This window comes from Phacochoerus africanus, chromosome 15 (assembly GCF_016906955.1).
Source record: "Phacochoerus africanus isolate WHEZ1 chromosome 15, ROS_Pafr_v1, whole genome shotgun sequence".
NCBI lineage: Eukaryota > Metazoa > Chordata > Mammalia > Artiodactyla > Suidae > Phacochoerus > Phacochoerus africanus.
The window spans coordinates 8,074,130-8,146,218 of record NC_062558.1 but is presented as its reverse complement, the minus strand read 5'-3'; the positions used below and the strand labels follow the sequence as shown (position 1 = coordinate 8,146,218).

At 43.2% G+C, this 72,089-nt stretch overlaps 1 protein-coding gene across 1 annotated transcript; it reads left to right on the top strand.

The window, feature by feature from the left end:
• The first annotated feature begins 34,631 nt into the window (after window positions 1–34,631).
• On the top strand, window positions 34,632–46,636 carry STC1 (stanniocalcin 1). The gene is made up of 4 exons (XM_047761452.1): window positions 34,632–34,969; window positions 36,993–37,135; window positions 37,835–38,046; window positions 43,650–46,636. The coding sequence occupies exons 1-4, from the start codon at window positions 34,852–34,854 to the stop codon at window positions 43,918–43,920; spliced, it is 744 nt and encodes a 247-aa protein (XP_047617408.1). The 5' UTR covers window positions 34,632–34,851; the 3' UTR covers window positions 43,921–46,636.
• The last annotated feature ends 25,453 nt before the right edge of the window (window positions 46,637–72,089 follow it).

Below are 72,089 nucleotides of genomic sequence, written 5' to 3'. Positions count from 1 at the left end.
TGGTCCGTCTCTATATCCATCACACCAGCTTGTGCACCCAATGCACAGAGGGGTCCACAGAAGGCTACCTTCAGAAATACCTGACCTGGAAATCATGCACAGGAAGGGTAGAAACATGCTTACATGTATTTTGTTTGTTTGCTTCTTTTGTTTCTTATATGCCATGTCGCCTTGATTGAATCATTTCCTAAGCAATGAAATTGAGCCTTCTTTTCCAGTGATTCCCTCCGAAAAATACAATACAGACAATGACACGCAACATTCCAATGTGAGGAAAGATACATATTTTACCCTCAGACTGATTCAAAAGGAACTCCTGTCTAATGAGCTATGTGTCAGGTATTCCTAGGGATCATACATTATTTGATTCCCGCAATAAATTCAAATACCTTTTAATATCATTTTCTTCATTTTACAGAGGAGGAAACTGAGATGCAGCAGTAAAGTAACTTGCCCAAGGCAACTCAGCTACCACGTGTCCTGTACAGTTAACTGCTAGAGCGAAATAAATGGAATCAGTAGTATGGTCTATAGGAGAAAACAGAGGGGAAGTCTGTTGCTCAGCAAATACGCGGCCAATACTAAGGCGATACAGAGGCATTGTTAGCACAAGTCCGTGGGCAGAATCTCAGTTCCCTAGCACCCAAAAGGGAGAATCCCACCCATTGCAAAGGGATTTAAATCCCAACCAACACTCCTCTGCCACAGGCAAAACCCAACACAAGAGGGAAGGATACCTGGTGTCATCCATGTGAGCCCTGTTACCAAAAATGTCTCAGCTGACCAATGCAAGTGCTAAAATGCACACACAAACCACAAAGGATCAGAGGAGGAGTAGCCCAGAAATTCCACCCTCATTCCCAAACCAAGGCCTCTAGACAGGCCTGGCTCCAGAAAGAGAACGGGCCACAAACGGCTCACCCCAAAAACGATACGCAAAAGACACAAACCACAAATAAGCTATAGTCACACAGACAGATAATCAGAAGAGGTGTAGTATAAAATTCTGCTCCCACTCCCAAATGGAAGAAACCTTCAGATGAGCCCAGCTCCCAAAAGAGAACAGACCCAAACTGTTTCCCTTCCCCAAGGGAAGCAGTTCAAATGGAATGAAGAGCATTCCCAGCCTGGGTTGAGCTGGAGCAACTTACCCCCGGAGACACTGAATGGCAACTGCAGCTCTGGGTCTTGGCTCCAAACAGCCTCGTGCCATGGGCAGCTAGTCCCTGTCAGGGACAGACCTTCCAAGATCCCTGGAGTGAAGCTGGCTCCCGGAGCTGCTGAGGGGTCAGCTTGCCATGGGCCCTGCGTCCTAGGCTGGCTTCTCCAAAATTGTCAGCACAAGTCCATATGCCTGACACACAGGGAGGCCAAACAAACCAACATGTGGGAGTCTGGAGCAGAGAAAGGTTTATTGTGGGGCATGCAAGGAGAGAGTGGCTTGTGCTCCCAAAATATCCCAAAGTCCCCGAACCAAAATTGCAAAGCATTTTTAAAGGCAAAGTGAGGCAGGGGAGTGGTTGGTTGTGGCAAACTTCTTAGCACAGAAATCCTTTGTTCTTGTAGCTGTCCACAGAGGTCAGGTCACAATGTTCCTGTAAACCTCCAACAAGATACATGTTATACTTCAGAGAGGAGCTAAAGCAGAGGGTATGGGGGAAGGGCCGGCCCTGGGAAGGCCACATGGGGTCCTGCTTGGTTACAGTATCTCCTAAGAGCTTGAAAATAAGTGGGGCAAAGATCATGTCTCCCGTCCCCTCCCCCCCCCCCCCATCATAGGAGAGTGTGGCATGCCCAGGCGGCCTTTGGGGAATTTTTGTGTGTGCAAATGGGGACAAAGTGGCTAGGGATACAGAGCTCAGGAAGCGGGGATTCCAGACTGTTTTCCCCTGGACCCAGACAAGGAGGAAGAGACCCAGGAAGGAAGGAGGAAATCAGGGCAAAGCAAAGAGCCGGTGCGGGCTGGGGAAGCAGCTTTATGAAATTTTGAGAGTGAAACATGAGAGTAAAAGCAGCTGTTTTGCTTTGGAGACTGTGCAAGCACGAGAAGGAAAGAAATGCCTAGTGCCCTGGGAGGCAGTATAGCCTGGTTGTGCCAAGCCTCAGTGCCAGGGTTCAAATCTTGGCTCCCCCATTTACACTGTACGAAGTCATGAGCAAGTTTGTAACCTCACTCATCCTTGGATTAAAAATATATAAATACGGGGAGTTCCTACTGTGGCTCAGAGGTAATGAGCCCTACTAGTATTCATGAGGATGTGGGTTTAATCTCTGGCTTCGCTCAGTGGGTTAAAGGATCTGCGTTGCTGTGGCTGTGGCTTAGATCGGCAGCTATAGCTCAGCTTCACCTCTAGCCTAGGAGCTTCCATATGCTTTGGGTGTAGCCCTAAAAATAATAATAGTAATAGTCTCCAAATAAGGGAGTTCCCATTGTGGCTCAGTGGTTAACGAACCCGGCTAGCATCCATAAGGACTCGGATTCAATCCCTGGCCTCACTCAGTGGGTTAAGGATCCAATGTTGCCATGAGCTGTGGTGTAAGTCACAGATGCAGCTCAGATCTGATGTTGCTGTGGCTGTGGTGTAGGCTGGTGGCTGCAGCTCTGATTTGACCCCGAGCCTGGGAACCTCCATATGCCACCAGTGCGGCCCTAAAAGACAAAGAGACAAAAAAAAAAAAAAAACTCCAAATAAGGAATACTAATTAAAAAAAAAGTCACATTGAAAATTAAATGAGACAATTTGTGTAAAGTGCTTGGCAGGTAAGCACTTAAATTCGTATTGGGGTTACTACTGTCACCCACCTTCGGAAGCTGTTTGGGAGAGTTTAGCAATGATTTAACTACATTTCACCATTGAGTACAATGTTAGCTGTGGATTTGTCATAAATGACCTTGTTGAAATATGTTCCCCCTCTACCCACTTTGATGAGTTTTTATCATGAATGGATGTCAAATTCTGTCAAATGCTTTTCTGTGCTTATTGAGAAGATAATGTGATTTTATCCTTCCTTCTGTTAATGTGGTGCATCACATTGCTTGGTATGCAAACATTAAACCATCCTTGTGCCCCTGGAATAAATCTACCTTGATCGTGTTATATGATCCTTTTTATACATGGTTGAATTCGGTTTGGGATTTTTTTTTTTTTTTTTTTGGTCTTTTTGCATTTCTCTAGGGCTGTTCCCATGGTACATGGAGGTTCCCAGGCTAGGGGTCAAATCGGAGCTGTAGCTGCTGGCCTATGCCACAGCCACAGCAACGCAGGATCCAAGCAGAGTCTGCAACCTATACACCACAGCTCACGGCAACACTGGATCGTTAACCCACTAAGCAAGGGCAGGGATCGAACCCGAAACCTCATGGTTCCTAGTTGGATTCATTAACCACTGAGCCATGACAGGAACGCCCAGTTTGAGATTTAAACTGACATTTTGAGGAGGATTTTTACGTCTACATTAGTCGAAGATAATGACCTAGAATCTTTTTTTGTACCTTCTTTGTCTGGCTTTGGTATCAGGGTAATGGTGGTCTAATAGAGTGAATTTGGGAGTATTGTGTCCCTTCAATTTTTTGGAATAGCTTGTGAAGCATAAGTAGTTTTTCTTATTTATATGTTTGGTGGAATCCTCGTACATTTTTGGTGGGAATGTAAATTGGTACAACTACCATGGAAAACAGTGCAGACGTTCTTCTAAAAACCTAAAACAGAACTACCATATGACCCAGCAATTCCATTTTGGGTATATATCCAGAAAAAAATGAAAACACTAATTTGAAAAGATACATGCACCACAGCACTATTACAATTGCCAAGTTAGAAAAACAATCCAAGTGTCCAAGTGTATAATGGAATATTGGTGAGCCATAAAAAAAGAATAAAATTCTGCCATGGGTAGCAATGTGAATGAACCTAGAGAATCTTATGCTTAGTGGAATAAGTCAGACAGTGAAAGACAAATACTGTAAGATATCACCTATATCACATATAAGACAATGCAAACAAATGTACATAGCAAAAAAGAAAGAGACACAGATAGAAGACAAACCAGTGGCTACCAGTGGGGAGAAGGAAAAGAAGAGGCGGAAGCTAGGGGTCTAGGATAAAGATGTACAAACTATTATGCATAAAATAGATAAAAGATGTACAAACTATTATGCATAAAATAGATAAGCAACAAGGATATATTGTATGGCACGGAATTATAGCCATTATCTTCTAAACTTTGAATGGAGTATAATCTGTAAAAATACTGAATCACTACGTTGTACCCCTGAAACTAATATAATATTGTTAAATCAAATATACTTCAATAAAACTAAAATAAAATATACTATATTTTAATGATTTTTTTGATTATGGACTTGTGTTTTCTCAGAATGTGTCACGTAGATAGGATTAGAGTTGCTCTTTTTTTTTTTTTGTCTTTTTGCCATTTCTTGGGTCGCTCCCACAGCATATGGAGGTTCCCAGGCTAGGGGTCCAATCGGAGCTATAGCCACCGGCCTACGCCAGAGCCACAGCAACGCGGGATCCGAGCCGCGTCTGCAACCTACACCACAGCTCACGGCAACGCTGGATCATTAACCCACTGAGCAAGGGCAGGGATCGAACCCGCAACCTCATGGTTCTTAGATTCATTAACCACTGTGCCACAACGGGAACTTCAAGAGTTGCTCTTTTAAATAGGATGATCTGGGAAGGACAAAATCAAGCAAATTGCAAACAAAGTGAAGGAGAGAATTATGTCAGTGAATAGTTGGGGAGGGTTCAGAGAAGGTGGAACATCATGTCCAATGGTCCTTTTACATGTTCAAGGAATAGGAGGAAGCCATTGTTGGCAGAGAAGTGAGCAAGGAAAGGAAGGGTAGGAAATGAGGTGGAGTGATGGCCAAGCATGAGACCAAGGAACACCTTTCAGCTGTGGTCAAACAGTAGCTATCATTATAAGTGCAATAAGACACACGCTGCAGAATTTTGAGCAAGAAAGTGGCACTTATTTTCATTTTAAATTCCTCACTCTGGCATCTGTACACATGATAGGCAGGACAAGCAGAATAGAAGCAGGGAGACCAGATAGCAGGGAGGCTACTGAGTCTTAGGGCAGACATAGTGGGGGCTTGGATCAAGGAGTAGCCATGGAAGTGGAGGGGCGCATCCATCTTTGGAATCATTTTTAAAGGAAAGCAAACAGATTTTGTTGATGGATTGGATACAGTGCTTATATGAAAATCGAGGTGAAGAATGGTTCCAGTCACTCAAGCCTGAGAAATTAATTTCATATTCCTACCTTTATGATGTACATAATCTTCTCCCTATACCGGGCATTCAGATTGCTTCCAGAACATTTGGTATTTTTAAGGCAATAGTGCAATAAATACTCTTATCCATTTATTTTTAAAAACTAGTAACTATTTCTGAGAGAATCCTAGAACTAGTCTTTCCGGTCTACAAGGAGGCATATTTTGCATTTTTAAGAAAGATTGCCGAGAGTTCCTGTGTGGTGCAGTGGAAACAAATCCGACTAGTATCCAAGAGGATGTGGGTTCGGACCCTGGCCTTGCTCAGTGGGTTAAGGATCTGGCGTTGCTGTGAGCTGTGGTCTAGGTCACAGACACAGCTCAGATCCTGAGTTGCTGTGGCTGAGGCTTAGGCCGGCAGCTGCAGCTCCAATTTGACCCCTAGCCTGGGAACTTCCATATGCCACAGGGGTGGCCCTTATAAAAAAAGAAAGAAAGAAAGATGCCCAGTTACTTTCTAGGAAGTGTGTAATCATTTATAACCCAACAACTATGCATGAGTGTCCACTTTCTTGTCAATAAAGGACTTTTTTTTTTTTTTTTTGGTCTTTTTAGGGCCGCACCTGCAGCATATGGAGGTTCCCAGGCTAAGGATCTAAGTGAAACCACAGCCACAGGCCTATGCCACAGCCACAGCAACACCAGATCCAAGCCACAGCTGTGACCTACACCACAGCTCACAGCAACCCCGGATCCTGAACCCACTGAGGAAGGACAGGGATAGAACCCACAACCTCCTGGTTCCTAGTCAGATTCGTTTCCGCTGCACCACAGCCACAGCAGGAACTCCAATAAAGGATGTTTTAATGGTTGAAATAAGTCTTTCGATTTGTCAGTATGATGGGTGAAATACAGTATTTCAGTGTGGTTTTATTTTTCCATAACTCCTAGTAAAGGTATGTAGCTTTCTGCATGTTACTGACAAATTGTATCTCCTTTTCTTTCATTTGTTCTTAGACTCTATCTATTTTATTAGGTGATTTTTCTTATTAATGACCTAGAGCTCTTGGTCTACAAAGAATAGCAACCCTTTTTTTAATATATTGCACGTATTTTCCCTTCATTTATCACTTGAGCCTTACTTATATCTTGTACCATAATAAATTTTAGGTTTTATGTAATCAAATCTGTCCATTTTTTTATTACCATTGCTGGGTTTCCTTAAAAATATAAAAGAAGAACATAATAGACCTATTCATACCAGGACCTCTTTCTAGAAGTATTTTTTAAATTTTTTACAATTATATTTTATGGCTACTGTTCTGTTCTGGTTATGGGTTCTTGAGCCAACGTGGTGATCTACAGGTATGAGAAAATCACTGATTTATATAGTATTTTCAGAATTATTAACATAAAGTTGAAGTTGTCCATAATATTTCTTTTACTCTTTAAATCACCTCTTTCTCTAGGGTATATTCCTTTTCTTATTCCTCATACTAAATATTTATATTTTCACTACATTTGTAATTTACATTAGCCAGAGTTTGTTCTATCTTATTATATAACAAGAAATAGCTATTATATTTATTAATCCACATATTACATTTTGGTAGTCTAACATAATAATATCGACTTTCAAATTTTCCTTCTTACTTCCTTCACGTGTATGTTATTTTCTAACTGCTTGCAATCCGCAGTTTAATTCTTCTGCATTTGTATTGTTTATCTCCTAAAGCACTGAGCACAGTGACATTTCCCTTGAGAACAGCATTGGCATAAGCTTGATATCCAATATTCTCATTGCTGGTTCTTTTCTAAGCCGTCCATTACTGCAGTTCTGATTTCTCTGTTAACCCAAGAATTATTTAAGGTCATTTTTAAATTCAAAACTTTCATTGTTAATTTTCACTCCTATTGTCTTATGGTTCCCAAAACTACGCCTCTGGTTTTAAGTCCAGGAGAAGGAGCATTAGAAGAAACCAAATATGTGAACAGCTGTGGGTAAGGCCAATTGAAAAAAAAATATATTGATCCACCTCTTATACTCTTGTATCCTGCAAAAATTGATGCCAGCTGCACAGCTGCAAGAGCACAGGAAAGAATGTGAAGGTGCTCTTTGGAAAGATAATTTGAGAAGCTCGGAAACCTTCATCTGTTCATTCTTAAAATATGCACCTGGGTTTGGTCAGTTATCTCCTTTTGCTGATCATACAGATGAGGAAACCAAACACAGACTCTACGCTCTAATGACCCCTTTCCAGGTTTGCAAGCTCTGCTGCCCACCTAGCTCCACAGCTCTCAGTGGAAGAAGAGATGGTAGCTACCTAGGACTCAAGCAAGATTAAGATTCCCCAAATGCCTGGTAGCCAGCGGTAGCTGCACCTGTGTCTATGGAGACAGAGGGCAAGAGGGAGAAAGGCAGGGGCCCAAGTACCTAAAGTTGCTTCATGTCTGGGCATCATGGGAATTTGTAGAAACTCCTGGATGACGTGACCCAAAGTGGCCTTCCTTCTGGTATCAACAGTGTCCCCTTGAAATGTTCCCATATCCCTTTCTAAGGAAACAAAAAAATCCCGGCAGGATATCATTTTAAATACGTGACTCTGTGCCAGGCTCCATGTGAGTATAAGCCAGAGGTCAGCTGAGAGCCTTCTGCCCTCTGCATTCTACTTGAACTACTTGAATTCCTGCCCCCCCTCAACCCCACCCCGCACACACATTGCATCAGATCTCAGTTTCCAAGGTCTGGAAGAGTCCATTTTGTTTGCTATCTGCACCTCACCCCAGATTTTTGTGAAGTCACAAGCCACGAAATCTCATATTCTGCCTTCTCATTCACCCTCAGGTGGAATCAGCCTTTCACCAGGGGCCGTGGAAAAGACAGTCACACCAGGCTTCTCCAATTATTTGGGATCTGGGTAGAGGTCATCGCACGCAGGACACAGCATGCTGTCATCATGCTTATCCTATTGGCTGGGTTCTCTCTCTCCCCACTCCTCGCCACCTTCCTCTGGAACATGCCGTTCCTCAGCGAAGTATCTTTTCCCCCTGTAATCGTTCTCCTTCAGAAACCTTAGCACCAACAGCTCCTCCAGGCCCTGGAGGCTCAGTCTCTATCCTAAGCGAACTAAGAAGGCATTCAGGAGCCTTCTAAAGGAGGCTGAGACGTGAAAGGAGCTGAGACATTCTCAGAGGACTTCTAATATCTGCTATTAAGGGAAACGTCCTGCTGAATAGCACAGGGAACTATGTCCAGTCACTTGTGATGGAACATGATGGAGAATAATGTCAGAAAAAGAATGTGTGTGTGTGTGTGTGTGTGTGTGTGTGTGTGTGTGTGTGTCTGGGTCACTTTTCTGTACAGCAGAAATTGACAGACCATTGTAAATCAACTATAATAAAAATTTTTAAAAAACAGGAGGAGCATCAAATTCAAGAAGCAGGAATCAAGCAACTCTGTATTGAGTTTCTACTCGACTCAAGATGCTTTGAGGAGTGAGAGCAGCACATGCCTGTCTAGGTGGGTGGGGTCAAAGGAGGAAGGGTCACTTCCCACTGTGAGCTTCAGGATGAGAAAGTATGCTTGTAGGGGCTCCATGAATAATGAGCCAAGGTCCAGGTCAGAGGTCCAAGTCAGGTGGTATCCAGTTATCCTCAATTTAGCATGCGTTTCTCCATGCAGAGGTAAACAGATAGTATTTTTCGCCTCCACAAATCACCATCAGCCTTCATAACAAAGTGGGAGTAAACTGGGCAGTGAAAGGATGAGGGGTGTCAGAACCGAAAAGCAATTAACAAAAGACTGAAGAAAGAGTTCCCATCATGAGGACACGGGTTCGATTCCCAGCCTCTCTCAGTGGGTTAAGGATCTGGTGTTGCCTTGAGCTGTGGTATAGGTCGCAGATGTGGCTCGGATCCCGCGTTGCTGTGGCTGTGGCATAGACCGTTGGCTGCTGTTCCAATTTGACCCCTAGCCTGGGAACCTCCATGTGCTACTGGTGCGGCCCTAAAAAGACCAGAAAAAAGAACACAGCACAGGACTTGTCCTCACAGCTCAGTGGTAACGAACCCCTAAATAAAACAAAACATAGTTGATTTACCGTGTGCCAATTTCTGCTGTACAGCAAAGTGACCTAGTCATTGTGGTTTTGATCAGGACTTGGCTCACCCATCTACCCTTTGTGCTGTGGGGTTTGTTGTTGTTGTTTTGTCTTTTAGGGCCATACCACCAGATATGAAAGTTCCCAGATTAAGGGTCGAATTGGAGCTATAGCCTACACCACAGCCACAGCGATGCCAGATCCGAGCCACGTCTGTGACCTACACCACACCTCACAGCAACACCAGATCCTTAACCCACTGAGCGAGGCCAGGGATTGAACCTGCATCCTCATGGATACTAGTCCTGTTTGTTTCCACTGAGCCATGATGGGAACTCCAAAATCAACTGTACTTTAATTTGAAAAAATAAAATAAAATAAAACAATGAGAAATGTTTCCCTGATGCTATGTTTGTTACTGGTGGGGGGCGCGGGGGGGGGGCATCCTTCAGTGCATCCAGTGCATTGAGATGAAAAGCAAGCACACTGGACTGGGAGTTAGGACAACTGAGTTTCCAAGTCCTTTTCCATCACCTTGAAGGGGGGTCTGGTGCAAGGTACATATGACACGTCATCTCTCTCCAGGCCAGTGACTTCACCTGAAGAAGCCCGGATGATTAGGTTGGATGATGTCCTACTTTCTTTGCCTGCCATGAGCACCAAGCATTTCAGCAGGATGCCTTGGCCTCTGCAGACAGGAATACACAAAGCATGAGGCCACCCCTGTGCATGTGCCTGGATAGAGGACCTCACAAAGCATAAGCCTCCTGTATTTTTTCCACCTGACCACATCCTAATCGGCAGGGTAGTGCCATTGTCAGGCTGCCCATCAGATAGGACATTCCACCTCACAGGTGGATGCATTTCAGTGAGTCGCCAATAAACTGCAAAGAAATCCCTGCTTCTAGGATCAGATAGTCTAAAATAGCAGAAGAATGAACAAGCTTGCTTTTCGATGCAGCTCCCCCATGGAACCTAAAGCAAGTGAGAATCCCCTTGCGTGGTCAATGAGGAATTCCAGGTTTGGTATTTAAACATCAGGATCCTCTGTGGCCTGAGTAAATGTAATTAAATCTAGGTTTTCCCCTGCTGGACTTAATTACCATTCACTCAGGGATGGCAATAATAATACTAATAATAAGTTCTTACGTCAGTACTTTTCAGCTTTTCAAATGGCTTTGACATGCTTTATCTCATTTGAGCTTGATAATAACCAAGCAGCATAAATAGGGCAAGTATTATTATCTCCATTAATACTAATAATAGCTAACATTAGGTAGCCCCTTGCATTTTACAATGTGCTGTTACGCATATTTTCCCATTGTGCTGGAGGTGGAGTTCCTGGACACCAGGGCTGTGTCTAGTTCATCTATCTATGCTGCGGTGGTTAGCACAGGCCCAGGCACAGAAAAGTCACTCAATACCTGTGTATGACACTTTTTTTTTTTTTTTTTGGCTGCATCCACAGCATGTAGAAGTTCCTGGGCCAGAGATGGAACCCACGCCCCCTTGCAGCCTGTTCCACAGCTGTGGCAACACCGGATTCTTAATCTCACTGCACCACAAGGGAACGTCCATCAACATTTTAAATTAATTTGATCTTCATGAAAACTCCATTGGGTTGATAAGCCAATATTTTTATTCCTCATTTTCAGATAGGGAAGTTGAGGCTCGGAGATTTTCAGTAACACATCCAAAAATCACACAGGAATGTCCAGACCAAGCAAACACAAGTTTCTAAATAAATCCAAATGCTGGACTCTTTCTTTCATACCAGTGTTTGTCAAACCGTAACATGTAAATAGACCATCTGGAAATCTTGTTAAAATGTAGATTTGATTCAGTAGGTCTGGGGCAGGGCATGAGATTCTAAATTTGTAACTAGCTTCCAGGTGATATGGAGGCTGCTGGTTTGAGGTCCACCTTTTTTTTTTTTTATATCTGTGGCCTCATTGTGGTCAGGAATCTAACCCAAGCCGCAGCAGTGACAACACCAAATCCTTAGGCGCTAGGCCACCAGGGAACTCCTTTTTTGCATTCATTTTAAAATTTTCTTTCTTTCCCCAGCTTTACTGAGATGTAACTGACGTGTAGAATTGTGTACGTTTCAGGTACAAAACATGATAGCTATACGTTGTGAGATGATTACCACAAAAGATAAGTTATAAGATAAAAAAGTTCTGGGAATCTAGCATAGAGCATGGCGACTAGAGTTAACGATACCGTATTATATACTTGAAATTTGCTAAGAGGACCACTTTTTGCGAGGCAAGTGGACATAAGACATCAAAAGTAACTAAGTGACTTTCCCAAGGGCATCCCCCAAGTTAAAAGGAGAAATATAATTAGCAGCTATTCACTGACTCCTCTCCTACACTAGAGTTGTTCTAGACACATATCCTCATGACTCAATAAGATTGCAACCCAAGAGTATTTCTCCAATTATTTAGTTAGGCTGTGCCCATGACATGTGGAAGTTCCTGGGCCAGGGATCGAACCCGTGCCACAGCAGCAACGCAAGTCACTGCAGTGACAATTCCAGATCCTTAACCCACTGAGCCACCTGAGAACTCCCATTTCTCCATTTATATTCACCCCATACATAGAGGGCAAACTTGTCAAACCTCTCACACTTAAAAATATTGAGTCTTTTGAGGTTAATAGATGCAAACTATTGCATTTGGAGTGGATAAGCCATGCGATCCCACTGTATAGCACTGGGAACTACATCTAGTCACTTATGATGGAGCATGATAATGTGAGAAAAAGAATGTATACATGTATGTGTGACTGGGTCACCTTGCTGTACAGCAGAAAATTGACAGAACACTGTAAACCAGCTATGATGGAAAAAATAAAAATCATTTAAAAAATAAATAAATACATACATACATACATAAAAATATTAAGTCTTAGGGTAAAAAAGAATGTTTTACTGTTGTTTAAGGAGCACACACATCAAGAAGTGTAACTGGGGTGAAAACTGAAAATCTGGTTGAGTTCCTATTATGCCAGTCATACTGGCTCCATTCAAACCTTATATTCTATTGATTATATCCTTGTGTGCCACCTTCCAAGTCCATTAGGCAGAAAATCCCCCCACCTCTTTTGCCAGAGAAGCCCCAGATTCCTTAGTGGTCTAGGAATTCCCCTTCTGGAAGACATGGACAGAACAGAAACTGGCCCTAGGTCAGGTCATGCTTGAGTACCAGAAATCCCGAGCCTGCCAAACTGGAAACGCAAAACAGGAATTAGTAACCAGGCACCAGAGAGAGCTGCAGGAGCTGGTTGAACAACCTCTCTCTGAACTTTAGGTCTTTATCAATGATGCTGGCTAATCACCAGATCACAAGCAGAGTTCAGGACTGTGCAGAGAGACCGGGTATATTAGTCAGGGTTCTGCAGGGAAACAGAACCAATAGGATGAACGTATATAGAAAAAAGACTTATTATAAGGAATAGCCTCATTCAGTTTTGGAGGCCTGTACGTCTTAGTATCTGCAGGGTGAGTTGAGAGGCTAGAGACCCAGAGACATGAATGGTTTGGTTCTAGTCTGAGCTGGAAGGCCTGAGAATCAGAAGAGCTGCTGGTGAAGTTCTAGTGCGAAGGCCAGCAGTCTCAAGACCCAGGAGAGCTGAGGTTTCAGTCAAGTGCAAAGGCAGAAAAAGCCAATATCCCAGTTTGAAAGCAGTCGGGCAGAGAGAATCCTCTCCTACTCGAGAGAGGGCCAGCCTTTTGGTTTCAGGCAGACCTTCAACTAATTGGATGTGGCTCACCCACGTGAGGGAGAGAACTCTGCTTTCCTTGGACTATCCATTTAAATGTTAATCTCATACAAGAATACCCTTGCAGGAACACCCAGAATCATGTTTGAACAAATGTCTAGGTACCTGGTGGCCCAGTGAAGTTGACACATAAAAGACATAAAGTAAACCAGCACACCAGGGCACCGAGCACATCCACATGCTCTCTGGTTTCAGAGACAAAGCACCAAAAATCCAACACCCTCTGACACCTGCCACTATGCATTTCCTGTTTTGTAAGATCTCCTTGAAGGAATTTTCTCAACATGACAATCTGGCTATAATCTGCGGGCCTGCTAGTTATCATTGCTGAGGCATATTGAGAGATACTGGCTCTGAATGACCACTAGCCAGCAGGAAGTGGGGCAGAACGGCACATTCCCACAAAAAAAAAAAAAAAAAAAAAAGGAGCTTCTGTCATGGAGCAGTGGAAATGAATCTGACTAGGAACCATGAGGTTGCAGGTTTGATCCCTGGCCTTGCTCAGTGGGTTGGGGATCTGGTGTTGCTGGGAGCAGTGGTGTAGGTTGCAGGTGCCTCTCGGATCTGGTATTGCTGTGGCTGTGGCATAGGCCGGTGGCTACAGCTCCAATTGGACCCTTAGCCTGGGAACCTCCAGATGCCATGAGTGTGGCCCTAAGAAGACAAAAGACAAAAGACAAAAAAAAAAAAAAAAAAGAATGGCACATTCCCAACCCAGGGTAGCTGCTTTCAGTGCAGAATCCTTTCTACCGTGTTCAAGGGCTCATGAGGAAAGATGAGCTCTGAACTTCTCCCCAATCCACTGTTATCCTTGAATACTAGCCCTTCATCCCTAGGCTCAACTTCCTCCTCTTCCCATAGCCCAGGAAAAGAGGGACTGTTTCTCAAAAATAGGATGGACACTTAAAAATGAACAACAGAGGAGCTCCCGTTGTGGCACAGTGGTTAACGAATCCCACTAGGAACCATGAGGTTGTGGGTTCGATCCCTGGCCTTGCTCAGTGGGTTGAGGATCCAGCATTGCCGTGAGCTGTGGTGTAGGTCGCAGATGAGGCTCGGATCCCACATTGCTGTGGCTGTGGCGTAGGCTGGCGGCTACAGCTCTGATTAGACCCCTAGCCTGGGAACCTCCATATGCCGTGGGAGCGGCCCTAGAAATGGCAAAAAGACAAAAAAGACAAAAAACAAAACAAACGAACAAACAAACAAAAACAGAGTTCACTGGTGGCTTAGTCATTAAGGATTCAGCACTGTCACTGCTATGGCTCAGGTTCTATACCTGGCCTGGGAGCTTCTGCGAGCCACCGACATGGCCAAAATATAAGTATATGAACCTCAACATGCGCTCAGGAGTGGTTGGTGCCACCTCTGGCTGGGAAAGGAATTGCAAGAGCAGGCACAGCCTCAGGGCAGAGGAATCGCCTTTGGGGTGAGAGGCCACAGCATGGCCAGTTCCCAGGGACTGATGGAAATGTACGCTGGATGACTGTGTTCCAAGAAGCCCATCTTGGCCGTGGTCCACTTTAGTTTGCATTATCAGACACAGAGGATTTGAGAAAAGAATTGCCAAGTTTCCTGTATCCAACAGGTGACAATAGAAGGTTTGAACAAATAAGGTATATGCACTAATGGGAAAAAAAAGAGGTCAGCTGGGTTACTAGAAGTGGAGAATACAATACTCATTGGGAGAAAGAAAAGATGACTCAGGTGTTCTGCTTGCACACTCTTTTCCTGGTTCAGTCCTGAAACTGACTTGCAGGAATCCCAACCAGGGCCACAAGTCGTGCACTGCATCTGTGTGATATGTTTCCTTCAAAAAATATGTCCATTATGTACCAGACATCTACTAGTTAACTAGAAAAAAAAAATACTAAATAACACACTAATCTGTTTCATTTGCAAAGAGCTATATCAGCTCTCATATGCATAATCTCATTCAGTCCCTATACCTGATTTCTGAGTTATGTATTGCAATCCCCATTTACATACGAAATGACTGAGACATGGACGGTTAAGTATTTAATATGAGAGTGTGTGAATAGAAGGTAGCTAAGTTGGTGTAACTAAGACAATTACACACACTTGCAAGGAGTACTAAGACCATCTCTCATGCCACAGAAGGGTTCCTAGTGTGACCGAGTGAGACCATCTTGGAAACTCCAGCATCCTTTTTCTCCTATGTCTTACTCAATTCATCAAGCATGAAGGACTTTGATGTTCCACCCTAATTCTCTCACCACCGTTCATCAAAGTTTACTCTCAGAAAAGTTCTGGTATTAATTATAGAACCATTTATGGTGAGCAATAATTGGTTTGTGACCTTCCCCAAGGGTAATTATACATTGTCTTCTTCATAAGAGTAAAATTAAGGTCACTGTCCCCACTAAAGGAAAATATGCTCTTGCATCAACAAGAAAAGGCAGTTGTGGGCCTTTGAGGGCAGTTGGAAAAGGTATATAGAAAACCAGAAGGATTTCCAAACTATACCAAACCAACTTCTACCCTAAGCACAAAGCAAGACTCCAAAAATTGAGCATTACTTTTTTTTTTTTTTGGCTATATCCATGGCATATGGAATTTCTTTGATCAGAGGTCGAATCTGAGCCATAGCTCTGACCTAGACCACAGCTGCGGCATTGCCGGATCCTAAACCCACTGCACCAGGCTAGGGATCAAACCCAAGCCTCAGCAGTGATCTGAGCCACTGCAGAAACAATGCTGGATCCTTAACCTATGGCACCTCAGCAGGAACTCCAGCATCAGCTATTTTGACTAGCATTCATTCTTCATTTATACATTCATCAAGAAGTTATTATCTATGATGCGCCAGGGACTGGGGATTCAGAGATGAATAAAATAAAATTTCTGCCCTCAAGAACCTAATGTCCTACAGAGGCCTGGGACAGAGAGAGAAATACAGAGAAGCAGACAATCACAAATCAAGGTCTGCAACAGAATTATAAATTATGAGCCTCTCAGGAGGAGTAACTAACAGAGTCTGCGTGAAAAGGCATCACAGGGTGGAATTCAAGATGAGTTTTGGGGATAAGATGGAGTTTCTAAACAGAGGAGAGGAAGAAGAGTGTTTAGGGCAAGGAGGCTACCTGAAAAAGGCATGGAGGAATGAGATGGAAAAATATTGTGGCAAAGAGTAGATCTCCCCATGCTGTTTATATCATAGCCTGGTTAATGGAGGGCTTACATGTGCCAGGCACTGTGGAGCATACCATGTCTTTAACTCTGAGATATAAGTAGATAAAATGTTAAAGCGCAGGACACACAAAACGCCTCAACAGATTTATACCACGAGTTATCAAAAGGCAGTAAGTGGCAGTTTATTAATGGGTGAGATGGGCAGTAATTGCTAGGAAGTCATTAGCATTGGCACACTGAGGCTGCATCAAAATAGGACAATTTCCTCCAAAGAAAACATATGTGACAGACTACCGTTTAACATGTAGCTATGGATCTAGTTGCATGACCCCAGATGACATCCTTTCAGCCATCAACTGTCAAAGACCATATGATCTGTAGGAGGCTTCCATGTGCTAAGCACTCTAATAAGCATAATGAGTAAAATGTTTGCTATTTGCTTTCTAGGAGCCTACAGTTGAGTTAATATGCATACTTGAATCTATACTGGAGAACAAATAATTGCAATGTGAAGGAGACTAGAGATGCAAGTGGAGTTGAGAGACAGGAAAAGTCAGAAGAAATGGCATAAAGGAGCTGGAAGAAGTAGAAAGATTTAAGAAAAAAAAAAAAAAAAGACCGAAGGGCATTCCATGCATGAAAAGAAAACTATGCCAAGGTGCAGAAGAGGAAATTCTTCTGGCAAATGCAGTTAGAGTAAAGGAAACCGTGGTCCTAGGGCAGAGGGTTGTGTTGGAGGGTGACAGATGGGATAATGGCCATGAAGCCAGATTTTAAAAGGTCCTAACTCACAGCCAGGGAAGTCTGGATATGACTTTGTGGGAGCTGAGGTGAGGTGGGGGTGAGGGTGTCACTCAAGCGGCTTCTCAGATTCAGGTGGGAGCTGAACACATAGCTTGGGGAGGGTGGCTGAATTAATAAAGAAAGGCTGAGTTGGCCCTTGCCTAGGTGGTCTATGGAGTAATATATATCTTCTTTATACTTTGGTAAGTATGCTTGTCAGGACTCTCTAGAGAAATAGAACCAATGAGATAGAGAATGATGATGATGGAGAGGGATAGATGATAGATAGATAGATAGTTAGATAGATAGATAGATAGATAGATAGATAGATAGATAGATAGATAGATAGACAGATATTTATTTTTAGGAATTGGCTCTTATCAGCTGTGAAGGTTTTAGGACAGGACAGCAGAATAGAGACACAGAGAAAAGCTGATGTTGCAGCCCTCGTCCAAAGCAGACTGGAGGCAGAATTCCTTCTTCCTCAGGAGACCTCGACCATTTTTCACTGAAGGCCTTCAACCAACTAGTTGAGGTCCGCTCACACTGTGAAGGGCAATCAGCTTTACTCGAGGTCTACCAAATTAAGTGTTAATTCTATCTAAAAAAATACATAAATGGCATAAATACATAAAAAAATACATAAATGGCATTTAGACTGGTGTTCGACCAAAACTCTGGGTGCTGTGGCTAGTGTAGTTGATGCATAAAATGAATCACCACTGTAAGGAAACTGGAAATCATCCTGACCCCCTCAACCCTGCCTCCTCTGTCTGGCTAGCGGCTCAGCCTCCTGAGTTCACAGCCTGCTTGGAGTGGATGCTTGATCTTATTTGAAGAAACATTTAAAAACAAGCCTTTAGTCAACCTAGTGTGAAGCCAGATCTTCTGTCTCAGTGGGAATATCTTCCCTGTCATCCTAAACCCACTCTTCATGAGGCTTGTACCAACTATACCTCTTCTCCTAGAGTAGGCTCAAGGTTGACCCTGAGAACCCACCTTGTAGAGACTCAGTCTGTAGAAAAACCTGACAAAACACTTGACATGAAACTTGGGCCATTAGGGCTGTTTTGTTTTAGTTTGGTTCAAAGATTTCTGAACCAGCTCTCAAAACTTCATTTCGCTTATAATCCGCTGTGGTTTGACATGTCTTATGTGGAAGAGAGAGATGACTTTCATTTAATATTAACCAAGCAGCTTTCCACCACTTCCTCTTTTCTATTGTTTCATTTTAATAAACAATGGTTTTCACAAGTTATTTAAAGTTGGCAAGGATCTGAAGCATTCTTCTAAATATTCTGCCTCACACATGACCTTTTACTCAATATCTGTTTGGAAACACACACACACACACACACACACACACCAAACACACAAGACCCAAACAAACTATGCATTGTTTCTAAGTAATGGTCAAAATGTACTTGAATATACTTGATGTTTCTGGAAAGTGAAATATTAAGCAAAAAAAAAAAAAGTTTCCCCCCCAAAGTATTCATGCTGAACAACAACAACAAAATTTAATTCAGAAACATTAACCCACAGTTGGTAACTACCTTTCTAGCTGGGGAGGGATCAGTGATGAAAAACTCTTAGACCTTCCTGGTTCTACGGTGCCCATCTCTACCAAATTTACACTAAAACTGAAGGTACAGAGAAATATGAAAACTTACTACACCAAAAACTAAGGCTTAGAGACAGTGTAATTCCAGACTGTTAGTCATTTCTGCTGAGGAGAGGTGGATTGGAAATAGCCAATCAGACTTCTCCTCATGGCAAAACCAGACTTCAATCTTTGAAACAAATAGAAAAAGATGCCTTACAGACGTAAATAGGCTGAAAGAAGGAAAGCAGCAGTGTACTGACTTCCAGAAATGAACCTGAAGCTCTGTACTCTGAAGAAAGACAAGAGAAACGCTAAAGCGGTGTATGCTGGGAAATGTCAGGCTTCCCATCCTCTGTCAGTGGTGTGTGAAAATCTAAAATACAGGGATCCAGAAAGTTCTCAAATAAAACAAGCAGAGATTTTTCCAGGGGAATGACCATAAGAGTGCTAGAAATAGCTGTATTTATGGTATACCAATTAAAATTCATAGCCAAAAGCATAAAACATTCCAAAGAGGGTAGTACTATGGTGCTAAAGGGTAGTATTCACAATGAATATGCAAATGCATTGCCGGGTGTTTAGTATTAATTTGAATAGTAAAATACTTTAGTTTCTTGCCTTTATATTAAAAAGTAAAGCTCACTGGGACATATAATTGTCCATTTCTTTAATCACTTAAAGAACCATTCTATCCTTAGACTGAGAAAGGATCTCAATGTTTCTGATCATTTAGTGGCAGATGTACTGGCTGCAAACTTCTCGTCAAAAACAATAGAGGCCAGGATTTAATGGAATGAAGTCTTTAAATTATTGAAAGAAAAAAAGTATCCAGAATTTTTAATTCAGGAAAATATTTATAAAATATGAAGGTGAAATAAAGATATTTCAGAAAATCAAGAACTGACTTGTTGCCAGGAGATTTAAATCAGAAGTAGTGCTTCTAAGGAGTTCCCTGGTGGCCTGGTGATAAAGGATTCCATGTTGTCACTGCTGTGGCTTGGGTTTCGTCTCTGACCCGGGAACTTCTGCATGCTGTGGATGCAGCCAAAAAGAAAAAAGCAAAAAAAAAAAACAAAAGAAGAAGAAGTAGTGCTTCTATAAGGATAGCCTTCAGCTGGAAGGAAAGTATTTCCAAGTGGGAAATAGGATCTATAGGAGGGAATGAAGAAAACCAGAAATGATAAATAAATGGGTAAATATAAAATGCTTTTTCTTCTCCAATTTACTTAAAGGATGGACTGCTGAAAACAAAAATAGTAACATTGTAAGGTGGGACTTAATATACAGAAGTAAGAGATGAGAGAGCGATCTTTAAAAATAAAAGGAATGAGTAAATGGAATATACAAATTCTGTCTCAACAAAGTTGATTGAAGAAGGTTGAATATATGACCACATTAAAAAAAATTAAAAGAGTTCCCATTGTGGTGCAGCAGAAATGAATCCGACTAGGAACCATGAGGGTTTGATCCCTGGCCTTGCTCAGTGGGTTAAGGATCCGGCGTTGCCATGAGCTGTGGTGTGGGTCACAGTCACGGCTTGGATCTGCTATTGCTGTGGCTCTGGCGTAGGCTGGCAGCTGTAGCTTTGATTGGACCCCTAGCCTGGGAATCTCCATATGCCATGGGTGCGGCCCTGAAAAATAAATAAATAAAATAAATAAATATGTTCATGTTAAAAACTACCATAAACAAAAATTAAAAAGGCAAACTCAGGAAAATATATTTATAATTCATATTAGAAAGAGCTAATGGTTTTAATAAATAAAAAAACAGTCCCACTTATCAATTAAAGACCAACAGTTCAATATAAATAAGAAACAGGCAAAGGTATAGAGTTCACAAAAGTGGAAATACAAACGTCTCTTTAAATAGCTAAAAGAGTATTGACAACCACTTTAAAATATTAATATGAATTTGCATCCAAAATTGCAGATGATAGCAATTTGGGATGTGGTAACAGTGGAAAAAGCAAAAGTTGTTGCATGCTAATATTCTTGAGGAAGAATATAACGCTAGTCATAACAAGAAAAAACATGACTCCAACTATGTTTTAAAATATTAGTGGTATCATTAGAAAACTAAAATTTATCTAAGTAATTATTTCTTTTAAATAAGAACCCAAAATGAAATTATAAATCTTTGAGAAAATATAATAAAATTTTTACAGCATGACCAAATAGCTTTCGGTGAAATGCATATACTTAAAGCATATATAACAAGAAATTACTCAAGTAAATTAACTAATTTCCTAATCCAAAAAGCTATAAAACTTACAGCAAAATAAGCATCTTAAAAGTAGAAGAATAAATTAATAAATAGAAAACAGAAAGTAATAATCTACAACAAAAAACTGGATGCCTTGAAAACACGATAACCAACATATCTTTACTAAGTCTAATTGACAAAAAATGGAAGATACAAATAAACAATATTAAAAGCCAACCAATGGTCTTAATCACAGGTATAGAGGATAGTTTAGAAATTCAAAAGGAATACCACGAAAAAATTTATACCAGTGTAATGAAAATACAGGTGAATGACTTTTTTCATTAAAAAAATGTAAATTTGCCAATATACACACACACAAAAGTAGAAAATCCAAATAAAGCAAAGGATGAAAGTTTCTTAAAGTTAAAGCAGAGGAAAAGATTCACTTTGAAAGACATAGTAGTAACCTAGGAATAAAATAAAATGATAATTTCATCTAATATTTTCTAATTGCTGCTCTTCAGCATTGGTGAGTGCATGGATGAAAGGAACTCTCGTGGACAGTTCAAAAAAGTAGGACAAAAGATGATAATTTTTTTTAACCTCTATAAAATTTTGTGTGCTTACTCTTTGGTCCAGAAAGCTAAATGCCGTCCACTAGGGGGTTGGCTATATATTTTCCACATTAATTCTATACAACAATTTTAAAATAACACCTATCAGAGCTCCACTCGTGGCGCAGCGGAAACAAATCTGACTAGGAACCATGAGGTTGTGAGTTGAATCCCTGGCCTCACTCACTGGGTTAAGGATCTGGCATTGCCATTAGTTGTGGTATAGGTCACAGACGCCACTTGGATCTGTTGTTGCTGTGGCTGTGGTGTAGGCCAGCAGCTGTAGCTCCGATTTGACCCCTAGCCTGGGAACCTCCATATGCCACAAGTACAGCCCTAAAAAATAAATAAATAAAATAACACCTATCTGTGTATACTTAACCAAAAGTGTCTATAATACATATTTAAAAGCAATCGAATAAATTATGGAGCAATGTGAGCAAGGAAATTCCATTTTAATTTTAAAACAATGAGAACATTGCATCTAGCAAAATATTCACCAAACTTAAGAATAATCACATCATTGGGAGGTCAAGGTGTATGGAAACTGTTTAAAGGGACAAAGGTAAGAAACAAAATAAGAGGACTCGTAATGTTTATTTTCTGATCTTGCATACTGCAAGTTTTCACAATGTGAAAATGATTGTCTTGTATAAAATAATATTCTATTGTGTATGTGTAACAGAGTTTATGTCCTCAGTCGTTCATGGACACTGATTATTTTTATGTTTTGGCTTTTATTAAGCTGTTAATAAACGTTTATGTATGAGTAAAGAAAAAAAGAGAGAAAACACATAAGTAACCACTAATAGCAGTGAGATAGGTGACATCATGACAGAATCTACAAATATTAAAAATACTAAGAGAATGTTATGGACAACTTTATATTAATAAATTAGCCGACTTAGATGACACAATCAGTTATTGCCTGAGGACTGGGACAAGGCGGGAGGGCATGTATTACAGGAAGAAAAGGGAGAAAATGATTACATAGGGTCTTGCGGAAACTTTCGTGGTTGTGGGTATGTTCTTTATCCTGATCGTGCTCACATTTTCGTGGCACACTTTTAGGAAAGTAAATGTAATAACTGTGGATTATACTCCAATCAATGTATGTAAAATTTTTTAAAATGCCAAAGTACAATTCTCAGCCCTTTCTTATGTTAATATACTGGACATTGTTCATTGCACAACATACATCCATTCTCTTCCTCATCGTTCCCCAAAGACCTCCAGTACTGTGCTTCAAGAGAAAATAACACCATCCCCATTTTCTGGGATTAGCCTTATTGGTCTATGTATCCCCACCCCACCCCCTATTAGCAAGAATATTTTCAGGAATCACAACATGTAACTCATCAAATGCAAGCTATTTTTCTGGCCAGGATTTGGTCCAGGAATAATGTGACTCAGGATAGTCCAATGATAAGCCAGAGAGAATGCAGAGGGCTTCTGTTAAAATCAATATTCTCCCTCTCAACAGTGAGCAAGACGGAAGAGAGAAACTCTCACTTCTGAATACCAGAGGGTACTGATACGAAGCCAGAAGCAACTATAATTAATCATCATCATCTAAAGATAAACGGCCCCACAGAGAAGGGAATACCTAAGGAAATTCAGAGTAATGAAGGCAGAGCCATTAGAGTAAGGTAAACCTGAAAACTTGTGTATTTTTTAAATTCAGTTAGAGAAGTTGATACATGCCCTGATTGATTAAGCAAGGTAGAGCCAGATTCTCAGTTGTTTGCAGCTAAAGATACCCTGCCTCATACCCTTGATCCCTCAATGGCATTTAACAGTCAACTACTTCCTACTTCATGAACCATTCTCTCCCCTTGCTTTTGATGACTGCACCCTGTTATCTCTCTGGACTCTCCTTTTAAATCTCTTTTGTAACTTCCACTTCCTCTACCAACTATTTAATATGTGATTTCCACAAACATCTTTCTTTGAGAACCCAACGCTTTCCTCTAAATAATCTCCATCACTTCCAGGGTTCCTAAACCCTGCCAACCACCAAATGTGGTTGTCTACAGCTCAGTGTCCCCTCCCAACCCCCTTCATATATTCAGCCACCTCTCAAAATCTTAAGACATCGTAGCATCTTAATTTCAGCCCCAAACTGAAGCCATGATTTTGCATCCACACACACAAAAATCTCTCCCACTAGTGTGTTTTATCTCAGTAAATGTCACCCCATCTATCTATTTCAGGACAGAAACCCAGAGATTATCTTTGGATCTCCCTTCTGTCCTCGACTTCAAAATACCAAACACCTGATCCTATTGATCTGAAATTCTAAATGTCTCTTGGATCCATACATTTTTCTCCAATCCCACCATCACTGTAGTCCAAATATCATTCAATATCATTCATCTCCCATTGATGTGCCTATTCCACCTTAGTTCTTAACTAATTCTTCCTTCATACTGTAGTATGAAATATGCTTTTTTTTTTTTTTTTTGCTTTTTAGGACCGTGGCATATGGAGGTTCCCAGGCTAGAGGTCCAATTGGAGCTACAGCTGCCAGCCTATACCACAGCCACAGCAACACCAAATCCAAGCCACGACTGTGACCTACACCACAGCTCACGGCAATGCTGGATCCTTAACCCACTGAGCAAGGCCAGGGATTGAACCTGCAACCTCATGGTTCCTAGTCGGATTCGTTAACCACTGTGCCACGACAGGAACTCCTGAAATACACATTTTTAAATACAAAGCTTACTGACTACACTTGCTTGCTTAAACCCCTTTAATGATCTCTTATTCCCCTACAGGAGAGTTGAGAAATCTTAACATGGACTGCAAAATCATCCTTGGTCTAGCTCCATCCAACCTCTTTGGTCTCATCTAATATTACTCTTCCTCTCCTTATGTTCCACCTACTGTACACTTTTCAGCTCCTCAGACCCACCACACTGCAGCTCAGGATGGCCATGCATACTGTTCCTTGTCCCTAGAAAACTCTTCCTTTCATTCACTGCACACATTTCCACATCAGGGTTGACTAACTAGAGGTTATCACATATATAGACTAAGAGGGCTATGACTGGGGATCCCTAGAATTGTGGGATTGTCACAATATCTGTCCCCACTATTGTCAAACTACATCTTGGTGATTGTTGAGATTTTAGCTTAAACACCTCCTCTTCTAGGAAAGCTTCTCGGACCACACACCAGATTCAGTTTGCTTATTGTCTTGAATTGATGAGTTGTAACATTCGGCACATTGATTACTCTCTGTCTTAACCTGTAATTGACAATGAGCCAAGCTAACGATATGCATGGAGGACTGAACATAATGGTATACGTAAGAATGCGGTTGAACGTTGCCCCTCATAGCCTGTCAAGTGCCTAAGTAACATTTAACACGCATTTTCTCCCGATCCCTGCTGATGGCTCTTGGCTTAGAAATAGTGTGAAAGAAAAATACAGTAAAATAACATGGATAATCCTCTCTATTTCTGTAATTTGGCTTTTAAATGTGTCATTTCATATAGTTATGAAGCCTAGAGAATACATATGTGCAAATTTCTGTTCCCTCCGTACTCACTGCCCCCAAAAGAGGCATGAGATGGCTATTAGGATGCATACCTCTGTACACAGACAAATTCTTCACATGAAGAATCAACTATTGAGAAGGCACATAAATGTCCTTCTAAGTAAGAGGTGCTTTTAAAAACTTAGATTTTTGTAAACTTTATCAAGTGTACATCCTTTATACCACATACAAGTGGGGAAAGGCATTAGCTTAGATGTTCCCCAGTAGTTTTGAGGAGTGAGGAGTCAGGACCCCTCAAATGAGCAGCAGGAAGAGCTGCAACTCTAAAGGTCTTTTCTTTAAGTAAAAAGTCAATACACCACTGCCCCCTCTCAGATTCATCGAAGCCACCACTGTGCCTCTTCCCTTTTCTCCCGACAAGAAAATTACCCTCAATCAGAGATAGAGCCCTTCCCCAGCAAGAGGCAAGAACAGTTGCCATGGGGCAGTGAAGGAAGAGCAGACAAGGGCAACCCAGAGGATTTTGTTTTGCTGCAGTATTGAAAAGTAGCCAGGGGCCAACTCAACCTTGACTGCCAGAAGTAGTGTGAGGAGTCAGCAATGAGGAGCTGCACCCAGCAGGTAAATTCCAAGGGAATCAGCATCCCTGACCATCTGGGTGCAGCCTGGCCTGACAACCACCAGTTACTGGTAGCAGCAGAAAGAATGTTCTAAGCTGGAGGAGAAACACCATTCAGGAGTGTTTGTCTTCCTTCTCTCTGCTCTGCTCCAACGGGGCAGTTTGGAAGACTTTTGTTCTGTTGAAAGTAAGATTTTCAGGAATCTATAGAGAAGCACAGTCTTTCTAAACATTCTTACATCTGAATTAAGTGTTTTAAGTGTCTGTCATAGATTCACTGGTTAGAATCATGCTGTCTAGAGTCCGACAAGCTCTATGTTCAATCAAGACGCTACTTCTTTTTTTTATTTATGTATAGTTGATTTACAATGTCATGCCAATTTCTGCTATACAGCAAAGTGACCCAGTCATATATAATATATAATATATATATACACACACACACACATTATTTTTCCCATATTATCTCCCATCATGTTCTATTGGAACTATATCCAATCTCTTGCTATACAGTGGAACCTCACTGCTCATCCATTCTAAATGTAATAGTTTACATCTACCCAACCCCAAACTTCCTGTCCTTCCCAGAAGACACTGCTTCTTAATGACTGTGCTTCTTTGAACCTCAAGCTCTTTGTAGGTACAATATTCATAATCATACCTTTGTTACACCATTGTTATGAGGATTAAATGAGATATGTTAAGCATCTAAAGCTCAGTAGACATTCAAGTAAATGTTGTTCCAATCCCTGCAGGGATAAAAGCTGGTCCAGAGCAAGATCAAGGTAAACTCAGAGGATATGAGCAGGAGCTAACCAGCTTAAAACTGGCATTTCCCAAAGTTAGTTCCAAGGATATGAACAAGTGTTACTCATTTAAAATCCTTCTAAGCAATATATTAGGGAAACATTGGGTTAAACAATTTAATAGTTTTATTACACGATTTCTGGGTAACTTTAATATACTAGATGCTCATCTCAAACCACCCACCCTCAATGAATTTGAGCATGGGGTTCTTTTCTCATGGTACATTTCGCAGGACAATTACCTCTTCGAACACAGTCTAGGAAATGTTGGTTTAAATGAATGGGCCTCTGGGTTGTCTGCTAACTCCTGCTTAAGTCAAAAGCTCAGAACCAACTTAGCCGTTAAACATTACAGGACGGTATCCGGTATCTATGAGTTCTTTACGGGCTTAAAGAAAGTGAAGAACTGGGGGAAATTTTATAATAAGAAATTTGTAAATTTCTTACAAAAAACAGGAAAAATACAATAAGAAAACTACAAAAAAATTCAAACAGATATTTAAGTAACTGTCTAAAAAATGTAGAATTATGCCATTATGTCCACTGCTGTTCAACACATCATATATAATTACATAAAAATGTATTTTTTTTTTTTTGGTCTGGAATGAGGGTACATCATAACACGTTTGCTTTTCTGGAGCTCCATTAATATGAGAGCCTAGAGTTTAGAAGGGCCACTGGTTACCTTGATACTGGCCATACCTTTAGAGCAGACACACACCATATGATGTATGCACACACACACACACACACACCCCTTAGAGCTGGAGAAGTTCCAACCAATTTCAAACCAAAATTATAAATCAAGCCCCTAGCATGACAGCAGTAGTCAGATTCAATCACTTAATAGTGAAGTGGGTTGGGGGATCCCGCTCCCCACCTTCCACAAGCCTGCAGTGCCCGAGGACTCAGTAAGGTTTGGATTCTCAACCATGTAGCAAATCCTTTTTGGCAATAGCCACAGAGGCTGCAGCGAAGCAAAGCCTTCTCTTCCCTCCCTGAGCAAAGCCATTCAGGGCATCTATTTTACAGCTGATGGTTTTGCATTCACTGCTTCTAAAAGCAGCTCTGGGCTTTCAGTGGTTCTTTCTAATTCATGGCAAAAGGCGACATTTTAAGGAGTGAGTGGGGGAAGGGTTTTGAGAGGGGCTTTGAGATAATCTCACAGCTTCAAAGGTCTTCTAAAGAAATTTCGTTTGGGTGAGGGGGAGAGATACAATACACAAGGAAAGGTCCAGATTCTGGGAACCTTGTTACCGTGGACAGAACCAGCCCCTCAAGTACTGCTCAGGGTCAGCTCGGGTTGAGATGATGAGCTCAAGTGTGCGGGCAACTCCTGAGGTCATGAGAAAAGTGACTCCCTGTCACTGTGCCTTCCTCCATGATCAGAAAGACATCTAGACTCATGGAATAAGGCAAAACCATCAGATGGTACCTCTACTTCTTTGCACGGAAAAAAAAAAGAAGGAGAAGCTATGATTTTAAAAGCCCCAAACACTGACCCTTCCTTCAATTCATCTACTTTTCAAGGTCTATTTAATATTATGTTAGGAAATATATTTTTTTCTCACTTTGATTTTAACAGGGTGGCTCATTTCTCGTTGTTTTCCCTATTCCAAAGTCCACTGTGAGTGATTTAAAAACCAAATGAAGGGTAAAGCATTTTTACCCAACACACACATACACACACACACACACACACACACACACACACACACACAGAGGAAACTGCCCTTCCTTTGTTAATCGAACAAGAGAAACAGTAAAGACAATCAATCACAACGACACGAAGACATTATTATAAACACAAATATGAGAAGGAGCAAGGAAAATATGGTTCAAATGGGCTGTATGAAAAGAATACCATTCTGCTGTTGCACACTTTCCTGAGCTAAATGTCTCTGTCTTAGTGCAGAGACTCCCCTGATGCCTTTCCGCCCTTAAGGACCTTCACCACTTCCTCCAAAGCTGTAACTTTTTCTTTCTCTTCCTCCCTCTTCCTATTACTGTCGCAGGAGAGTAGGGAATGACATGTTCAAGAAAATGCTTGCCTGGAGGTCACAGTGTGTTTCCTTTGCACTTGGACTTCCATTTATTCCACTAAATTTCCTTACAATTAATTTTTAAAAGGGCTGAGAGAATTCATTTCCCAAACAGCAGACAAAAACCATGCTCTGTGACCGCCAATGAAACAGCACTTGGTGACCATTTTTGCTACCATTATAAAACCCTTACAGTATAGATTCTGACTCTGCCTTCTGCACTTTATTACTCTGATATAGTAATCAGAATATGTTGATATTCCCATGATACCCATCCGGAGCCAGGAACCGGTTTATCTTAATTGCACTTTAGCCTAAAGCATATTAAATAAAACTTGATTATAAAATGCATTTGAATTGCCATAATAAATTTCTTGGCAAGATTTCCAAACACCAAGTTAAAAAAAAAAAAAAGTCTATAATCTCCTAGTCTGGCCCCTTTGCTAACTTTTCAGGGTAACTTTGTATGAAGGCTGCTCGCTCTCCACCTCCCCCCTTCTCAGCCAATAAATTCCAAATAATAGATTTGTCTAGCACTCGGGAATGGCTGCAAGACACTTTTTTATTCTTGGACGGCATTTTGCAAATGACAAGCTGCCTTTAGGCTAAATATGTCAGAATGATGCTTCAGCATGGGTTGTTGGAGTATTTTTTTTTTAATTTCTATTTCACAACCTCGTTGGCCTCATCCTTCAGTCTCACTCATTACAGCTCAGAGTTTAACCCTGCCGATTCGCTACCTTGTATTCAGGTCCACACCTCCACGTCTCGCCCCACACTGCACGGTCTGTACTTTCGCAGGGCCAGCGCCATCCCAGGCATAGAGAGATTAAGGAGTACACGATGATGGATGAATTAGTTGACAGCAGGTTATAAGCCCTGGTCTCTAAATGGAGGGGTCTGCATGAAGCACTGGGTGGAAGGCTTACCTCAAACCTGTGCCATGTGTCAGGCCTGGTATTCCTGCATCTAACAGAGTGCAGATGTCTTCCTCACAAAGACAGCTGAGGGCAGGACCAAGAAGCAGGAGAAAACGCTCACGCACAGGTTTGCCCCCACCTCGACCTTCCACACTTGCCAGGAAGATTTCCAAAGGGCAGGAGAGAGGCAAAAAAAGTGTCAGAAATTGGATTTAAGGTTATTTAGCCTTGACCTCTGTCTGCAGACCACTGGGAGAAAGAAGGCTCAGGAAAAAACTGGGTCAAAGAAGTTTCGTGATCTTCACTCACCAGGCACAAGGTTCACTGTCACCATGAAATAGAATCCCTTTTTGGAACTAAGGAGCTCAAAGTTAAGAGTTATCTGCTGCATTCTCTCATCTGCCTGGTTAGGTACAGATCCTCCCCCATAGCACTGGGACGGAATGGTTTAGAAATTTGCTTACAACCTATTTCTCTATTAGATAATAATAGGGAAATAACATGGTATAGAAAATGGTTATATGACAAAGTTTCTAAATATGTCAAACCATGCTAGTGGACTGCAAGCTCACTGGCTAAGTCAGCGATGAGTGACCTAGAGCACAAATATAAGTTATCCCCCTCAAAAGCATCTCCACAGCCTGAACAATGGTCAGTCTGACATAGCCAGGAATTCACAACTTTTCTTTTTCACTGTAAAAGGAACCTCTCCTTGTTGGTTGATTCGGGCGCCCTCCTGTGTCTCCACGGAGTAATAGCTCTTTGAGTCTCCAAAGGGCCATTGGTACTGACAAGAGTGAGCGACACACACACATCCTTTTTGCACTTGTTTCAAGAGCCTGGTGTGAAACTGAAGACTTAACAGGCTGCCCCAGGACCGTGAACTTGTCCTCTCTGATAGAAAGTGACACTGTAACTTATTTCTGAAGGAATGAGACGCCAGCGTTCACGGGAGTTAGAGGCTCCTTTCAACTTGCCTGTTCTGGTTTAAACAGGTCAGGCCATCCTGTGTATTTCTTTTTCCTCCTCCGCCCTACCCCGAGGGGGCAGCACACTAAGCTGGGGTATGCCCTCCTCCTCTGCGGGGGGTCACACAGCTGAAGAACCCAGAGCACCTTCCATAAGGAGCAAACCTCAGCTAACCTAGCTCCACCGTCCACCCTATGACCATGCTTAAGCCATTTTTCTCTCTGGTCCCAGGCTCTTCCTGTGGGAGGAGTGGATAATGGGGTATTTTCTCACAGATCAGAGGCATCAGCAGCAATGCCTGGCACAGAGCAGATAGGCACCCAGGAAATGCTCCTTGAATCCAAACCTGTAAACTCTATTTCAACCCTCTTGCCATATTATATTTCCAGAAAACAGATATTCTTTCTCAAATACAACACTCGTGCATTAGGAACGAGCTTGGGAATTCACAGAGCACAGGAAAAGGTCAAACATTTCTCTGCATTTCCCACAACCCCCAACCTAGTGCCAAGCACTCAGTAACCCTCCCTACACCAGAGGCATAGAGTTTGCCCTCTTAATACATTTTCTCCCTTTCTTTCCTTGGCAGAGTTTAAAGCAATCAACGGCAAATTATAAAGGCAAAGATTCACTCAAGAATTTGAAACTATCACCACAGAAAACCTGGTATCTTCATAAAAGGATGAAAATAATTTCCCCCTTCATCTTCCTCTTTTTTCTTGAGGTTATTGGGAAGGCATGACCCAACAGTCTAACAGTGCACAAGTCTAAAATTCTCATCGAAGAATGACAGTGATGCTCCAGCCTTGGTCACCATGTCACACCAAACTTGATGAGTCCTGTCGTCTGTTAACAACCAAAGAAACATTTACCAAGAACCCATGCTCCTGGGCTGCTCTCCCCCAAAGGCACAGAGCTGTTCACTGCTCAGCTTTAAGCAAGCCAAATCCAACAAAACCCCAGGGATCTTTGGCTTAATCTTCTCACTGAACTCGTGCCAGCCTCGCACGGGCACCGCCAGGGCACCATCACCCAGCCTTAGGGGTTGGCAGCTTCTCCCACCCACTCCTTTGCACTTTCCCTGCTTGGGGGAAATGGCAAAGCGCCCCACCCCTCCCACCCACTGCACCTGGAGGCACCTCCAACTTGTGCAGCCTCAGCCCAGCTTGGGTAGTTTCCTCATCCACCTTACCTTTGCTTGGGTAAGTTAGCACCTTCACAGAATCCCCAGGAAGCACCTGCCTAATGGAGATGCTAGACAGTCTTGTCAACCAAAAACCACAACCAACAAGTGGAAAAGGGGAAACCGTGATGGACATTATTTCTATGATCTTTACACCAAAAGATTTGTTTTTCCAATCAAGTTCTTCGGTTGGTTGATCATTTCCATTTTATTTCGGATACCTCTTATGACTGTCCCCCTTCCTTTCTACTGCTGCCACCGTTGTCCAGGACCTCATCAACACAGCCTGCTATCACTAACTAGTCTTAAACCACCATTCTTTTCTTCCTCCTGACCGTCATAAGTCCCAGCAAAAGGTCTTCCCCAAATGCTAGTTTCGGCATATTCAACAATTCCTGCGCAAGAACCCTTGACACTCTGTTGCTTGCAAGATAAAATTCAGACTCTGAAATCTGATATTCAAAGTCCTTTATAGTCTCTTACCCCTCCCCCACCAGGAGACGTCACAAAGGGAGCAGACATCCCTCCCCACATTCCCCAAGCTCTTCTATCCTTACTGTATCAAAGTCCAGGACAAGAGACAAGACGTCCTTGAGCTCTGAGGAAGAAACTTTACATTGGGCATATCTACTGAAGCTTCCGCTTCTGCCTTTGACATTCTCAAGTGCACTGAGGCACTAGCTGTGTGCAAACCAATATGGCTTCCCCGCTCTTGGATTCCTTCAGCGGACAGCTTATCTGTCGTCGTGAGAGACGTCACACACCTCGCTAGGAACCTCCAGGCACATGGGAGGAAGTGAGTAAAATAAGGAGGCACAATAAATCCGCATCAGCGGAAACACAAAACACATCCTGACACTTGTGGGACGATCCGTTCTGGTGGGAGCACCGGCGCTGGGGGCACAGAATGTGGATGACTGGCAAGTGAGTCAGCCAGTAGCCCAACACAGGGGAAATCTAACAAGAGGTTTTTTTGCCTTTAACAATAAAAAAAATGGCCAAGGAGGTAGAGAATGCTGAGGAATGGAAATCAAAAGCCTCAGGAGGAATATGTATGCGTCTATTCTCTTGCTCTCCATCTAGACGAAAACGTCAAGCTATTGTGTTCAAGTGCCAGGCATCTACCACTTTGGCCTGAAGAAAGGAAAACCACCTCCGAGATGTCCAGAACACAAACATTTGTAAAAATGAAACACCATGGCTTTTTCCTGAATTCTTAAAAACAGCAGTTCACATCTTTCCTGCCCCGACCCCCCCATGAGGCCTTTCCCACATCTCTAGCCAATGCTGACCGTGGCCGTCTCTTACCAGGCAAACTCCTGACATCCTGAACTTTGAGGAACTAAGACTGGGATTGGCCATCGTCTCAACTTGTCCTCCTTCTCTCTCTCTTCTTTTACCCTCCCCCACTCATCCCCCAGCTCCCAGCCTAGAAACTACTTGAGAAATACCAACATTGTCAGTGCATCTAAATTGAAATGCACTCATTACTGAATGAAAATTTGAAAATCCTCTTTCTTTTCTCTGTCCTTTATGTCCTCTATTCCTTTTTCTAGCAAACGTCATGCTTTCCAAACAACTTTTTTTTTTCTTTTTTTTCAAGGGAACCTGTAATCACTTAACAAGCTTACTCCCCACACACATGTAGAGCTGATTCTTGGCTTGTGGTTAATAGAGTTGGTGCTCTTTCTTCAACCTTTATTTAAAGATTTGAGGATTTAAATGGAAGCCCCTGGCTCGGTTTCCTTGCAAGTTCATCTTGCCCCTGCCTGTATGAATCCCCAGTGGCCCTTTCTCATTTACCTCCCCCAAATGTTTCAAGGTTGTCTTGCTTAATCCCTTCACTTCAACCCGACCCTGAACGACCACCTTTCTGCCTTAAGTCCTTTCCGAGATCATTAGCCTCCTTCACAAGTTAGGGACAAGCCTTGGTGTTGCCTGCAGCCCACTTCCAAGAGAATATGAGCTTCTCTCCTAGGCATGTTTGTGATGCCACTGTAATTTTCTTATTACGTCTAGAGCTTATCAGTCTTCTCTCCTACACATTCTGGTCTTCAACCTCTTCTTCCCCATCCTGCCCGCCCCCTTACCCCCTCCGCCCCAAGAAATGAACTGGTTTACCCAGCAGGTTTAGTCTTGCTCCGGCCAGCTTATTGTTTCAGCGTGGTTATGAAGTGGCTGGGCTTGAATACACAGTTTATTAATTTCCAGGCATTCATGATGTCTCCCCGTTGAGTGTAGTGTGTGCAGATGGGCATGTGTGTGCCTATGGTAACTAATACTCTTGGAGTTTGCGGTCCGGCTGGTAACTAAAGAGATGGAGCCAAGGTTAATTTGTGTTACTAGAGAATCATAGTTTAGGAGGTGTCAGGAATGCTGGGCTCCAACTTTGGCGTTTTACAGATTGGAAAACAGGTAGAGGAAGGTAAAAGGACTTGACCACGGACACAGAGCTAGACAATAGAGGGACTGAGGTCACAGCTCAGAGTTGTCACAGCCCAGTCCTTCAGGGCCTTTGTGCTCATATATGGCCCTTCCCAAGGGCTCATGTACATGAATATTCAGGATGTTCACATACGACTAAAATGCCTCACAGACCTATGAACCTGCTCATGCTGAGAAGACAGGCGGGTACCGAGCATGTAGCTTACAACCCAGAGACTGAGCTGTGGAAATTAGAGTAAAACTGCTATCATGACGTTAAAATACTATCCAGAGGGACCCCACCACTCATCCTGCCAGTGCTGCCCATCCCTCCTATTAGTACATTTTTTAAAGATGGATAGATATCCCAAAGCACCTTGGAGATCATCATATGATTTCCCTTTAGTTCCATCCATACAAGTCATCCCTTAGTTTCATGAAAATAGCTTTTTCATACATTTTTGCACACACCGTCACACACACATGAAACATTGGCAGCAGGTACTTTTAATTTGCTGGAAAATATTTCTAAGAAGTCAAACAGCTTCAGCCCAATGAGCATGCCCTCCGATTGGCTAGCCAGGCCAGTTGCGGGACCTGATTGGTCCCTGATCCTGAAGCCCGATAAGAACGGCTATAAAATCCCTGGGTGCAGCTCTTGGGCCCCCAGTTTGCAAAAGCCAGAGGTGCAAGAAGCAGCGACTGCAGCAGGAGCAGCAGCAGCAGCCGAAGCGCCAGCAGAAGCGGCATCGACAGCAACAAAAAATCCTCATCAAATCCTCACCTAGGCTCTCAGTGTATCCAGATCCACATCTTCACGCAAGCCGGGCGAGGGAAAGAGGAAAGGGGGGGAGGAAAAAAAAACCCAGTAACTTAGCGGAAACTTCTCAGAGAATGCTCCAAAACTCAGCAGTGCTTCTGGTGCTGGTGATCAGTGCTTCTGCAACCCATGAGGCGGAGCAGAATGATTCTGTGAGCCCCAGGAAATCCCGGTTGGCAGGTCAGAACTCAGGTAAGCGGCAAACCCAGGACCGGTTTCTCCCCCAAAGAGCTGTCCTCATTTGCCTCTCGTTTTTTGCAACTGTGTCTGTGACGGCTGATCTTGATAATAAATGTGCTTCATGCCTGATGGCAATAAACTGCCAGTGTAATCCAATAGCCTTAGGAAGTGGAGCTCCTTTGTTTAATAAATTGCATGCAACTAACGAAGAAGCTGGGCGCTCTGCTGAGGGTATTTCATTGCATAAGCCTAGCCTGATTGCCTGAAATCTGGCACGTACCCTCTTGGGGGGGAGGGGGCGGGGGAAAGGCTTGAATGTTGGCATGCTTCAAAGCGCTCTCTATACTTTCCAGAAGCTGAAGCTGATCTTAAGGTGAGACGTGATTTGTCTGATGCTGGCCCTCTTCTTTTACCTTTAAGATCCTGTAACTTGACTTACCGGCCCCTTCAGAGAACACACAGAAAGCTCCCTCTGCAGATTGATTTACAGAACCCTAGCCCTCCAGTCTGACAAATCCAGGGCAGATTCAGAGAAAACCCTACACATCCCACCCCCACCACTGCTCCTTCTGTCCCTCCCTACTCTCTCCAGTTCCATTCAATCCCCATGCAGCCCCGTGGCTATAGAGCCCCTGGAGGGGGCGGGGGGGAAGAGTATTCCTGAAATGTAGCAGCTCTTCCTCCTAGATCAAGGGGGAGGTCTCGATCTAGTCCTGACTCCTGGTGCAGTTAATTGTGCATTATCTTGGCCTCTACAGGAAAAGAGTCCTTAGGGAGCCGGCATTGACACCTCTGCCTTTTGACTTGGCTTGTCCAGCTTGCTCCCCTTCCATCACTGCCCTCTCTGCCCCAACTGTCAGCAAAGATGGGATCGCAGGTGTCCAAATGCTGCAGACGCTGCTCCCCACGGAAGAGCACAGGTCCCCACCGAACGAAGGGCTTTGCTTCACTTCCTTTTGTACTTAGTTGCTATAGAGATGCAGTGATTCACAATTCGAGCTTGCCTAAAACAATAGCAACCCTAATGCATATTAAAACTGCTTAAAGCAAAGTTATAATTTGAACCCTTGGAAATATATAATTAGGGAAATGACTTGTAACATCCCAGAGGCTTGCGGGTGGCTGGAGGGGGAGGGGCCGCCTTAACCGAACCGGGCTTTTGATCTCAGAGGAGAATCCTATGGTATGAAGGCTGCAGATCATTTCTTGCCGAGCTGCCTGCCAGAACACCCCCCTTCTGTAGGAGAGAAATTACTTTTATGGGAGATCTTATCCAGAATTGTAAAAAGCCTCGTGCAAGTTCTTTGCGGTTTTCTTCCAGTCTTGCACAGGGTTGCCTTGGCCTTGTTATTCTACACCTGTGTTTCTCTTCTTAAAAAAAAAATGGCTTTTAATATGAGAGATTATGCATACCTCTAAGCACTGTCCTATAGAGGGGGGTTGGGATGAAACATAAAACATAGGATTTCTTTCTGCCAATAGGGAGGTAAGTTAAAAGCCTGAAATCAGAAGGGTCTCCGAGTGGACTCCTGGCAAATTCTTCTTTGCTATTTGGACTAAAATTCCATCCTTATTACTCTGGAGTGTATTTGTCAGAAGCCAAATGGACTCCCTGGTCCTTCCTCCTCCTAAACTTGACCACCCACCTCTGCCTTCTGCCTGCCCAGAATTTCAGGCTTGAAGCAATGCCCTTTGATTCCACAGACCCGGCGTCCAGCACTGTGCGTGCCACAGACTCCAACCTTGCTTCTCCAGCCACCAAAACTGTATGTGATGGTGAGGACCAGGTGAATGGATCTCCATAGGAACACGCATTCCCTCTCCTCCAGATGCTCTGGTTCTTATAAGCAAAAGGGATTTGCCTGTCCCCTCCCATGCTCACCCTCACCCCGCTCTGAATGGCTCTAGCTCCATCGTAGACTTCTTGAAGAAGTTCTTCTGACCCCTTGTCCTTGAATTTTGCCACCACATCAACTTGACCCCTCCCAGCCGTCCCCACTGTTTGACCCAGATTGGATGGATTTGTCTCTTGCAGTTGAAATGGTTCGCTGCCTCAACAGCGCTCTGCAGGTTGGCTGTGGAGCTTTTGCCTGCCTGGAAAACTCCACCTGTGACACAGATGGGATGTACGACATCTGTAAATCCTTCTTGTACAGCGCTGCTAAATTTGACACTCAGGTAATAAGACCTTGACCCCTGCTCCCATGGGCTGCTTATCTTTAACAGTGTGTCAGACAATTGTTCTCAGGAACCAGTCTTGTAGGGAACCAGCTCTGCCTCTCAGCCTCCCCACTCTAAACAGTCATCGCCAGTGTGTACACACACACACACATACACACACAGACACACACACACACGCGCGGTTTGGGCCAGGAAATAGGTTCTATATAAGCCACTCTCCACCCACTCTAATGCACAATTGTCACACGCAGATACAGGCTGTCATTTAAGGGAAGGGAGACAAGCAGAAAATCTTTGCCTCTTCCACAGGAAATAAAAATGTGCTTCTAACAAAGAAGTTCTTCTCCCCGTATGACCTAGGATGCTAGCTTGTGATTTGAGTTATCACATCTCCATCCCAAACATCCAAAGCCATATTATGGCTATTTTTAGGCTGAAGGGTGGTTGATTATGGACCATCTCTTTTTCTCCTCTCCTTTCTTTTCTATGGAGCTCAATTCTCAAGGTAGTCTGAGCGAGGAGGGACTTTTTTTTTTTTTTATCCCGGTGGCAGCGTCCAATTTGTTCATTGCAAGGACGTGCAGATGGCCTTGAGATAGTGCCAAAGCGAGCCCCTTTAAGTTCCACCTATTGTATGCCCTGCCCTCTCTTGTCAGCTCAAGCTCAAGCTTGTCTTCCTACCCGTTCCCTCGGCAGGGAAAAGCCTTTGTCAAAGAGAGTTTAAAGTGCATCGCCAACGGGGTCACCGCCAAGGTCTTCCTCGCCATTCGGAGATGCTCTACTTTCCAGCGGATGATTGCCGAGGTGCAGGAGGAGTGCTACACCAAGCTGAACGTGTGCAGTGTCGCCAAGCGGAACCCCGAAGCCATCACGGAAGTCGTCCAGCTCCCCAATCACTTCTCCAACAGGTACAAAACGAGTCCACTTTTTAGCAGTGAGGGTGGAGGGGGAAGTGGTTGGCTGGCCGAGCCAGACACAGAAGGGGGGCGGGGGGTTTAAATCGCCACAGTCATGCTCTTATTTTAGCTTGCAGTCCTTCCAGCTTTTGCAGGAAAAAAAATATGTTTGTGATTGGTTGTGACAGCTTCAGCTGCCTGGATTTTTTTGTTTCACTGTTATAGGAAAAGTCTTCTCATGCAGTTAATAGAAAACTTCATCTGCAGCATCCCTGGGTGCCTTTTCATTGTCCCTTTCCTTCCATAAGCCTGAAGGGGATGGGAAAGATTGTGCAAACAAGCTTTTGAGATGCCACATTTGGCTGAAATCACGACTACGCACAGTACAATTGGCCATTATGAAAACCTTGGTCAAATGTCATAATGCAGGCTTTTAAAACTGCATGTATTTACAGTCAGTCCCAAGCTCAATCAGATATGTCACTAGGTAGCCCAGAGCCAGTCATCTCGCTTCAGTGGCACTGCAGTTTCCTTTGGGAAAAGTGAAATGGCTGGACTAGACGGCTCCCATGGTCCCTGCCGGGTCTATTATCCCATCCCTCCAGTCCAAGATTTTCTGGAATGATGTTTGGGTAACTATTTGGATCACATTTTATCTTCATATTTTGAAGTGACCCCAAGCCCCTGAGTTAGTAATATCTGAACATTGAACCTTGCTGGTCTTTGACCTCACTGTCTTTACCAGCCAGGAGTGAACGCCTAATAAATGAGATGGCAGGCATCCTCATTCCATGCCTAGAGGGCTTCCTGGCAAGCCCTGGGCTTCCCTATCTGCAATCAAGTTCAGAGAGGTGCTGATGGCAGGAAGGCATGGCAGGGACCGTGCAGGCAGGTCAAGTTCAGCCTACTCTGATGCCACACAGCCTAAAATGACTCCTAGTCCTGAAGTGCTCTGATTCTTGGGCTCTCCAGCCAAATCTGCACACATGCACAAGGATCAGCCCTTACCTGTTACTCTGACTGCAGGAAAGCCAGCGCAGACTTACCTGATTAATTTCCTGGCCAGGTGCTGCCTCCCTTCCTCAGACGGTGGGCACAGCCTAGTCCTTCTGGGGCTGACCAGTGGGTTAGTTATGTACATAGATGCAGCTGGAAAACAGGAAAAGTCGCTCCTCCTCAGGGAGAGGTTAAGACCTCGGACATTAAACTTTGCCGTTTTCTGATTCACTCTTAACTACAGATCAGAGCTCTTCGGGACCTCATGGCCACTTATAAAAATCGTTTGTTCGGTCTCTGGAAGTGACTCTGTCATGGTCCTAAGCGATGTCCTCAGAACAGGAAAGTCAAATCCAGGGTTTGATTCGTTCATGTCAAATGGCCTGACCCTTTATATTGACCTTGGTCACAGTATTCTCTTAGAAAGGTTCTTATTACAACCAGAGAGGAAAAAACAAAAACAAAAACAAAACTAGCTGATTGAGATTTCTTTTGCTCAAAGGAAAAGAAGTAAAGATTTCTAGGTTTGACAGGGGCTGGGGACCAAGGATATGTTTGTGTGGTAGCTGAGGGCAGGAGTATGTTAGCAAAGCCCTTATTACAAGCTTTGATCTTTAAGGGTCCAGTGACAATTCTTGATCTATAATGTAGTAACCAATTTTGAGGCAATACTAATGTTTCTAATTCAAATCTTCCATTATGAAAGGAGAGGTCTTACAGAAAGGGTAATACAGGAGTTCCCTCTGGTGGCTCAGTGGGTTAAGAACCTGACTAGTATTCATGAGGATGCAGGTTTGATCCCTGGCCTCACTCAGTGGGTTAAGGATCCAGCGTTGCCATGAGCTATGGTGTAGGTCAAAGACATGGCTCAGATCTGGTGTTGCTGTGGCTGTGGCATAGGCCCACAGCAGCTCCGATTAGACCCCTGGCCTGGGAACCTCCAGATGCTGCACATGTAGCCCTAAAAAAAACAACACAAATAAATAAACAAAAATTTCTTAAAAAAGAAAGGCTAATACAGATCTGGACTGGGACCCTATCTAAGAAGAGGCTAGTAATAGGAATTTTTAATCAGGTTATTATTCCCTTATATAAATGCCTTATTTTTACCACCTTTAGAAAATGGTCCCAAAGAGTCTGGTCATCTCTCTCTATCATCTTAGAGGAATCATCCTTACTAGGGAAGTGGGGGGAAGAAAAAAACCAGCCATCTCTTGAAGACCAGAATCTTCCATGTAACTCTTACGTTTCTCCAATTATTTCACTTCTCCTAGCTAGTATTATTCCTGCTCAGGACTGTAGAGATTTCCGGTTCCATGCTGGGCTTGATTTGCTCTATTTAAGCTCCTCACTCTCGTGCAACATCCTGCTTTCCCAGCCTCTGCCCCACCATAGATACAGGCTAAGTTGTGCCAATTGGCACAGAATTGCGAAAGGAAGTAGTTACAGGTTCATTCCACCTTCCTGTGACTTATCGGGCATGAGATTTGGGCCTGGGAGAGTCCAAAAGCCTGTGACCGGACCAGGAGCCAGAACAGGGAAATTTTCCAGGAGAGAAATGCACTTAAAAGAGCAAGGAGAGCTGCATTGTCCCCCGGGCTGAATTTGCAAACGACACTTTCAGCCATGAGGGAAGCAGGCAAAATCGATCAGGCAGGCTGGGCAGCTTGAGGTTCGGCAAGAAATTCGACCAGTCCAGATCCAGAGTGGGAAAACTGACGAAGCTTCCAGCTCTCTAGGGCATGGATAGGGAACAGGAAACAGAAGCATAATATTGATCAAGGGAAACAAAGGACTATTTATAAACCTTCACACAGAACGTTCCTAGGCAGTATGTGTGTATTTGGGTAAGCATGGCTGAAACAGTAGCTATGGAGAATATCTGATCTTATTCTTTACCAAGAAAAACGGCAGCCATGGAATTTTCAAAGAGGGGAAGAAAGAAACATGCTTGAAAAGAGCCTTCTTGGCAGGATGATCAGAACCCTTGGCCCACCAAGTCTCTGCAGGACATCCCACCCCCATCCCCGTAAAGATGAATCTTCTTAAATATTTGTAACTGTTCCTGCAAAGGAAGGGCCTGAAGCAGAGCTGCCCTATTTTGTGTTAAATTGAGGAGGAATGTATGGGTCAAACCCCAGAAACAGAATGCCATCCCTGGAAATGACCATAAAGATTATCTAAACTGACTACCTCATTTTACCAATTAAAGGACAGAGACCCAGAGAGGGGAGTGACCTGCTGAAGGTCACACAGCTAGTGAATGACAGAGTTGAGCCTAGAATTCACATGGCCCTGAGCCAAGCCATTTGATTTCCACTTCAAAGATGGCAGCCAGTAAAACCTGCAGCCATTCAAAAAAGGAATACCAAGCAGAATTGAATAAACATGCCCCCTGGTGACCAACAATTAAATCTGTGTACATTCTCTCCTCAAAGAGAAGGCGCATCTCACCAGTAGCTACAGTAACATCAAGACTTGGTACAAGAAGGTGATCAAGAAATATGTAACAATTGCCAAGTCAGCTTTTGCCGGAGACGCACTGCCTTCAGTAATCTCATTGAGTGGCTTAGAGATAGGAAAGGTTGTCCCATTAGCTCACACAGCCCCTAGGTCAATGCCATATTCCAGCCCTTCATGGAGCGGCATGGGATTAACCTCTGGCTGGCTCGGGCAAATGGTGTAGGTCTAGGCCACATGATGATGGAGGAGCTATTACTGGAACCATGGATATTTTCTATTCAGGGGGCTCTCTTAGCCTACCCTTGTTGAGTTAACAAGCTCCATCAGAGAAGCTGAGGGTAGATGAGGGGTGGGAGGGGAGTCACCAAGAACAGTCAGGCAAAGGTCCTCCTCAAGAAGCACCAAGAACAGGTGGGCTGTTGGGGGCCAGCAGAGAGAGCAACAGTAAAGGCAGATGTTCTCAGAGATGGAGAGTAGATGCTTTGACATAGTGGGACCAGAGGAACATGTCTGGCCTTAAAGAGGCGAGGCGAGTGTATCGAATCTTCGTCTCCTTACTGAGGTTACACTTCTTCCTCCAGCCCAGAGCGCTCCATGTTGACCTGAGGGAAGGTCATCTTCTCCAGCTGTTCACATCATTTGGTGCGAACAGCTCTTTCTAGAAGTGGAAGGGTTAACTTCTACATTATCAAGTCTTTTTTGGGAGGCAGGAAGGTGAGGGGTCACCTGATTCTCTAGGATCTAATCACCCTGTGAAACAGACAGAGATCCAGGGGACTCACATCCTGGCAGAGCCCAGGAGATGCTAAGGGACCTGTGGGGCTGTGTGGACGTCTGAAGCTGTTGCTACCGTGTAATTGATTCTCAGTCTTTCCAAAACCACTTTTCCCCTCATTTCCCCATCCAAGTGAGATCTGCTTTGCCTCATGTGCTTTATACTTCCAAAGGGTTAGACAAATGTGTCTCTGGGCAGGGGAGTCCCAGTTTTAACAACAGATGGTTAGACTCCTCCCTCATGACCAGGCTCTATTGGAGACCCAGACACAGCATTTCTCCCGCCGTCCCAGCTCCGTTCTGCTCCCTCCCAGAACGGGGATGGCTTTGCTTCAGTACCCATGTTCCTCTCTATTTACTGGACATCCTTGAAAGGACCTCTCTGGGGGGTTAAGTTATTCTGGAAAGATGTTTGATCCTGTGCTCTGTGAGGTGAGTTAAAAATAAACAGGTTTCTTTTCATGGAAGATCTTGTGGCCCGGCCGTCCATGGGCTCCTCCAAAGAAAGGGTCTCTCCACATAAATACTGCGAATCACTGTCATCAGGAGAGTCCCTAATTAGTAAACACGGAGCTAATAGGTTTTGACAACTGCCATCACAAAATGGAGCAAATGCCTCCCAACTCAAAATGGTAAATACCCAAACTGTCTTCCCAAAGAATAGGGCAAGTAATCTATATGCATTAGATATTAGACAGTTTCATCCTTTCTGAGCCGAAACATTTAGCTGCAGTGTTGGGGATGCTTAAAGAGCTTGCGCCGAGGAGTTCCCACTGTGGCTCAGCAGGCTAAGAATCTGACTAGCGTCCATGAGGATGCGGGTGCAATTCCTGGCCTTGCTCAGTGGGTTAAGGATCCAGCTTTGCCACAAGCTATGGCATAGGTCGCAGATGCAGCTCAGATCAGGTGTTGCTGTGGCTGTGGCGTAGGCCAGCAGCTGCAGCTCCAATTCCACCCCTAGCTCCGGAACTTCCATATGCTGCAGGTGTGGCCCTAAAATTAAAAAAAAAAAAAAGAAGAAGAAGAACGTGCACTGAAGATGAAGGTAATTTCTACCAAACACAAGGTTTTTCTTGTAAAACTCACCAGAAGGCCTACCGATAACTTTTCTTTTGGGAACCCTGATGTGTTGGAGAGAACTCTACTTTGAAAGTTCCATTTATCTTCAGTGGCCACAAAAGAAATGAACAGATCGACAGTTAGTGGGCACTGTGGCCCTAAGACACAGGCACATGAGGAAATAATACAAAGAATACGCACCCGTAGCCTGCCTTCAACAGGGGGTCCGTCCGGTCTGGAAAACAAAACCGCCAAGACGAAGGCCTGGATCTTGCCGTGCTCTCACTGAGTGCCCCTCGTCTGTGTTCCCTTTCCCAATGCAGATACTATAACAGACTTGTTCGCAGCCTGCTGGAATGTGACGAAGACACGGTCAGCACCATCAGAGACAGCCTGATGGAGAAAATTGGGCCCAACATGGCCAGCCTCTTCCACATCCTGCAGACGGATCACTGTGCCCACACGCACCCGCGGGCTGACTTCAACAGAAAACGTGCCAACGAGCCGCAGAAGCTGAAAGTCCTCCTCAGGAACCTCCGAGGTGAGGTGGCCTCCCCCGCCCACATCAAACGCACCTCCCACGAGAGTGCGTAACCGGGGGCGAGGTGTTCACAGCCTCACCAAACTACTATCATTTTAAGGGTGTTCACGCACCACGTTTGAGTGTACTGTGCCTGGTTTGTTTTTGGGGGGTTTTGTTTTTTTTTGTTTTTTTAAGTAGTTCCTATTTTCTATTCCCCTTAAAGAAAATTGCATGAAACTAGGCTTCTGTAATCAGTCTCTCAACAGTCTGCGATGGCGGCATTCCCACAGACAGAACGTGTGTGATCCTTCTGCCTCTCCTCCGGAGAAAGTAGCCTCTTTTATCACTTCCCTCTACCGTGTCTTTTCCCAGCACCCCTCCAACTACTCTCAAACACAAAACATCCATGTAATTTCCCCAGACGTTGTAATTTGAAGATGTGGAGCCCTTTCGAATGGTTGCCCCAGTAGAGTTAGCTGATAAGAAGCAACTTAATTTAAATGCATGTCTTAAACGCTCATAAAGATGTTAAATGGAATTCGTGTTATGAATCTGTGCTGGCCATGGACGAATATGAATGTCATATTTGAATTCTTGATCTCTCATGAGCTAGTGTCTTATGGTCTTGATCCTCCCATGTCTAATTTCCTTCCCAACCCATTTACCAAATTGCTCAAGCCTGGCTCTCCAGCCAGACGTTGAGCCTGCATCTTCTTGCATCTAATGAAAAACAGAAAGCTAACATCTCTATGTACTGTAACTGCTCAGAGCTTTAAAAGTATCTTTAACAATTGTCTTAAAACCAGAGAATCTTAAGGTCTAACTGTGGAATATAAATAGGTGAAAACTAATGTACTGTACATAAATTCCAGAGGACTCTGCTTAAACAAAGCAGTATATAATAACTTTATTGCATATAGATTTAGTTTTGTAACTTAGCTTTATTTTTCTTTTCCTGGGAATGGAATAACTATCTCACTTCCAGATATCCACATAAATGCTCCTTGTGGCCTTTTTTATAACTAAGGGGGTAGAAGTAGTTTTACTTAACATCAAAACTTAAGATGGGCCTGTATGAGATAGGAAAAACCAACAGGTTTATCTGAAGGACCCCAGGCAAGATGTTAATCTCCTAGCCCACCTCAACCCAGAGGCTACTCTTGACTTAGACCTCTCCTGAAACAGCTCTGTCACATCCAACTGAGAATTACAGGAACCAAAAAGAGCATCCCTTTGGGCTTGGACCACTTAGAGTGTGATAAGGCCTGCTATACCTTGGGAAGTGGCAGTTCTTGACTCGCCACCTCTCATCAGTGCCTGGTACTCTGGCCACCTGATGATGGGGTGGGAGGCGTTCCATTAACTCAATCAGGAATGAGTCAATCAGCCTTTGGGTCTTTCGTTCAGGGGACTTAGGGCCGAGGGGGTATAAATAACCCTGGGCTGTCCAGCCTTAATAGACTCCTCTTACATTTTTGTCCTGTAGCACGCTGCCTGCCAAAGTAGTCCTGGCAGCTGGGCCATCTCTGTAGGATTGCAAAAAAAGAAAAAAGAAAAAAAATTTTTTAAAAATAAGAAAGAAAGAGGGAAAAAAAAAAGAGCTGGCGGTTTGATCATTTCTGCCGTGATGTTTACAAGATGGCGACCACCAAAGCCAAACGATTAACCTATCTATGAACAGTAGTTTCTCAGGGTCACTGTCCTTGAACCCAACAGTCCCTTAGGAGCGTCACTGCCCACCAAAGGTCAATGTCGAGAGAGGAAGAGGGAGGAGGAGTAGGACTGAAAAGGCCACTCCAAACTCGCTTAGGTAGAAACCATTGGTGCTTGACTCTCACTAGGCTAAACTCAAGATTTGACCAAATCGGTCCTGGTGGGAGGAGGGAGGGCACATCTCCAGAAAAAAAAAAAAGAAAAAAAAAAAAAGAAAAAAAAATGAAAAGCAATACAACTTTACCACAAAGCCTTTAAAACCAGTAACGTGCTGCTCAAGGACCGAGAGCAAATGCAGCAGACCCAGCAGCAGCACAAGCGTTGCTGCCTTTGTCCCCACACAGCCTCTAAGCGTGCTGACATCAGATTGTGAAGAGCATTTTATACTCAGAACTGTCCCATCCCCAGGTCCCCAAACCTATGGACACTGCCTTAGCCTCTTGGAAATCAGGTAGACCATACTCTAAGTTGACTCTCTCTCTCCCTCCCTCGCCCATTCCTTCCCCCCCAGGCAAGGCTGGCTTCTCCAAACCAGAAAAGCTACTAAAGTTTGTGTGTTGTGTCCATTTCGCCAACCCACTAAGCCAGGACCCCAATGCGACAAGTAGTTCATGAGTTATTTCTAGCAAAATTTTCTCTTTCTTCAGTCTAGTAGATTCTCTCTCTCTCTTTTTTCTTTTCTTTCTTTTTTTTTTTTTTTTTTGCTGTGACCTTTTCGAACCGTGGTACCCCGCCTTTTCTCCCCACAATAATATTTATATATGTATCTATAATACATATATCTACACATATGGAAAGAAGCAGTTCTCACCATGTTGCTAGTTTTTTGCATCTCTTTCCCCCCCCCACCCTGCTCCCTCCAACTTCCCCCCTCAAATTTCCAAAGCTTCGTCTTGTGTTTGCTGCACAGAGTGATTCGGGGGCTGACCTAGACCAGTTTGCATGATTCTTCTCTTGTGATTTGGTTGCACTTTAGACATTTTTGTGCCATTATATTTGCATTATGTATTTATAATTTAAATGATATTTAGGTTTTTGGCTGAGTACTGGAATAAACAGTGAGCATATCTGGTATATGTCATTATTTATTGTTAAATTACATTTTTAAGTTCCATGTGCATATAAAGGTTATGAAACATATCATGGTAATGACAGATGCAAGTTATTTTATTTGCTTATTTTTATAATTAAAGATGCCATAGCATAATATGAAGCCTTTGGTGAATTCCTTCTAAGGTAAAAAATAATAATAAAAATAAAGTGTTACGTTTTATTGGGTTTTTTTCTTTCCCCAATGTCTTTCATTGTTATTCTTTAAAAACTTCTTGAAAGAGACTTTCTGAACATGAAGTTAATGGCTGATTCATTTCTTTAAAGTCACTCATTAGGTGCCAATATGTACATGAATGGAGCTTAAGTCAACATTCTCCATATTTCCTTATAACTGTTTAGTGGTTCCCATTACTCTCAGGGTAAAACTGCAACCCATACTCCTTACAACCCTAGAGGAAGCTGGACGGTTTGGCAGTGCCCAGCTCTCCGGCCTTAAGACTCGCCATTCCTTCTGTTCGGTGAACTTGAAGCTCCATCCATGATGGAGTTCTGGGAAGGACTGGACACCGTCTCCCTTCCAGGCCTTTACTTACGCTAATCTCACTTTCTAGAAGACACTGCCCACCACCCTTTGTCTAAGGGGGAAGCACCACAGCTTGTTCACCAGTGTGTTCCTAGCACTGCAAAAGCACCCAGCTCCCAAGATACCCCTCAATACATTAAATGAATGATGTAGAAAGAGTTGGAAGATGGAGTTCCCATCATGGCTCAGTGGTTAACGAATCCGACTAGGAACCATGAAGTTGTGGGTTCGATCCCTAGCCTTGCTCCGTGGATTAAGGATCTGGCATTTCCGTGAGCTGTGGTGTAGGTCGAAGACACAGCTCAGATCCCATGTTGCTGTAGCTCTGGCGTCGGCCAGCAGCTACGGCTCCAATTAGACCCCTGGCGTGGGAACCTCCATATGCCACAGGAGCAGCCCTAGAAAAGCCAAAAAGCCAAAAAAGAAAAAAAAAAAAAAAGAAAGAGTTGGAAGGACAATCCAATCAATGTGGCCAGGGAGGTTAGAACCCTCTGTGGGGAGGAGGATCCAACTCCAGGGTCAGGAATTTGAATTCTGGTTCTGCCATTTAACTGCATGATGACAAACAAGTCACTTAACCTCAGAATGTATCCGTTTCCTCCTCCGTAATATGAGGATGGTGATAACGATCTATAGGGCTATTAGAAGGAGATAAAATAAGTGAAGTGCTTACAACGTGGTCAATACCCTGGATGTAATAAGTGTAGCTGTTGTCATCACGAGTAGAGAACAACAGGTGGGGGCTCCCCATCTAGGAAAAATGGGGAAAGAGTCATGGCAGAATGACATTTACCTGCATGTGGGAAGGATGGTTACAAGATCAGTCACAGAAAATTGGGGATTTGTGTAGCATAGCTGTTTCAAGGAGAGGTCTTATATAGGTTTTTTTTTAATTAGCGGATTTTCTCCATATTTGAATTTCAAGTGGGAACTTGTTTCTCAATACCATTCCTTTCTAGCTCTAATTTGCATTTTTCCAAGTTCAGATATACAGAAGACAGCTAGCAAATACAACATGAATTGTCTCTCCGAGGCCAAAAATGTATTGCATTTGCTTTTCTCTGACCTGGCCAAGGAGAAAAGAATACCTGTATTTCATTGTGATCCTTTATCCTTAATCTTCTTCTAGCAATATCTATGTAAGCAGGGAAGTTGTATACATACCATACTATAGTGCAGTGATTAAGAACTTAGACTAGGGATTTCCAAGAACTGAATTTAAATGCTAGTTCCCCAACAACCCCTGTGGCCTTGGGCCAAGTATCTGACATCTTACCACTTTAGTTTTTTCCATCTATGAAGATATCCCAAGAAATCAAGATAAACAACAGGTCCTACCACCTAGAGCAATCATGAGCATTCAGTGAGTTATACATGAAACATTTAAACAATGTCTACCACATAGCAAATGCCCCCCAAATGGTATTTATTCATATTCAACAAACATAACTATGACCATTTATGAATATTATCACCATCATTTAGGTTCTCTCATCCCCAACATGAGTCTGGGGTACATTTTGGATGAAGTTTCTTGCTCTTTTTTCCCTCTGTAGATCACAAAACATGATTATTTAATCAAGAATTTATGAGTCCAGATAATAAAATATTGCAACCTACTGAAAATGGCAAATGGCAATATATGAATGCCTGCATCCCATCACCAAGCTTAAGAAATAAAATAGCACAGGGAGTTCCCGTCGTGGCACAGTGGTTAACGAATCCGACTGGGAACCATGAGGTTGCGGGTTCGGTCCCTGCCCTTGCTCAGTGGGTTAAGGATCCGGCGTTGCCGTGAGCTGTGGTGTAGGTTGCAGACGCGGCTCGGATCCCGCGTTGCTGTGGCTCTGGCGTAGGCCGGTGGCTACATCTCCGATTAGACCCATAGCCTGGGAACCTCCATATGCCGCGGGAGCGGCCCAAGAAATAACTAAAAAAAAAAAAAAAGAAAAAGAAATAAAATAGCACAGATATAATAGTCTGTGGCACATGCCTCCCTGAACCCACTCATGCATTGATAGCCAGTGACAAAAATGTTTCAAAAGGCCATGGCTTAAAAGGACAGAATTTCTCAAATTATTGTAATATCCTTTTTTACATTTCAAAGTGGGGATAAAAAGATCACGGGATGATTGGTGTACCTGTGGCACGAAAGAAGGAAAAAGCTCAGGTCATCCTTCCTGTGGGTCCTACGTAAATGCCATAGGAGCTATCAACGGAGCTTCTGATTTACTGTGCCCACAAGTCACCCAGAATCTCATTAAAATGGTTCGGCACCTCTGGGTGAGGCCCAAGAGTCTGCATTTCTAACACGCTTCCAGGTGATGCTGTTACCGAAACTGCTACTGCACGGAGGATAATTCAGGTAGCAAAGTCCCAGCTGTTCTGACATAAGTGAATCTGTTCCTCACTCCCAGAGAACCCCACACAGCCACTGCAAGGGTGTTACTAAACAGCAAGCATGGTCCTTTCACTTTTTTGCTTCAGTAGCTGGAGGACTCTGCCTAGAGGACAAAAGTCAAGCATCTTGACTCCAAATTTAAGCTCCAAAAAGACTGGGTCCTTCTTTCCAGGAGGACGCACCCTAGATTTTAATGCTAATTTCCCATTCTTCCTCCAAAGACATCATGACCTTTCTTGCCTTCTTAATTTCACATATTGGCCTTGTACCTATCATTCCTGCTAACGAATATTCTTCTCCCCAAACTCGTTTTCATTCACCAAAGCCCATATTTGCTTCCTGGCACACCCCAGCTTGAAGCAAATTGCACTGAAGGCTGCTTGCAAGGAGAGGAGACGTAGTCATCTTGGTATTCCCGGTGCTTAACACAAACCTGGCGTGCACTAAGCATTTGTGAGTGGAGAAAGGAAGGAAGGAAGGAAGTCTTTTGACCACCACCAACCAATCCATGACTCTTCCTCCACAAGGATGCTGAGGCCTTAGCAGCAATAGGCAGGTAGGCTGGGGAGTGGAGGGCAGAGTGCCATGATGAGCAAAGAAACTAATTCCGATTGCCATTTGTCTATCCTTAAGTCGGTTGCAACAACACCACATAGCTATATTTCTTTCCAGCCCTAGCCTTGATAAAAAGTATACATTTGCTGTCACTTTCTCCTGGTAACCTGAGCAACAGAAGACTCATCCACAGACATGTTCCGATATTTGCTAGGTCTGTGCAAGGAATCATACTGGAGAGCTGGAACACTGAAGGAAAACGACCATCTGCAAGTCAAGCGACATCACATGTTCTTTGTAGCCTTAGTTATTTGTCCTGTGGTTATTTTTATAATACCCTTCAGTTCACTAATTCTTCTCTATGCTCAAGCTCTACCATAAACTGCTGTCCCCATGGTCCTTTGATTTTTTTACCCCAAGGAAGAACTTGAGGACCAGAGTGAGATATTAGCTAAGCCCACCCCACTGCTCTACTATAAAATCTGAAGGGCAATGCACATCACTCTATTGTGAAAATAACTAAAGCCTCGTTATTGAATAAATGTCATCTGAGGACCTATGTGCTATTCGACACTGAACCCGGAGATAGCATGCAACAGGTTAAGCTGAGTACTCACTAATTCAGACCCTTGCTTGCCAGTGAAATGTATCTCTGCTCCCCACACTGCACTGAGGGATTTGTGGCTTTAGTTGAGGATAGAATGTTGTTCTCAACTCTAGCACAATTCAGGCACACTGCAGGTGCACTCTGCTGTAGGAAAACCAGATACGGTATATGTCCCACGAGGGACAGTCGGTGTTTCCAACATTTGGTCAAAATCTTGGAACCAATTCCAATGACAGCCTGCTCACCTGTCTTGGGATTTCTTGGAAGCACAATCATTCCAGACCGTGGCTCATTCTTTCCATGCTGGCCTGAGCGCCTTTCCTCCTCATCCCCTTTCCCTCAGGAGACTGCTAGGACTAATCACATGGAAACCATGAAGCTTGTGAATCACTTCATGCCTTAGAGCCTGGGTCTTTCAAAGACGCCACTCAAGATCTAAACCTCTCTGTCATCTCGCATCCTCCTAACCACACGTTTTCATATTGCTTCATGTCCCTCCTCCCTGAGTCAACCTCCCACTGTTACCCTCCTTGCAGACGCTGCCCATTCCAGGGTGAATACAGTCTGCTGTATCGTCACCCTCTCTTTTAACATCCCCTCTGGTTTCTTGTCTTAACTGAAACCTGGTTCCTCAAAGAACATTGTTGCTTGCAATCTTCCCAAAAGGTTGCTTATTCTTCCAAATCCCAAGGTTGGAGATTGGTGTCTGTGTGTCTGTCTCCCAAAACTGCTTCAGAATATGACTCTGACACTGTGCTATGAAACATCTGACCAACTGAGGCTTAGGCTGCTATGGTCTAAATGTTTATGTTCCCTTCCCCCCAAAATTGGTATGCTGAAATCCTACCTCCTAAGGTAATGGTATTAGGAGGTATAGTCTTTGAGAGGTGCTTAAGTCATAAGGGTGGAGCCTTCATGAGTAGGATTAGTGTCCTTATAAAAGAGACCTGATAGAGCTTCCTTGCCTGTTTCGTCATGTGAGAACACAGTGAGAAGGTGCCCATCTAGGAACTAGGAAGTAATGTCTCACCAGATAGCAAAGCTTCCAGGGCCTTGACCTTGGATCTCTGGCATCTGAAACTGTGGGAAATAAGTTTCTATTGCGTATAAGCCACCTAGTGTGTGGTATACTGTTAGAGCAGCCCCACCTGACTGTACCACTTTCCTCCTCTCTTTATCTTCCAGACCAAAATTACCTTGGCCTCATATTGACAAGAATTGCCTCTCTCATTTATTGATGATGTTGGTAACAGGCTCATAATTTTCCTTTTCATTCTCAAGTCACCTCATCAGTCTGGAAAAAATGCAATATTCATGAGAATGCTTCATCCAGGGCTTCATCCTTCCTCAGCTCCATCCATGCCCACACTCTGGAATCAAAATGTACACTATGATTGATGGATTGCTCGGATGGATTACATAGTTTACTCAGATTGGTCATTGTCCATGTCAGATCAGTTACATATGCTGAATGCCACCCTTTTCTGAAAATGGTATAATTCTGAAAACTTACATCCAAAATATGCCCCTCTGACTGCAACATCTCTCCCTTACAGCTCTCCTACTCGTTTATTTGCATGACATCAGTTCTTTAACCTTACCCCAACCTCCACGTCCTTGACCCAAAGACATGCTCCTGCTCTTTCAATGCCCTTCCTAGCATCATCCTCTCCCTGTCCGGCCTTGAACCCACAGTTAATTTCACTTCAACCATGCAATTTCATTGCCCTAAAATAGCTTGCCCCATCAATCTTCTGTCATACTCAACCGGAAAAATCCCAACCCTGAAGTCTACCTTCTCACCTAGAGAAAAAAAAAATCATAAAGCCCTGTGCAAATGCAATATCACTTAAAATTATTGGCTTCCAGCTCAATAGGACTCTTAGTGCTACCTGGGCATCTTCTTATCCATCCCTGTTTGGCTCCCCTTTCCACTCTCCATAGCAACAATTAAAACCTCCAATCCATTCCAACATCCTACCCAGCTACACCTCTTCTAACACCCAGCAGAAAATATTGCTTCCTGCTGCATAGACAACATAGAAGCCATCACATGCAAAATCCCTCAATCCCCCACCACCATACCCATCTACACCTAGCCTATTTACTTTTCCAGCCACAAAAGGTGCGGAATCTCCCTCCCTGTCTCAGAGGAATGAATGCCCAAGTTTTAGATGCCAACCATCCCCCTCATTTCAGGGGTCCCTGTCTCCCCTACATCAGCAGCCTCTCCTTCTCTGCTTCCTCTCAGAGCCATCTTGTCTTTCAGCTACCACCCTGTTGTTCTCATCTTCCTACAATCAATCTTTTAAAAAGAGAGGTCTGCATTCATTTTCTTCATTTCCTCCATGGCTATTCACTCTTTAACTCTTTAGAATCTGGCCTCCACTTCCACTGAAATGACTCTCAACTATGTGAAAATTCCTCCGGTTGCGAAATCAAAAATTATTATTTTCGTGATTGATTAATTGATAACTCTTGGCACTGATAAACATACTGTCCTCCCCGAAAGGCCTTCCATAAAAATGTGTTTTCTTTCTCTAATTGCTCGTCTCTTCTTTTCATCCCTTAAATATTGGAATTCCTCAGCTGTCTGTCCTGAATGCTCTTTTCTTCTCATTCTACATATTCTTCTTTGAAACTACCATCTACTTCCATATTTCAATTCATGCTTATGTGTTGATAACTTGAAAGTCTGTATTTCTCTCAAAAAGTCTATTCCAACATGTATTCAACAAGATACGTCCACTTTGATATATGATAGCCACCAAGAATATAACAGATCCACAACTGGATTCTCCAAACACCTTTATCCTCAAAGACACTTGTTCCTTTTCTGTGTTTCCAAACTTATTGAATGGCATTTCCAACCACCCAAAAATAGACGTACCATCTTTGATTCCTTTCTCCTTATCCCATTCAGCAAATAACAACCATTGATTTTCTCCTTGGTTATCGCTCTAATCTGCCCACTTATCCCCATTCACATTGCCAATATCTTCATTTAAGTCCCATTCTCAAAAGCCTCCTAAACGCTCTCTGAGACTCCAATAATGCCCTGCCTTTGTCCCCAAATCCATTTCCTACTTGAGACCCAGAAGACACTTTCCAGAGAGTAAATCTGATGCCATCACTGCATTGCTTGAAAATCCTCAATGGCGATTCTAAAACATCAGGAAAAGTTGCATGCTGCTTAGTTAACAGTATATGATGTTATATAATCTGGCCGCTTGTTGCTTTTCAGTCTCATCTCTTGCTCACCAATTCAAGCCCTCTCCTACTTCTCTCAGTGTGACTCTAGCCATGCCTGTGACCTCTGCACTTCCATGCATTAACCTTACTCTCCCTGACTTTTGTTAATACTATCATATCAACAATACAATAATATTTTGTTAGTACTAGTCCATCACACACATACACACATATAGACACACAGACACACAGACACACACACACACACACACACACACACACTTCTATGTCTGGCCAACTGTTACTCATCCTTTGGGACTCAGTGAAACCATCCCTTCCTCCAATAAGCCTTCTATGACTACCTAAGAAAGAGTTTGGTACTCTTTTTACTACTTCCCATGCTTCTAACATTCATATCTCTATTGGAAAATTTAAATTGCCTATAAACTTTTTTTTTTGGTCTTTTTGTCATTTTTAGGGCCACACCCACAACATACGGAGGTTCCTAGGTTAGGGGTCCAGTTGCAGCTGGAGCCGCTGACCTATGCCACAGCCACAGCCATGCAGGATCTGAGCCGTGTCTGTGACCTACACCACAGCTCACAGCAACACCAAATCCTTAACCCACTGAGTGAGGCCAGGGATCAAACCCGCGTCCTCATGGATGCTAGTTGGGTTCGCTAACCTGCTGAGCCACGACAGGAACTCCGTAAATTGCCTATAAACTTGTTTTTCTTTCCTCACTAAACTAAATGTCCTTTGGGAGCTGGGTCAGTGTTATTTTTCAAAATTGTATGCCTATTGTCAAGCACAGTGCCTGGCACACAATAGCTAATAAATACTTGTTGAATTTAATTGAATGAGAATGTGACATAGTTAAATAATTAAAAGGTGGTCATTCTTTTTCTAGGAGGTTTTGTTCTGGGGCAACAGCAAGACACAGGTGAGACATACAAATTGCTCTTAGCTGTCCAGAAACATAAACACCCTTGGAAAAGTGGCAAAGGAAATGAAAGCAGGTTCCCAAAGAATAAATACAATTGGCCATTTCAGGTGAAAAGGTTCAAGATATGCAGATCTGCACCTATCTAACCAGAAGTATTTTGTAAATAACAACTTCCATTGTTTATCAGTGTATGAAGTAAGCAAAACTCTCAAACACTATTGATAGTAATGCAAAATGGAGTTACTTTTTGGTGAATATTTTATCAGTATCAGTCCAAGGTCTTAAAGTTTTACAAAGGCTTTAAACTAGAAATTCCACATATGGAAATGTACTACAAGAAAAAAAAATACATATATAATATGCAACATTTTACTATGGAGATATTTATCATAAAATTTTTTATTATTAAATAACCAAAAATAATTCTTACTTACAATAGTAAACTGATTAAAGAAATTGTATGAAATAATGTCATTAAAAAGGACACAAAACATATTTATAGAAATAGGAAAAATTCAAATATATGTGAAAAAGAACCTAGAAAAATTCGTGTACAATATGATCTTACTTGCATAAAAGTATTAGATATGTATATATGTATCCATAAATACACATTTATCAGACTAGAAGTTCACATAAAAAATGCTGGTAGTGATTTTTTTGTTTCATAGAGTAACTTGCCATTTCAGTTTAGTTTCTTGGAGATTTTTCTGTATTTTCAGTATTTTTTCAACATACTATTTTTGTTGTAGGACTAAAATAAAATTTTAAAGAATCAAAAAACTAGGCCTTAAACATCACTTATTCCTGTGAAATATTCTCTTTTCACCTTAAAGTGTCCAAAATATTGATACCATGTTCTCACCATATAGATTTATATAAAAGTCCTCCTTAAAGTAGCAAACTCCCTTGTGATATTTGATTACCAGCTGCATATAAATACATCCAATGATTTTCATTTCAGAGGTATGTGTCTTCCTCAAGAAAACTGCTGAATCACACGACTCAAGGTTAAGGCAATTCACACATCACCCATCATTATCCAGCTCTTACTAAGTGCCAGCCTCTATACTCATCACACACAGTCCAGGACTACTTTCGCTTCTACAAAACGCTAACAGTTCATAGTTTTCTCTTATTTTGTTTTTGTTTTTGTTTTTAATGAATGAAAAACTGTCCCTACCACAGTACAAATTTACTGCACCTTCCAAAGGATGATGAAGCCATCAGAATGGCACACATTGAGCTGTTTTCCCAAATGGAAAAATGGATTCACATCTGATCTTTGCTCCCTCCACACTCTCCCTTTGGCTCTGTGACCACCGATGAGCCATTGGCCAAACAGCTTGCTGTAGGGGAGCTCTGCCTGTGCTCAGGAGCCAGAGCAAAACCAACTGTCCTGTTTCGATGAAACCCATGCCTTGGTCCTCTTTATCCTATTGAATAACGAACTAGTCCAATATTCTAAACGAACTAAAATCACTTGCCTGATTAGACGCTAGAGGGCAAGGAGCAGATCCGGAAGTGAAGTTGTACAGAATGCAAAGCCACTCTGCAACAAACCATCAGAGAAGCAAAGCATGAGGGTCTTCGACCCCCAGATCAAGATATATGGTTTGACAAGTGGGTTATGAAGTCAATGAAGGACATTGGGAATCTGCATATCTCATAAGAGACGGGCTCTAAGGTTATCGAACTCCTATCCCACTCACCACCCCCCATACATCTTTCAAGAACATTCAGTCTCTAACAATGAAGAAAAAAATGGTAAGCCCAGGATTCAAGGCGAAGAAATGGAATTAGCGACAGTGCTCTGCTTTAAGGCTTCTGCCAACTGCTGTAATGCCTGCATTCCCAGCTCCGCTTCATCTAGCCTTCCCTACAAGAGTCGTGCTCTACCAGCACATGCTCTTGGCCTCAGGCTCAATGGCTATGGCTTTAGGGTGTATAATCCTTTGCTCGATTTATCTGGACCCGTCTAACCCTTCCCCATAAGGCTTGCTGGGCACCAAAGGCCAATCCTGATCATCTTTACTGTCTATTTCCTTCACTAACTTATTCCCCACCCTTCGTTCTTCTGGAAGATCAACACGTTATGTAACTTAACTGGGCTTCTGAATCTCGTCTGAACAACAACCAACTCAGTGTACTCAGATAGTGGAAATGATCTCCCTGCAAAATAAATTCATGGGGCCATTTAACAGAGTAGCTGAAGGGGCCTGGCTGAAAGCCAGCCTCTACTGCTGCCAAAACCTAGTCTCTCTTTATCTTCCCTTCTGTTCCACTTTCTTTTCATTTAAGGTTAATGTTCTGGGCCTTTCAAAACAGGTGATCGTAGCTCTGTTAATAAAGCTAGGTGTGATAGCGTCTTCCATGACTTCAGATGTCAAACACTGAGAAGAGAGGGAAAAGGACTTTTAAATGACCACATCCTCTTAATAACATTCCGAGAGAGAGACGGCTTATCTTGATTTAAATTTTTCAGTCTCCTTTCATCTCTTCCTCTCAAAATATGGCTCAAAGAAAGATCACCCATGAAGCACTTATTGAAAAGACATTACTGACATGTTCTGGGAGCTGGCAGGAGTGTGGGGCAGATTAAAAGCAAGAACTTGGAGGGGGGGGAAGAGTGACAACGTAATGAGAACACACTTTATACTTTGTAAGCCCAGGCATACTTCATAAATACAGTCTTAAACAAAGTCAAATCTTAAAGTTATTTGACAAAGCGTGGCCCAAAGTTCACCACTGAATTCTCTCTGAAGAAAGAGCTAATCAAGCAAGATGCTTATGACACACCAACATAGGGAGAGAATGTTGCGCTTCCTTAGGAAATTAAAGAGTTTTCAGCCTCCAAAGAAGCTCTGATCTAAAACAAGCCCTTCTTGCCTGTGGCTTTCAAGCTCTGTTGGCCAACATGACACTTCCCATTATATGAAAGTCAGACTTCTAGAAATGTCAGTGTCAGCATCGCTCAGAGTGAATGATCCATGAACCACCTGGATCAGAAGTACCTGGAGATCTTAGCACATCTGGGCTGCACTTCCTCTTAGCTTTCCATTCCCCAGCCCCTTCTCTAGCCAACCTTCTAAACCAAAATCACTGCTGAATGGGAATTAGGGTTTAGAATTTAGAGGGATTTTCAGCCCCAGGACATTTTGAACAGGAGGCCAAGAAGATTTGACCTATGAAAGGCTTGAATCCAGAGATTCAGCTAAAGATAGAATTGAAGAATCCTGGATAGCCACTATCAGGGACTCAAGCATTGGTACCGCAACAATGAGCAGCAGCTCCGTGAGTTACTAAACAGAACAGGTGGGACCTGATGAAATGTCTACATCAAATTTAAGGGAAAAGTAGGAATCAAAGACAAGGGACAATGACTGTATCTTGTTAGCAGAGGTTTGACTCCTAGGACATAAATCCTAGAACAAAGATCTTCAAACAGGCATCTTGGTTCTGGAGCTGGAACAAGATGTGTCCTTATAGGCACACAAGTGCATCTAATTAATAAGAGCAAATGATAACTAGTTAAGACCCCAAACTGCTCCCAACATCAGATCTCCCCAAACTCGGTACACCTCAGGAGTTTCCATAACAATGCTTTGAGTTAAACGCACAAGGCCACCAATGGCTAGAATTCATCATCACAGGGAAATATGAGGGACACGGGGCACTTGGGAGGAGGAGGAGCTGACACCACTTTACATCTCCAGGCTGAGTTTTAACAAAGGCAAGAAAACTCATCATTAGCCCAGTGTGCAAGTTCTAGCACTCAAGATACCCAAGCCTGGGCTCAGGAAACAGGCGCATCTGTAAAGGAAGTGCCAAGCATTCTCAGTGCTCAGCGTTGAGCAACTGGCCAGGCAAGAGACTGAAGCAGACACAGGGGTTTTTCTCTTCTCTCTGGCTTTCTCCAGCCTACCTGAGCAAACCAGCATTTCAGGCAACATGAAATGACATAAAAGGCATGAAGTAACATAAAGCCCACATTTTTGAGAATGTGGGGGCACTTTGCTGGCTGCCTTCACACGTATTCTGTAATAATCCCAACAACACCGAGAAATAAGCTATGTTATCCCCATTTTACAGATAGGAAAGCAAAGTCCAGAGAAGCCAAGGGATCTGCCAGAGAACTTTTCTGACAATTCCTCGTGCTCAAAGCACTACTCATACATTTTTCAGAAGCTGCTTCTTTTGCAGTAGAATACAAATTGTATGGAGACTTCACCACGTGTGGGATGAAAAGGGGGCTTTAGAAGCTAAAGACACACATATATATACAAGTATGCACAACCAGAGCTTCAACCTTGTATGTGGTATGGGGAAAGAGGAAAGAATTTCCTGTCCATTTTTTTTAATGCCCCTCTTGTTTGACCCAAGCTCTGGGAGAAAACCACTATGACTGAAACATACATAAAGCATGCATAGATGGTCCATAAGAACTCACACTTTGAACTCAATTCTGTCCACAACCAAACCACACTTTTCCTATGACCCTATGCTGCACTGCCTCACTCTTGTTCTTTCTGCCTGAGGCCCCTCCCCAATTATCTCCATTTGTTAGGATGTTACCCAAACTTCAAAGCTCCTTTCAATTCCTACCTACTACAGGAAACCTTGTGTGAATCATCAGCCTGTTCTACCCTCTTCCTTCTAATCTTATAGCAAGGAGGGACAAAACTAAATAGAAAACACCAAGTGGAGTTCCTGTCGTGGCTCGACGGAAACAAATCTGACTAATAGCCATGAGGACGTAGGTTCGATCCCTGACCTCCCTCGGTGGGTTAACGATCCGGCGTTGCTGTGAGCTGTGGTGTAGGTCACAGACAAGGCTCAGATTTGGCGTGGCTGTGGCTGTGGTGCAGGCCAGCAGCTACAGCTCTGACTCAACCCCTAGCCTGGGAACTTCCATGTGTCATGGGTGCGGCACAAAAAGACAAAAAAGAAAAAAAAAGAAAACGCTAAGAAAAGTGTTTGAGGCCAAAATCAGAGACGGTACAAGGCTGCCAGGAATCTAGAAGAAGGAAATCAAAACACAGTTAAAGCAGCCAAAATAGAGTTAGGACTGGTCCCTGTTCTTCTGTTAGCAGGTAAGGCAACCAAAGACAACGAAGCGTTGCAGAAAGCATTGAGGAGGCAGAGTTCATGAATCGACCCAGGGTCTGAGATGGCCGGCACAATCAGAGAAACCAAATACGAGAGCAGGTGGTCACTTGGCCATTCCAGAGTCAGTCTCAAGGCTGCCCACTAGAACCAGACCTCTTCTGTTGCAGAGAGGCTTGTGTCCACCTTCTGAGCAAGGCAGCTGGAGCCCAAATCTGACACCCTGATTCCAACCAGCATCACTTACCCACAGGTCGAAAGGCCCCCACCTTTACAACTTAAATTTAGAAACAGAGGGAATGGCACGCCGGTCCCCCAAATCCCTCCCAGCACCACAAGAATGCCTGAAATGCCTTTGGTGGTGGAATAGAACTTAATGGCTTTTGTCAAGGATGAGACTTAAGATACTATCAACAGAGAGGGAGGACTAGAGAGCCCCTTCCCTAGGAGGCGCGCGTCAAAGGAAGAAAAGGTCCAAAAACATGGACCTCGGGAAAAGCGAGAGGATATGGAAAGTGAAATAGAAGAAAGTTGGGCATTTCATAGATGGCATTTTATCGCCAGCAGCGCTGCTCCAGATGGCCCTTTCCTCCTCATCCAATCGCAAGTGGGATAGCGGGCATGGTCAGGGCTCAGTATCTGGTGGGGGCTCCCTGTGCATCCCACATACCCTGCCTGTACCTCAGAGGACCTAAGATGCACACAACCTGAGCAGAGGAGAAAAGACGTGAACCTGAAACCTGAGCACATAGTTAGCTGAGAGCAAGACGGCACTGAATCTGCAGCCTGGAGATGGCCATGCTTTTCCTGGCTGTCACTGATTTTTCTGTGATGCTGGACAAGTGCCGAAACCTCTCAGTACTTTTGTTAATTCATGAACAACATGTCTAATCCCTGTCTCCGAAGAATGCTGTGAAAATTAATGAGCTTAGGAAAAAAAAAAAACTAAACAAAATTGGTGTAAAAGGACTTTGCATACTCTAGAGAGGCTATAATCACCAGGTGAGCTAATCCAAAATACAGATGTGTGTTTCCATTTATGCCAGCCAGTATAGGAACACTCAACTTTACAAGGCAATGGATACTTTTTTTTTTAATTGTGAGAGGGAGGATGGGTGGGACAGTTCCTACTCTGAAAACAGAATATCCTATTTAAGTGGAGGAAAATTAATGTTAAGTACTCAGTTTAATATTTAAATTATCAATAACTTTTTAATGGAGGTTCCCAGGCTAGGGGTCCAATTGGAGCTGCAGCTGCCAGCCTACGCCACAGCCACAGCAATGCAGGATTGGAGCCTCGTCTGCAACCTACACCACAGCTCATAGCAATGCCAGATCCTTAACCCACTGAGAGAGGCCAGGGATCAAACCCGTGTCCTCATGGATGCTAGTTGGGTTCGTTACTGCTGAGCCACAATGGGAACTCCAAAATAACAATAACTTTCACTGAGGGCTGACTGTGTGATAGATGCCAGGCTAAACATGTATTATCCCATTTAATCCTCAGGGTAACCTACTGAAAGTGTTCTTTCTCTCATTTCCCAGAAAAGAAACCCATCTCTTGGGGTAAAACATGATGGAAGATAGTATGAGAAAGGGAGTGTGTGTGTGTGTGTGTGTGTGGGTTACTTTGCTGTACAACAGAAATTGACCAAATATTGTAAATCAACTATAATTTAATAAAAAATTAAAATAAAAAAGGAAAACAGAAATTTCAAGAAATTAAATAACCAGCCAGAGGTTACATGTCTAATCAGCAGTGGAGACAAGATTCGAAGCCCAGGACTACTCCATTGCTCACCTATTTCTCTTTCTAGACAACTACACTGCCTCCCCAGCAAATATGTGGGCCCCCATAGAACATGCAATGTTTATAGAGTATTAAATACCAAAAAAAAACCCAAACCAAAAAAGCCTGGCAGAGCAGCCAAGGGAGAAGGGTTTAGAGATCCAAATGCTCATTAAGGTGAAAGATGTTAAAAAAGATAAATTATCTCTAAACAACAAATCCGTAAGAAAATAACATGTGATGTGCACAATTCTTATTTACGTTTGCCCTTCCATTCCATTCATTCTGGCAATCATATCTACGAGAGCGTGCCAGGAGGGTGAGATACAGAATTGCCTGATCCTCCTTAGCAAAGAGCATCCCCCAATGGGGACCCACCTCCTCCAGCCCCACTGTTCAGCATAAGCTCGGGCAGGTCAGTGCCCTTCTCCGTAAGGTCCAGGAAGACTCAATAAACATTGAGAGCCATTCCAGCACGAGGCACTAGACCAGGCGGTCTCTTCCAGCAATCTAACCCCACAGCTCTAGGAAAGCAGTATCAAAACCAGAAGGGGCAGTGCCACCGGTCTGGTGTCAATTGCAAGGTTTAATTCTTTCCCAGCATCTAACTTATTGCTGAGAAGAAGAACTGAAAGTGACTCTAACTGGTGCTAAATCAGTTCCTCATGGAAAACCTAACAAGCACACCCCCCCTGCCCCACCTCCGCCCCCAGCTTTCCTCTTTTGCAGCCTGACATCGCGGTGATCCAGTGATTAACACACCATCCTCCAAAGGGAGCAATTGCCTCTGGGGCCCCAGGGGGGAGACGGTGACCCTGGGCTTCCTCCAGCCCACGTGCTGTCCACCTGTTTCCTCTCTCTCGGCCACACTGTTCTCAAGACGCTGCCTAGCGCCCAGAAGCAGAGAACAGCGCAATCCTGAGCCCTCCAAGAGGAGCTGAGTTTAGTCAGCTATGCCGGGCAGAGCCGGAATCCTCCTGTCTCCAAGCTGGAGAGCCCTGGAGCTTCTCCAAGCCACCTGTGGTCTCCATTTCACGTCTCAGCCAGGAAGTCTATAATAGTGGGGCCGGGGAGGGAAAGGAAGAGGCATGTCATGCTCCCCAGAAAGGAACTATAGAGGAGGCCAGAAAACCAAAAGATGAGCAGCCGTGGAGCTAATATCACCTGCATAATTTTATCTGAGGCCAGCCTCAAGCTTCTGGAAAATACACAACTGCCTACCAGGGTAGGATTTTAAGGGGGCTAAGAACCCCCTTCCCGCCCCCCCCCCCGCCCACCGCTGGCCCCCGAAGGAAAAAGACTGCCTTCCCCACAAACCTGCTAATGCCTAAAATCCCAGGCTGGCAGTTCCGTTCATAGGCTTACAGTTTTGTTCCCATTTTGTCTGGTCCTGCCACACAGCCTGAGGTGAGTCCCGTGGATCTGCTGGCCAAGGGTACATGCTGTCCTGGGGGCTGGAGCTGAGTCACATGTCACTTGCTCAATATCAGCAGAGCAAGTTCAGGAGTGAATGTCAAAGCGTGGCTGGGTCCCTGCACCCTTCCCCACCAACCACAGGACACGAAAAGCCAAAATAGCAAAAGCTCGAGGTTTCCCAGCTTCACTCACTATGATGCCTTCCTTTCTAGTTCTATCCTTGCCCTTGCTGTTTGTTTGTTTTTCATGTTTGTTTTTTGTGGGGTTTTTTCTGCTGCTTCATTTCAATGCTCACTCCATATCCAGCCCTGCTAACTTTTCTCTTTCATTTCTGGTCCCTTCCTTGCCACCTTGGATTAGACAGCAGGATTCTGCTTCCATGGTGTCAGGGCAGGGGGAGCAATCACATCAGCTTTGCCATCAGTCACATAAAGGGAGTGTCCCAACTCTGCTATTCATTAGCCATGTGAGCCTGAACGAGAGATTTTAAACCCTCTATTCCTCAGTCTCCTCATCTATAAGATGAGGTCACTAACACCACATAGAGTTATCGGGAAGATTAAATAAGAGTCCAGAGGCTGGGAAGACCCCAGGAATGGTCACATTCATCCCCTGGTTGTAACCCCGTGTCAAGCTCTTTAAGGAGCTGCCCCAGCAGAAGTCAGCTCAGCCAGCCCTGTTCCCAGCCAGGCGCATCCTAACACAGCCGAGGGTGGAGCCACAAGGAGTGCAGCCAGGCAGTGCCAGGGAAGAGGCAGATGCCTTCATCAGATCCAAGGTGAGGACAAGGCCCAGAAAGAGGAGGAAATGTCAGAAATCAGTGCTGGGACAGGGTCCATAGTTTGGGCTGAGAATGAGGGTGGCGGGTGTTTGGAGCTTAGTCATAACGGTGCTGACGACATGGTTCTTTGGGGAGGCACAGGAGTTCAAAGCGAAGAACTAGACAGAACATGTTCGAAATGACATCCAGGGGACATAATCATTTGTGCCCCCTCAGGCACGTACATTTCAGGCTGACAGCATTTCCCTTCCTTTCCATAGGGCACCATTTTGACAGAGAAGCAAGGATGAGAGCACTGGACCCTGGAGGAGAGAAAGGATGAGGGCACCAAGAAGCAGGACAGCCTCAGAAAGGGGAGGATGCAGCCTCAGAGATAAACTGTCAAATTCTCAGTTTTCTATTTCTTGGAAAGAACTGCAAGTTTCTTCAGCACTGGGCAGTAGTTGCATCTTGTCTGCTCAGTGTCAAGCACCAGGCTTACGTGGATGAAGAAATGAATACCATTTGCTTTCAACCTCTCAAGAGACTCTGTCCACCCCATCATTGCCCTTTATACCTGGCCAGCATCCAGCACCACGCCACATGAAAGCCAGCTGTGGGAAGGAGTGCTCAGTGGAGGCATTTGCCAGCCTCCCTCACCCCATCCCTCATTTAAACCAGTCACTTAACCTATCCTTCCAAGCTTTTTCATTCCCCGGCTCCATACCCCAAGTTTTAAAAGGCAGTAGTTGAGGCAGTGGTTGAAAGTGAAGATGCTAGAACCAGGCCATGCAGCGCAAATCCTAGTTCTCCTAATTGTATGAATTTCAGCAAGGAATACATCTTCTCTAAGCCTTGAGTTCTTCATGTGTAAGATGAGAAATGGCAGTTCCTGGAGTTTCCATGTAGCTCAGTGGAAATCAATCTGACTAGCATCCAAGAGGACGCAGGTTTGACCCCTGGCCTTGCTCAGTGGGTTAAGGATCTGGCATTGCTGTGAGCTGTGGTGTAGGTTGCAGATGCAGCTTGGATCCAGTGTTGCTGTGGCTCTGGGGTAGGCCAGCAGCTACAGTTCCAATTGTACCCCTAGCCTGGGAACCTCCATGTGCTGCGGGTTCAGCCTCTCTCCCCAAAAAATGCTGCTCCCACCCCATAAGGTTGTCACAAAAGTTAAATAGATTAATACATGCAAAGTGCCTATCTGATGATAAATGCTCAATTAATATAATAAATAATATAAAAATTATTAATGTATTTTCAACTCCTTTCGTTGCCTGACAACTTTCTTTTTTTTTTTTTTTTTTGTCTTTTTAGGACTGCACCTGTAGCATATGGAAGTTCCCAGGCTAGGAGTCTAATTGGAGCTGCAGCCACCGGCCTACACCACAGCCACAGCAACTTGGGATCCAAGCTGAATCTGCAACCTATACCACAACTCAGGGCAATGCCTAGTCCTTAACTCACTGAGCAAGGCCAGGTGTCCTCCTGGATACTAGTCAGGTTCATTAACCATGGAGCCATAATGGGAATTCCTATTATTTCTTTTCTCCTAAAATTTTTAGGTTTAGATGTCAACAGAGGGAGTTTCTTTGACTGGTATATAAATGATCACTTAATGATTCCTATTTGTTGTATTTTTCCTTAGTATCAGGCAGTAAAAATTTCCAATTCAAGCAGCCACTCTATTCCATCCTTAGTTCAAGGCAGTTGATGAGAATGCATGGCTAGTAGGAACATCTTTAGGTTTAGCTTAGTACAGGATTTAGGGCACAACCGATATGAGCTGGAAAAGAGTAAAACATATTACTGGATGGGGCTGTGGCTACCATATCGTAGTATGTTTCTTAAACCCATTTAAATGGCTCTAAGTTGGAAATATAAAGGCAGGAGAGAGAGGCAGAGGGAGAAAGGGATGGGGTGAGGGCAAAAAGAAAACATGAGAGAGAAGGAAAACAAATTAATAAAACTAAAGTGTTGACTAAATGTCCAACCACAAAGGAATGGATAAAGAAGATGTGACATCTATATATAGATATAGATGATATAATATAGATATAGATACACACACAATGGAATGTTACTCAGCCATAAAAAAAGGATGAAATAATGCCATTTGCAGCAAAATGGATGGACCTAGAGATTATCACACTAAGTGAAGTTAGACAGTGAAAGACAAACATATGATATCACTTATATGCGGAATCTAAAAAAAAAAAAAAAAGATGCAAACGAGCTTATTTGCAGAGCAGAAACAGACTCATTGAGTTTGAAAAAAAAGCTCATGGTTACCAAAGGGTACAGGAGAAGTGGGAGGGACGGCCTGAGGGTTTAGGATGGGCATACGCATGCTGTGCTATATGGAATGACTGGCCAGTGGGGACCTGCTGAATAGCATGGGAAACTCTACCCAGTATTCTGGGATAATCTATGTAGGAAAAGAATCTGAAAAAAAAAAAAAAGATATGGTCCAAAGGGGGGGGGGATATCTGTTCCAAAATAAATAGATGAGCAATAAAAAATAAATAATAAAATTCAAGTGTTGCATAAACATTGGGAGCAGTTTAAGAGGTAACTGAACTTCAGAGCCCTTATGTTCCCGACTCTGGGCTAAGTCAGCACTTGGAGCCAATCATCATGAAGTTTCCTGCCCCGGGGTACGGACTGTGTCTCAGCACTCCAGGCTGAAAGGTAAACGCATAGCAGCAGAGCCAACCAGTTCTCTAGCTAATCAGCTGCTGCCAAAACACCTCCCCCTGCCACAGCTCAAGGTCATTACCCACCTGCTTCTTTCACAAGCCCCACCCCGGCTAGAAGGTCAGGTCACCAAGTGAGCAGCGGGCTGGGGTCTCAGAGAGGCTGGAGGTTGGTCAGGATAGCAGGACTAGGAAGTACTAGAGGAAGAGAGTAAGTCAGATTTTACCTCAAGGATGAATGCCATGAATCCCAAGAACTTTGACATTTATCTTTGTGGCTCCAGACATGCGAGATAATCCAAGAGCTAAGAGGTAAAAAGAGGCAGCAACAGAAGGAGAAGCAAGAACAAAAACGAAGTGAGCAGGGTCAAGAAACCGCCTTTACCAGAGCTGCGAGGCCGAATGCTCATTTTGATTCCGTTTCAGCTATAAAAGTGCTCATGGGAAAGGTGGCCTGGTCTAAACGGGCAGGATTAGGCACATATTAAGCAGATGAAGCTCTTCTTCCTTTGCTGGGAATGCCACACACTTACAACTACTTGTGCATGCACACGCGTATACACACACATACACAGTCTGAACCTTGGCACCTCTATTTTAAGCTTGTCAACTCCTCTACAAGTAGGAAAAAACAGTTCCTAAGTCTTGATTTACTATTTGAGTCAATTGGGGACTTCGGAATAGTCTCTGCGCTCACCCTTGATTTTTCCCAACTGTCAAATTATGGCTAATGTGAGGTGAACTTCTGGGGGTTTGGAGGACAAAGTGAGAGTACGCTTTGCGAAAGTAATTTATAAAAACATATATGTTATACAATGCAAGAGATCATATGATTAAAACAGCATTGTGGGCTACTTAGTTTTCAGTTCTTTCTTTCAGAGCCAGATTAATCCCAAAACCTAAGCCAAGACAATCATTTATGATCATAGTCAAAATATGACTTTTGAATCCTCAATCAGCCCACCCTGACTTGCTTTGGGTTTATCTCTCGATTTCACTGAGTGGTATTAACCTGGAGTCAGTAGGAAAAAATTCAAGACAGCCAGTTAAATTTGAATTTAAGGTATAAAGCTGTATGAGGCATTTGTATATTTTAAAGATTATTCCCTTGCTGGTTGCTTCATTTGCAAAGATTTTCTTCCATTCTGTTTATGTCAGACAGAGAAGGAAAAATATCAAATGTGATCGCCAATATGTGGAATCGAATAGAAATGATACAATAGAACTTACAAAACAGAAAGAGACTCAAAGATTTTGAAACCAAACATGTTTATCAAAAGGGAAACATGGGGGAAGGGGTAAATTAGGAAGTTAAGATTAACATATATGCACTACATTGATATATGTATATATATGTGTATATATACATGAGTATATTGATATATATACACATGTAAAATAGATGAGTAACAGGGATCTACTGTACAGCACAGGGAAATGTACTCAATACTGTATAATAACCTATATGGGAAAAGAATCTGAAAAGGAATGGATCTATGCGTACATACACACACACACATATATAAAACTGGTTTACTTTACTGTATGCCTGAAATTAAAACAATATTGTTAGTCAACAATATTCCAATAAAAATGTTTATTTATCTATTTATTTATTTATTGCTTCTTAGGGCAGTACCCATGGCATTTGGAGGTTCCCAAGCTAGGGGTCAAATTGGAGTTGAAGCCGCCAGCCTACGCAACAGCCACAGCAACGCAGGATCCAAGCCGCGTCTGGGACCTACATCACAGCTCACAGCAATGCTGGATCCTTAACGCTAAGAGAGAGGCCAGGGATCGAACCTGCATCCTCATGGATGCTAGTCAGATTCGTTAACCACTGAGCCACGACAGGAACTCCCTTAATTTTAAGATAAACACCAAATAATATGTTTAGTTTAGTTCCAAATCATGCATAGGACCTACTTATAGTAAAGATTTACCCTTCATTATTTTAAATTCAAATGTAACCATGCCCTGTGTTTCTATTTGCTGAATCTGGCAACCCTGCTTTATTCGCATATTTTCATCTTGTCTCCTAAACCCAATAATTTTCAATATAGTAATAATCTTGGCCAGCCTTAAACTGAAAGGGAGACATCAGCGGCCAATTTCATTCTTCTTGAAAACATAGAATGTCTTTTTATTCTCTGCTACATCAGCTCATCCCAGCTTGCTTCAGGGGAAGCAAGTTTCTCTTTTTTCTCAGAAGGAGACTTTTGCCTGGTCCGTGTGATCTTCTCCCTCAGAGATCACAAACTGAGGACCTAAGGGCTAAACGAAGACATGGGTGGGTTTTTGTTTGCTTGTAAAATATTTTTTAAATTATTTATTCTGTGCCAATATTTAACAAATGATCGAAATGATGTTCAACTTCTAGCCAAGATAAAGGAACAAAGACCAGATTTAACATCCTGTTTAAAACAAGCAAAGAAAACAAACAAAAAAGACAAAGCACATATTAAAAAAAAAAATGGACTTCAGGTAATACAGGGCCATGATCCCTGCAAGATGGGGAGAAAATTAAGTGAGCCTTACCATTGCCTCAGTACACTGACTTGAGAGAGACTTCAGGCCATGGCACGGGAGGAGGGAAGCCTAGGCAGAGCCCAAAGGACTCCCAGAATTTAGGAAACTGAGCTTACTAAGGCAGTGAGAATTCACAGGACAGAATAGCAGAAAGCAGAGGGCTGCATGGGAAAAGAACCTCAGATATTTGCAGAGGGTCCCCACTGAATATTCAACAAAATGCTGGTCAGCGGATGCTTGTGAAGAGTACATGAGGCCAGAGAAGGAACTAAAATAATTGGGGGAAATGTGCCTAATATTCACACAAGACCAGGAATATTGCCTATTTCCAACAGCCCAGACTGAAAAAAACCTCATAATTCACAGGGTGTTGTTTAGAATACTCACAAGGGTCTTACTTTAGTTGTGTGAAATAATTAGCCCTACGCCAAACATTGCTCTTGTACCACTTAACAAATCTTAGGAGTTCCCGTCGTGGCGCAGTGGTTAACGAATCCGACTAGGAACCATGAGGTTGCAGGTTCGGCCCCTGCCCTTGCTCAGTGGGTTAAGGATCCGGCATTGCCGTGAGCTGTGGTGTAGGTTGCAGACGCGGCTCGGATCCCGCGTTGCTGTGGCCCTGGCATAGGCCGGTGGCTACAGCTCCGATTCGGTCCCTAGCCTGGGAACCTCCATATGCCACAGGAGCGGCCCAAGAAATAGCAAAAAAAGACCAAAAAAAAAGAAAAAAAGTCTTAAAAGTGGGACACCAAGTGAATCAAAATATTTTCAGGTATCTCAACTGTGTAGGAACAAAGGCTAGGGATATGCGTAAGAATATAAAGATATCCAGTATCCAACAAGGTAAAATTCATACTGTCTTAAATCTCATCCAAAATTACCAAACATGCAAAGAACCAAAAATATGGTGACTTATGAGGAGAAAAACCAATCAATAAAAACCAACCTAGAACTAACAGATGTTCAAATTAGTAGACAAGGACATTAAAATAAACATAAATTATAACAGCTCCGTATACGCAAAAAGCTAAGTAGAGATATGGAAACTACAAAAAAGACACAAATGTAATGTTTAGAGATTAAAACTACAATGTCAGGAGTTCCTGTTGTGGCTCAGCAGAAATGAATCTGACTATGAACCATGAGGTCACGGGTTCGATCCCTGTCCTCGCTCAGTGGGTTGAGGATGTGTCATGCCATGAGCTGTGGTGTAGTTTGCAGATGCAACTCAGATCTGGCGGTGCTGTGGCTGTGGTGCAGGCCCGCAGCTGTAGCTCCGATTTGACCCCTAGCCTGGGAACCTCCATATGCCACAGGTGAGGCCCTAAAAACAAAACAAAACAAACAAACAAAAAACCCTACAATGTCAGAAATTGCAAAATGTGTTGTAGGGGATTTATGCCAAATTAGACATTACAGAATGAAATAGTAGACAACTTAAAAACGAGCTAATAAAAATAATACAAAAAGAAACACATGGAGTTCCCGTCGTGGAGCAGTGGTTAACAAATCCGACTAGGAACCATGAGGTTGCGGGTTCGGTCCCTGCCCTTGCTCAGTGGGTTAATGATCAGGCGTCGCCGTGAGCTGTGGTGTAGGTCGAGGACGAGGCTCAGATCCCTCGTTGCTGTGGCTCTGGTGTAGGCTGGTGGCTACGGCTCCAATTCGTCCCCTAGCCTGGGAATCTCCATATGCCGCGGGAGCGGCCCAGGAAATAGCAAAAAGACAAAAAAAAAAAAAAGAAACACAGAGGGGGAAAAAAGAGGAAAGAGCATCAGCTGAACAAATTTAATTGGACTAATAAACCTATTGTGAGAATTCTCAATGAAGGAGAAGGGAGAAAAGATTTTTGAAGGAAATAATGGCTGACATAACTTTTTCTACTATTCTGAGCAATAAAATACATTAACATTGTGCTACGACCCAAAGTATAATATAAATATCCATGAGTCCTACTGATATCAATCAATCCATCAATGGGAAATAATAGACAAATCACAGAAGAATTCTAATTAATTTATGGAGGCAGTCTGCTTTCAAAGGGGTGGAACATGACTCCCCACTCCTTAGATGGATGCCATGTAGAGTGACTTTCTTTCAAAGCATACACTATTTAAAGACGTGAAGGAGGACAGAGAAGCCAAACTTTCCAGTGGAGAAGCCTGACAAATGCCAACTCCATCGGGTAAAGTTAATATGAACAATAAGAAGTCGTGTTGATAGTATTTATCCTTGGCAAAAAGGTGTGACTCTAATGTCATTAACTCCGTGGTCTTCCTCCTGAGAACACATAACCCCAATCTAACCATGAGGAAAACATTATACAAATCCCAGTTGAGGGGCAGTCTACCAACTACTTGACTAGTACTCCTCAAAACGGACAAGACCATCAAAACAAAGAAAACCTGAGAAATTGTCACATTCAAGAAGACACTATGGAAACATGAAAAATAAATATAACATGCGATCCTGAATAAGATCCTGGAACAGAAAAACAACACTAGGTTAAAACTAAAGAAATGTGGATTTCAGCTAATAACATATCAGTACCGGTTAATTAATTATGACAAATGTCCTGTACTAATATTAGGTGTTAACAATAGGCAAAACTGTGTGTGGAGAATTTGGAAATTCACTGTACTAGATTTGCAATTTTTCCATAAAGCTAAAAATATTCTAAAATATAAAGGTAAGAAGGCATTCCCATCGTGATTCAGTGGGTTAAAAACCCAACATAGTGTCCACAACAATGCAGGTTCGATCCCTGGAGTGTTGCCTCAATCTGCAGCATACGTAGGTCACAGTTGTGGCTAGGATCCAGTGTTCAGTCCTCCGCTGCGGTTCTGATTCAACCCCTGGCCTGGGAACTTCCATACGTTGCATGTGCTACCATAAAA

Coding starts and splice junctions, on each gene's coding strand:
- STC1 (XM_047761452.1), top strand. CDS start 34,852: ATGCTCCAAAACTCAGCAGTGCTTCTGGTGCTGGTGATCAGTGCTTCT. Junction 37,136..37,834: donor CTGCTAAATTTGACACTCAG/GTAATAAGACCT, acceptor TTCCCTCGGCAG/GGAAAAGCCTTTGTCAAAGA. Junction 38,047..43,649: donor CCCAATCACTTCTCCAACAG/GTACAAAACGAG, acceptor TTCCCAATGCAG/ATACTATAACAGACTTGTTC.